This window comes from Eutrema salsugineum, unplaced genomic scaffold (genome assembly GCF_000478725.1).
Source record: "Eutrema salsugineum unplaced genomic scaffold, Eutsalg1_0 scaffold_12, whole genome shotgun sequence".
NCBI classification, from domain to species: Eukaryota; Viridiplantae; Streptophyta; class Magnoliopsida; order Brassicales; family Brassicaceae; genus Eutrema; species Eutrema salsugineum.
In genome coordinates, this window is record NW_006256895.1 from 1935728 (window position 1) to 2006671 (window position 70944).

Consider the following 70944-nt stretch of genomic DNA (forward strand, 5'->3'; position numbering starts at 1 on the left):
TTCAAATTCGATTTTTATTAAGCATGTAGAATCCAAATTTCAAAAATCTCAATTTCTCTTAAGCTAGGTGCTAAAATCGATTTTTAGATAACCTAAATGGATAATCTATCATTCTTAAGCTATTTCCACCATCAATAGACCAAGATTTTGGGTTTTTAAAGAAAACCCTAAGTTCAAAATCGAGTAAGAATGGTGAGTTTGAGGTTCATACCTTGCTGGAAAGAGAGAATTGATGGCAGAATTGAAATCAGCTTTGAAAAAGAGTGAGGTTTGAACCAAAAATCTCTTTAAAAGCTTAAGAATTGAAAAATATGTTCTTTCTCCTAAATCTCTAAGTCTATTGGAAGAGAGGAGAAGAAAGAGTTTTGATCCAAAAAGTTTGTTTCTTTTATTTAAAAAGCGTTTTTGAAGCAAAAACGGAAAATTTCTGGAAATTTTTAAGTTTACGGGAACTTACATTTTCTTGTTTGCACATTAGGAAAGTTTAAAACTTATGGAGGATCTTTTCGGGTTTTACCGGGAACATTTCGGGAAATACCGGGAATCACCAGGCAACACCGGGAAATACCGAAAAACGGTAGAAATCCGCGGCATCACCTCAACGACCAACGGCCGCGGTCAGGAGACGCGCGACCGCGGTGATTGAGGGCTCGGCCGCGGTCACGTTCACGGTGCCGCGCGACGCACCCTTGGCCGTGGGTCGAACGGTCGCGACCGCGTCTCTTCCACCTGCGGCCTATTGTCCAATCTTCTAGTCTTTGCCGGGCGGAGCGGCTAAAAACCTACCTTTTCTTCTTGGTTTTTCTAATTTTCTGATTTTTTTGTGTTTTTGTTTTATAACATACCTAAAACTTAAAAAGAAAAAGAAAGCATAAATTGTAAAAAGGAAAAGAAAACTAAAAGAAAGAGTACCTAAATGGGTTGTCTCCCATTAAGCGCTTTTGTTTTAAGTCGTTTAGCTCGACGTAAGCATGAGGAATCAGACTGATTTGAATGGCACTCAACTTGATGTGCCTTTATCACTTCCGGTTGCTGGAGGTTTTACTTCTTCTCATTGAGGGGAAGTCTTCTTACCTTTACTCTTCTTTCTGACTTTGATGTTGTTCAGAACCCTTTTTGTGTTTTCGATCAGCTCCTGGATTTGGTCCTCATTAGTTTCTGTTGCATCTGGTGGAATGATGATCTTGATCTTTGCAAAAGCTTTCGGCTTCTCCTTTTCTTTCTCTTTTGGCCTGTTTCCTTTACTTGGAAATTCATCTAAGATAGTAGGATAATACCTTTTTCGGTCCACATTGAGGAAAACAGCATGCCGGTTTGCATGATCGATTATTGCTCCTACTGTAGCTAGGAATGGTCTCCCGAAAATGAGTGGCCTCTCCTTGTCTTTATCCATCTCCAGGACTTGGAAATCTGCTGGAACAATCTTATCTCCCACTAGAACTTGTAGATCATGAATCGCCCTTTCAGTATCTTTTTTAGATGAATCTCCAAAGATAACCTTAACCGTCGACGTCCTTAAGGTTTTTATGCCCAATTTTTCGGCAAATGTCTTAGACATGATGTTGACATTGGCTCCGGAATCGCACAAGCAGTCTGTAAACTTGATTCCTGAAATGAAACATTGGAAAACAAAACGTCTCGGATCATCGGCTTTTGTAAGCCTTTAAAACGGTGATCGTTCAGGTACCTTAAACGGTGGCTGCTTGGGATCGATATCCTTGTACAGTGGTACAAAGATTGGGGTTTCTTCTTTCTTTCCATCGGTTCCGGACTCTTCTGTCGGCTGTTTGGGCGACTTGCACATCTAACTTTTTTACATGCAAAGATAAATATTCAAACTTACCATTCAGATCATTGTACATGCAGTCCACTTTCACGTTCACGTCTTTAGATGCTTTTTTTGTTCGTCATAACGAGCTGTTGGATTGACTGTTCAAGTCTACCGATTTGTGAAGCTAGCTGGTTCGTCGTGACTCCCTGCTGTTGTACAAATTGATTGTTAAAACTCGTACCTTGGTAGTTATATGGCTGTCGCGGTTGATATGGTACTATTCCTCCAAAGTTTCCACCTTGAAACTTGTTTTGGAATGATTTTTGCTGAGGTGGATAGTACTGATCTTGAGGATTCTCCACATTTGGATTGCGGTAAGAGAGATTGTTGTAATTTGCATTCTGGAAGTTGTTGTTGAAGTTGTTGTTGGAGTGATTTTGGTATGGTACCAGTGCTCCTACGTAGTTCACATCTTCTTCTTGAAATGCTTGATTAATGTGATCGATATCACTAGGTCATTCCTCTTCTGCGCCATTGTTGGTTTCACAGGCATGGATCGGGCGATTGTTGCTCTTCAGAAGCTGGCTCACCATGTTCTTCAACTCGGTTATCTCCTTGTTGTCTGTTCCGGCTTGCTTCATCGATCGATCGTATTCAGGACAGTCATTGCTATTGGCTTGAGCCAAATTTTCGATGAGAGCTCTTCCTTGGGTTATCGTCTTTTGCCCAAAATCTCCATTGCTAGCTGTATCAAGTGAAAGTTTGTATTTTGGTTGCAAACCTCGGTAAAATGTGCTTAGCAGGCTTGATCCATGAAATCCATGGTGAGGGAAGTCACGTTCATATTCCTTAAAACATTCCCAAGCTTCATAGAAAGATTCAGTTGGCCCTTGTTGAAAGGTTGAGATCTTCGTTCTCAAATTGTTCGACCTTGACTTAGTGTAGAAGTGGTTTAGGAAAGCAGTTCTACATTCTTCCCAATTGGTAATCGATCCTGCAGGCAAAGACTTCAACCAACAGTGAGCTTTATATGCTAATGAAAAAGGGAACAACTTACACTTTAAATAGTCAGGTGGAACTTGGTTTGTTCTCATCATGCTGCAAATTTCTTCAAAAAGCTCGATATGGTCCATTGGGTGCTCAGAAGGAACTCCATGGAACTGGTTTTGCTTCACCAATGAGATGATTTGAGGCTTGACTTCAAACTCATTCCGGTTTGGAAATGGTACTTGAATCGCAGATCGAGTCTGAAAATTTTGAGTAGGTGCATCAAAATCAGCTATGCGATGGTTCCTGGCTTGTCTTCGGTGTTGATTTGCTGGCGGAATGGGGCGGTGAATGGGTTCATTCGGCTGCATTGCTGGGTGGTCACCATCGGCTGCATTGATGGGTGGATCAAGGTCTTCACGTCCTTCTCTCTCTCGGTTCTGGTGGTTTCTTGGAAGAAGCTCATCCTCCTCTCCATCTTGTCGAGCATGATCACCTTCTATTTGATCATTCTCTCCGTTTTCTCCATCTTCGGACCCGTCTTGGTCCATATTTAAATTTTGATTAATAGGATCTCCAGGCTGGTCGTCGTTGGCCACTCCTTGCGTTCGTCTAAGTCTTCGAAGTTCTCTTTCGTGTCTGTCTATCTCGTCTAGAATTGGAATGTCTCCTGCAGGTCTATGCCTGGTATTCATGCAATTCAGAGAAAGACAAAAGAAGGGAAAGATAGTTCAGAAAAACTTTAAGAAAGAACTAGAGATCAGGTGTCTAGAACAGAAGTTAAAACAAGAAAAATAGCAAAAGGCAGTGAAACAAATCCCCGGCAACGGCGCCAAAAACTTGATGTGCTCGTGTCAACTACGTCAGGGAACAAGTTTTACCCTTAACAAAACAAATGAAAGCCGCAAGTGCACAGCTAATCAGTTGTAGTATTTAGGGATTGAATCCACAGAGATTTGTGTGCCTGGTATTCTTCTACGGTTTTTAACTTTATGTCTAGACTAAATTGGTTTTAAAGGTTGGTTGTTTTTCTTGCGAATTAAACTAAAACAAAAGAAAACAAATAAATATCGCATGAAAAGTAAATAAAGCAAGTAAATAATGAACTAAGGAAATTGAAATGCAGGTCTAAGAAAGCAAGTAAAAATCGATGGAATTGTAAACTATGGCTAAAAACGCTGAGCTTTTGGGAACTCTAAGGGATCATAATCGGTTTTAACACTAAGGTAGATAGATTGGGATTGACAGATAACGATATATGGGTTCTAGCTAGACTACGGCGGTATGACTACGTCACTTTCGTGATCGTAACCAACTGTTTCTCGCAACTCTGACCAGTAGGTTTCCACTCTGACCCTGGAAGGGAGAGAATACAAGAGATGCACAAGACTCGTCAATACTCACGATCTCGCCGCAGGTAGGTTTCCACTCCTACGGAAAAATCGCCTGTTTCATTCTAGGGCTGATACTTAATGAAAACTTTCGCAACACTAACTATCTAGATCAGATACTAGGTGATCAATCAAGCATACATGCAATAAGAACAAGAATAAACAGAGAACAGGTCGAAATCCCAGATCTATAAACCTAGATGTCTTAATCGATTATGAGAGCCCCTTTCGGGAACCGTAAGCCCAACTCGGGATCTACTCAGACATGGCTGAGTTCGACATCATCATTGGTTTTAATAAAAGTAATGAAAAACAGTAAAGAAAAGAGATAAAGAAAGCTTCTCTATTGAAAAACTCGGACTTGAACAATCTTCTACAAAAATATCATAAAAACGGCTAAAAGAAAAGGGTTTCTGTAAAGTATCAAGGTTTCTCCCTAAAAACGACCTAAATGACATGTATTTATAGTCTCCAATACTCCATGGTCTCTAGGGTTCCGGAATTGAGGCTGAAAATGACTTTGGGCTTCAGATAAGTGGGCTTTAACTCGGAGATTGATTGCCACGGTCGGGAGTGTTGTGACCGCGGCAATTGGCTTGTTGGCCGCGGTTGGGAAGCTTTTGACCGCGGCAAATAGCTTGTTGGCCGCGGTCGGGTGAGTTACTGACCGACTTCGAATGGCTCTGGGGCTAATGAAATATCTTGAGATCCAACCGTTGGAATGTCTCCAAACCAAGTGCATTTGAAAGCTGGTTGATTCTTCTATAAGTTGTCCAATTTTGAGGGTGATCAGACGGTGAGAAGGTCTTCGTCTCTCCATGAGAGTTCTGACGGTCTGCATTTATCCAAAAGAGTATTTTTGTTCCATTTTGTGCCTCTTTATCCCACATTACCTGAAAAGTCTTTTAAAATCCGGAAACATAGAAATCCTTTGAAAACCTTTGAAAATGGAGTAAAAACACTTGTAAAAGATATTAAAATGATCCATAAAAATGGTCAAAATTCGGTGTTATCACTCACTCAGTGTATCACTCTCATTTTTTAGTGGTGGATGGGTTTAGGGGATCACTCACGGTAGTTTTGCCTTTGCTACTCCTTTCCAGTTGGATTTGATCCAGGTAAACCTCGCGGGGTGATAGAGGTGCCAACACGACTTTCCGTCTTTGATGTTCAAAAGAATGTTTATTGGTGAATCCGTCGTGGACTGCTTTCCGGTCGAACTGCCACGGCCGTCCTAACAAAATGTGTCCGGCCTCCATGGGTAGAACGTCGCATAGCACTTCATCTTCATACCGTCCGATCTTGAATGGCACGGTGACCTGCTTGGTGACCTTGAGTTGCCTTTGGTTGTTAAGCCATCTGAGGTTGTACGGATGCGGATGCTTGATGGTTTGCATCCCGAGCTTCTCCACCATACTCTGGCTCGCTACATTCGTGCAACTTCCTCCATATATGACCATGCTGCAGGTCTTCCCCATGACTATACACCTCGTGTGAAAGAGGTTTTTTCTTTGATCCTCTTCTCTGACCGGTTCTTGGGACACCAACACTCGCCGTGCTACCAGTAGCTCTCCTCCAGCCGCATACTCCTCCTCTGGCTCTTCGTCATATTTTGGCTCGGCTTCACTTTCTGCCTCGGAGACGACCTCACCGGAGTCCAACAGAATCATAGCTCTCTGATTTGGACATTTATTAGCATAGTGACCCTTGCCTCGGCACTTAAAACATTCGATATCCCGAGTCCGGGCTGAGGTGACCTCGGCTTTGCCTTTGAGGTCGGTGCTTTGATCGGGCTTGACTTCGGACTTCGGCCGCGTAGGATAGACAACCTTATCTTCTCGGTAGGTTGGTCGCGAACTAGATCCGGCAGTAAACCGATTTTTTCCCTTGCGCCTGAGTTGTTGTTCCAAGAGGATTGCTTTGTGTAACATCTCGTACATGTCCTGGTACTCCTGAAGTTCCATTCGGTCTTGAAGGTCTCGGTTTAGTCCACTCAAGAATCTCGCCATCGTTGCGTCCTCAGGTTCAAAGACATCGGCTTTGATCATAAGCCTCTCCATTTCCTGGTGATAGTGTTCCACAGACTTGGTTCCTTGAATAAGTCGTCTGAGCTTGGTGTGCAGCTCGCGTTGATACTGCGCGGGCACGAACCGTTGCCGCATCAAGGTAGCCATCTCTTCCCAGGTTTCAACGGGCCGTTCTCCGTTTCTTCTTCTACTGATCACAATCTGATCCCACCAATCAATTGCGTAGCCGTTGAACTCTGAAGCAGCTAGGTTTATCTTCTTCTTCTCCGGAAGATCTTGACACCCAAAGATGATGTCGACCTTCTTTTCCCATTCCAGAAAAGCGTCCGGGTCGCTCTTGCCGTAGAACGTTGGGATCCGGAGCTTCATTCCTCCGAGGTCGTTGTCGTTTCGGCCTCTAACCGGTTCGGCTTCGTAACGCTGCGGTGGCCTTCCACCTTCATAACGGTCGTTTGGGTTTCTCGCGGGCATGGCGTGTCCTCGGTCTCGGATTCCTCCAGCTCGGCCACAAAACATTCGGTTGCCTCGCGGTCTCACTCGGCTACTACCAGATGAATGGTTGTCATCGTAGAAAGGATTGTCGATCTCAGGTTCCTGGTTCCGATCTCGGCGGATGTGCATAGGTTCCTCTTGGTTTTGATCGTTTACTTCCGCTGGCCTCGGCTGACCTTCAAGCCGCTCCATACGTTGGCTCATGCGCTCCATCATCTCGGTGATTTGATTAAGCTTGGCTTCCATCTCCCCAGGGGTATACCAGCGAACGTGATTGCCGTCTCGGAATGTATAGAACTCACAGTCGTCCAAAGAGAAATCAGATGACATACAAGTACCTCGCAAAATTGAACAAACACGTTAGTAATCAAATTCCTCACAAGTGTTTCTCTCTTTGTTCACTCACTCTCTTAATGACCTCACAACACACTAGAGTTTCTCTCCGGTTATAAGCAAACTAAATCGACAAATCGACTTAAGCCTCAATCGAATCGGTGAATCAAGCAAGTTGGACGTTTTAAGAGATAAGAAGAATAGATAGGAAGAAAAGAATTCAGATCGTTTTTTTTTTGTTTTTTTTTTAAACTTTTGGACTTCTTTCCTTTTTTTTTTTGACTTTTGAACTTCCTTTTTTTTTTTTTTTAAAATGACCGATTTACAAGAGAAAGATGAGAAAAGACAGAATTCTAAAAGAAAAGAAAGATAGTACCGATTCACAAGTGCGTGGCTCTGATACCACTTGATAAGAGGCCGTCCTAGAATTATCACACACTTGGCTCGGTGGAACTCGTTGGATGGCCCCCATGTGTTTCTTGGTACGCGACCTGGTCATTGGTCCAGTTGGTATGGCCAGGACGTCGTTCAGGTCGGCTCCTTTTTCTTGCGCCCCGTCCTAAATCTCGACTTCGCTTAGGTTGGCCACTTGGTCTTGTGTTCCGGCCTGAAACTCGGTTCGCACCTTGTCCTTTGTTCCCTCCGATTCCATGATTATATCATTGTTAATATTAAAAAAAAATCTTTTATTTAAAACTAGTTAACATGTAATTTTATTTTTAGGGCTAGACATTTGGATACACATCAAATTTGGTTCAGTTTGATACCCAGATTTGGTACTCAAAATTTGTATTAAATACCAAAAAAATTCAAAAAATTCAATGTATTCAAGAGAAAATAGTTCAAATTAAATGAAATGTGATTAAAATTTACCAATTTTTTTATGGTACAATAGTTGTTTAATGTTGACAATAATAATCAAAGATTTTGGATTTGAATATTTTAGTCATTTCTGTCAAAATATAACTAATATATTTTCTGTTTATAATTGTAGTATTGGATATTTTGGTATTTATAATATTCATATTTTTTTTTGAATATGTATCTCTATTCAGATTTTGTTTCGGTCTGGTTCGATTTGAATAAAATCATTTTATAAAATGAACCGGATATTTGTCGAGGCCTCGCAACATGCAAGTTGTAATAAATTACTCAAAACCATGTCAAAATAAAAATAAATTAAAAAACCACGTCAGGAAAAATCTTACCTTTCCTTTTAGTTTTTTTGTTCCTTATCAGTTTTCTCTTCTTCACTTGTACTTCCATCACAAATCAGAAGAAAACCTCTCTCGTCTCTCCGAATCCGATTCTCAAAATCAAAGCTATGAACCAAGACCCGAATCCCAGACCCGCCACTGGATATCCATACCCGTATCCATACCCGAACCCGCCTCATCAACCCAACGGTTACCCACCTCCCAACGCCGGAACCGCCTACCCTTACCAAAACCACAACCCTTACTTCGCGACGGAGCCAAATCCACGCGCGATCCTCCTCCGCCGTCTCTTCATCGCCATCCTCGTCTTCCTCCTCATCTTAGGACTCATCTCCTTCATCTTCATCCTCGTCGTCCGTCCCCAATTACCCGTCGTTTTCATCAACTCCCTCTCCGTCTCCAATTTCAACGTCTCCAACAATCAGGTCACCGGAAACTGGGATCTACAGCTCCAATTCCGAAACCCTAATTCGAAGATGGCGCTTCACTACGACAGTGTCTTCTGCACTCTCTACTACGGCCGCGAGTCTCTCTCCGATACGCGTTTGCAGCCGTTCGATCAAGGGACGGAGGATCAGACTCCGATCAACGCTACGCTCGCTGTCTCCGGGACTTACGTCGACGGTAAACTGGCTGATTCGATCGGGAAAGAGAGAGCATCGAAAGGGAACGTTGAGTTCAATTTGAGGGTTTTCTCTACGGTTACTTCGCGGTATGGAGTTTATCGGAGGAGGAGATACGTCACGATGTACTGTGACGATGTTGCCGTTGGTGTTCCGGCGAATAGTAGCTCAGGGAAGATGATTGGTCCGGCGAAGAGATGTAAACCTTATTGAAAACAACAAAAAGTGAGTTTCTTTCTATTGAAAAAATCTTTGATTATGAATTGCTTACTTTTAGGGATTTTACAATTTTAGGGGTTTTATTTTAACCAATTCGTTTTGTTTCTTATGATTATGAATGTAAATCTACTGAAATGTTGATGTATTGGAGAAAGAACAGAGAGAAAATTTTCAGATTTAGCTTTTTTTTTCAGTCAAGCTTGATGTATTGTTTTTGTCATTTCTGTGTTTTTTTTTTTCCAATTCTTGAAGATGATGCTACTTGAACAGTCTTTGTGATGATTAGTATAACTTTTGTTGATTCTGCAATAAGGATATAGATATTTGTGGAAATGATTGAAGATAATGGAAACTTGAATAGTCTTTGGAATGGTTTTGGTACTATTGAGTTCTTATTAAGCCTTTGGAATGATTTTGGTTATTTATGGATTTGCCCTGCCATTAGGTTGAAAGGTTGGAACTTTAGAGGTTGTACCGTAATTGAGTTACTTTTGAGAATGTTTCAACATTCTATTTCTCACCTTACCGTGCAATAAGATTTATAGCTTTTGTGGGCATTATAGAAGTTAATGAAACTTGAATAGTTTTTGGAATGGTTTTTGGTACTATTGAGTTCTTATTAAGATTTCTTTTGGCTAGTTCTGGATTTTTCCTGCTATTATGTTGAAAGATAGGAATTTTAGAGGTTGTAGCATAATGGAGACATTTTGTGAGAATATATCAAGATTGGACTATTAGGTTTAAGTAATAGCCAAGAGGGATGCTTACTCTTGTTTGGAGAAGGCTGAGAATCTGTGGGTTATATTCAGAATGTATCAATGATCATAGTAGAGCAAGTTCTTAGCTCCATTTCTTATTGTGTTAAGGTCATATTCTGGTTTCTGCTTTGATAGTTCTAGTGGGGCTGAATCAGATGACTACTTATAGTATCTAAATTTGCTTCTTGTGGCTGAACGATGATTTCATTCGGGAATATATCCTTTGAAAAAGTGCTACTGTTGTTTTGGATTGGTAAATAAGAGAGATGATTAAGACTTACGAGGATAATGTTTTTCTAAATGGTTCTAGCTCCTTTGGTAAGATTATAGGATCTTGATTTGTAACCACTAGAGCTTTCTAGTGACATGAACAAATTGATTGCTTGTGGGGTTTTATGTCCTCCGCATTATTTCATCATCTGTTACTCTCAACTTTATTCTCTGCCTCTTTAAGAGTGTTATTGAGGCCCTGATTTGATTCAATCGTGGCTCTTTTTATTCAAGGTGTGAAAGATGTTTTCCATTTTCAAATATTAGGCAATCATATAGTCTCATTGGAATGTACAATTTTTGTAGTTGGATGCTTAGAATTTTATTTTGGACAATTAAAATTAAAATAATACTAAAAAAATCCTTAAAAAATGATGAAACATGTTTTTTTCTCAAACATAAAGGAAAATCAGACAAAACCACGTACAAAAAATAAGATATACATATTATACTTTGGCAACTTCGTCTCGTGAACATAGAAGATTTCCAAAACCATGATTTTTCCATTTCGACAATTTTCTTCTCTTACAAATCTTGATTTTAGAAGATTTCCGAAACCAAATGATCTCTACTCTCTAACCTTCTCTATATAAATCAGCGTCTTCTAGGTTACTTCGGAAACCACAAAAAAAGTTCCATAAGAATTAACAAGTTAGCTCAATTTAGCATCTTAAACAATGACGAAGGAAGAAGCAGCAACGAAGAAGACAGAAGCAAAAGAAGAAGGCACTACGTCAAAACACAAAAGCATAAGTTACAAAGACATCAACAAAAAGAAAAGTGTGAAAATAATAGGGTTTATTGGCGTTTTAATTATAATAGGTGTTGCCTCTGCCGTCATGTACTACGCAAACAAACCACCGGTTCCACGGTTCATGCTTGACGATCTCTACGTCGACCCACTCTCAAAATCAAGTGTGCTGGTAAGTTTTTTTAAAACTTTTTTTCCAGTCTCATTCCAGTTCCAAAACACCATCAAATTGTTCAACACTGGTTTATCCAAATTCGGTTTTAGGTTTTTTTGAATTTGAGAAAAACTACTAGCAAAATCGAATCTAGTTTTGTACGGTTTTGGTTTAGGGTTAAAATTTATATTTCCTCTCTTCCCTGATATAGGCTGTTTAGGTTTCAATTTATAAAATCTCTACAAGTTTTTCTATACAGATTTTTTTTAATGTTATTTGATACTTTTTAATTCTTTGAATTCTATAAGTCTTTCTTATGATTGACTTAAATCGTGTTTTTAACTGATTTTTAAATGATGTTTTTCTAGAAAAATATTTTCTTACGCTTTTATTTAAAATTTTAGAATGGATAGAGTAGCATATTTATGTTATTCAAAGTAGTTATGTTTTTCAATTTTCAATCAAAGCAATTTCTTGTCTTCTGTGTTATTTTTCATAGTTCAATTTAATTCCTTCAGTTTTTTTTTTGTTATTCTTCCATTTTCGGTTATTCAAAAAGTAGAACCATTCTAACCATAATAAGCTTTCGATTTTCCAAAACATTCTCTAACTAAACTCGAATGTTGTTTTAAATCAAATTAATAAACAGGTAAAACTGTCATCGACCAACCCAAGCTCTTCGACTCTTCACTACAGCAAGGGGAGTCTACTCGTGCAGATCGAAGGAATTTTCGAGACAGATAGGGTTTTCTTGCAGGAGACGTCTCAGGAGCCACATGAACGTACCACGTGGACAGCTGTCGTAGCAAGCAACAAGAAGGATGAGCCTAATGGGAGTTTTCAGATGAGAAACGGTATCACAAACGGTGTCGTAATTGCAGATCTAAAGATCTACAAGAGTTCGATCTTCAAGACTAGTTTGCGCGTTAGGTGTCCAGTTGTACTCAACTTGAAAGACTTGACCTCTACAGTTTCCAAACCAATGGTTACTTGCTCAACATGAAAGTCTAGCATTTTTTGTATTTTCTTACAATTTCTGTGTCACAATTTTACTATTACCTTTTTACTACTACTAAAGTTTTTTTTTTTTTTTTTTTTTTTTCAACCTACTACTAAAGTTTTATAAACATTATAATTTGAGGAATTTGTTATTAGAAACTATGTATTTCTTATTCTCACAATTATTGTATCTTCATTATACGAACTGGGAGAAAAGATAAAAGATAAAATAAAAAAAAAAAAAAAATCGATCTTGGTTCTTAGTATGAGTGGTTGAGGAATAACTATGTTAGTCCTCCCACTATGATTTAAATCATGATTGGCCACCTGTGGATGTCTAAAGTAGCAAAACCCCCGATTATTTACAGGTTTCATGGATTATTTCATGTATATAGTAAGCATTATCATGAAAAGATTTAATGTTGATTAGACGATCTTGAGGATTTTATTTAGAATCAGGACACAGTTGATGTAGAATTTTGGCGACATTATTTAAAAGCTGAATTGCATGTACATAATTGGATTTTGAAGTGATAGAAATATTATTTTCGAAAAGACAACAAAGCTGGGAGGACACTTGTTAATGCAAAATTCGTTAAGCTTCACCGTTCATAACTTGATATGAGAAATCAAGTTCTGTTAACAAAATACACAATTTAAGTTTCTAATGGGCTCAAACAAAGAAACATATCGTTTGGCCAAAGAAAAATTTCGGTCTATTTGTTAATGTGAATCTCATTTTTATGATCTTAGATGTATGTGTTGTACAAGTTTTTAGTTTTTTTTTTAATGTACACAATTTTTCTCTTTAAAATAACATACTCTTAATTATTATATAATCATTGTTTAAATGTAATATGCGATCTCGGTAAACAATAATAACATATTGAAAAAAATAAAAAGAAATTTACTGGTCAGAGTTTGTGATCCCACTTGTACATAAGCTTAAGAGCTCCGGTTGGATTATGACGTGCCCATACTCCGTCGTCTTGCACTTGCCAGAAACACACGTTAGGCTTCCTACTCCCACATACGTCATGTATGAAACTCTCCGTCTCAACAAATGCGGTAAATCTCATATGCTGCTCATAATTAGGTCCCTGAACACACACACACACATAACAGAAATATAGAGAGACTTAAAAATTAGAAACTTAAATAGTTTTGTTTTGTGAATGCTGCGGAATTATAAGCTTGTGTACTAAATTGCATTGCATCAGTACCAATAGCAAACCAGTAATCTGCAATAACAAATTTGATGAACCAAAAGAATACAAATTGTAGCAAATGGTTTGTATATACAGAATGATTTATCTCTACCGTTCGCCATTCAAATCCTAGATTAAATTTATATTTTCTTACTATATAATCATAACACTTTAACAAAAGCAATTTTTATTTGGATATTAATGTAGTTTCTTTTTTATTCATTATATTTTTAGCATAATCATTTTTTAAAAAATGGAAATAAAAGTACTTTAATTTCTTGTTTTGAATACATGATCCACACAACAAGCTCAAAGGCAATATTAAACTTGTAACTGACAAAATAAACTATTTAATCTCAATGTATACATTGAGATTTAAGAATGTGTAAGAACTAGACATAAACTATTAAGTTACCTTCCATAAGTTACACCATATTAAAGTTCTTGGGAAAATTATAATTCGGACTCTCAATCGTATATGGGAGCGAAGAAATACGACTTCAGTCGATCCTTCTTTGTCTTTACAATGGACCATTAGTTTTTGTTTACCTCCAAGATCATTATAAATTTCGATGTTAAAATGCCTAAACAAAATAATAGAGTCTATCATCTGGATTGAGATGAAAAAGAAGAGGAAACATACTAGAGTTTTTCCCATCTTTGTTATTTCTTTATTTTCTGGAAATGAATATATATATATATATATATACATAATTCTAGGTCATATTTTTCATATAATTAATTTGATTGATTGATTTATTTTTCTCTGTTAATATATTTTCTATATCTTATCAGAAAAAGTTTTATTTTCCCAATCTTCTTTTCGTTAAATAAAAAGTAAAGAGATGTGGAAACGAACCAGATGTCAAAAACCAGCATATGATGGAAATAAGTTCTTTTAAATTTAGTTTTTTCAAAGAACAATAAACTCATTTAGATTTTCTTTATTTGCAAGATTGTTTTGGTTTTTATTATTTTATCAACTATTTTTTTTTTTTCCTTTTCCTTTTTGAAACGATTATGTATATAATACACTATATATATTTTTATGAAAGAAAATTCTGGTTTAACTTTTATTTTCTGTCATAAAACAAAGTTCTACTTTGTATTTATTGGACATGGACTCCAAGTGTATAAAATTAAATATAAAATTAATTATCATTAGATTTATTATTAATGTCATTTAATTATTTATTTGGATTACTATTACTACGTACTATTTTTAATACATTGAAAAACTAATTACATTATTCCCACAAATTAATCTACACATTGAATGTTAAATTAGTTTATGTCCAAAAGAGAGATCGGATTTCTCTAATTTGTTTCCTCCCTTTCTGCTACTCCTCCTTTGACGGAAACTCAGACGGCAGTTTGTTACACAATACACATAATGGCATTTTGTTATGTTTCCGAAGAAATTGAACTTGGTTACAAATATTAGAGACTTTGTTGCAAGAAAAAGGTGACTTTCGTTACACATAATGACCTTACAACTTCTCTAAATAGCATTTTCTGATCACTTTGGTTAATCAGGTGATCGATAACTAGAAGACAAGTTCACCAAAAGTAACCTTTGACTGAAATTTGCCAAATTACACAACTATTCCTCTTTGCCTTCTTCCGACCCATGAACCGTTCTTTAGCAGCAGCAATCGCATCCTTGCTTTTCTTGTGCTGGTAAGTGGCTTTTGACGCTTCTTTGGCTGCCTCTATAATTGATGAGCCTCTCTAGATCTTCTCTGCCTTTTTTTGTTCCTTGCGCATCTCTGCCGCTCTGATGCATAGCATCTATTAGCGGTTTTGTGAACAACACGTTGTTTAGGTGTTGGTGTTGACATGTCCTTCAAGGTGTTAATTTTTCCTTTTCGTATTTTCCTTTTAACGATAGTTACTTTTCTTATTAGAAACCCTAATTACTTTGGGGTTTGTCCGTGGCTATATAAAGAGTTGTAGTCTTTGATTTTAGATTCACATTTTGCTTTAGAAAAAAACTTTAAAAAAAAAACCAAAAAGAAAAAGTCGAACTTGTGTTTGCAGTGCTGCACTGAAAGGAGTACTCTTGACCTGTTTTTGTATTTTTTAGGAGCCCAATTTCTAAAAACCTATTTCTAATTTTCGGTCAAACTATCCAGGTCCAGCAGAAAACTCATAAGCCCAAAAACTAAACTCAAACAAATTTTATTCTTTAAAACTCTAAACCAAACATATTTACTTCTCCTATATAAATGAGCTCATGGATGATGAGGAAGACGAAGAGTTTTAGCACCAGCGAAGCCCTGCCAAATTCTAACACCGCCCAGAACCAACAGAGTTGACCAGATCCACTGGAGAGAGAGAGGAGGAAGAGACCAATCCGACCAACCACCTTGTGAGGTGTTTTTCTGGCAAAACATAGATAACCAGAGGCCGATCTACATATCATTCTGAATCTCTCTCAACCAGATTTTCCATTCTGTTTCCCAATCTTGATTCCGAGGTAATTTCTGAAAGTTATCGACGTACCTTTCCAGCCAAGAAAATTTTTTTCTGAAAAAGAAAAGCCATTTTTTATAAAATGGATCTATTTTAGGAAAGTACAATTATAAAAACCTTCCAAAAATTAATTGTACTTTTCTAAAATGGATTACCATAAATGACTTTCTTTTTTTCAGAAAAATAAGTTTTTTTGCCAGAAATGTATGATGATAACTTTTGGAGATTACCTTGGAATCAAGATCGGAAAAAAGATCTAGAAATCTGGTTAGAAGGGCTTCAAAATGATATGTAGATCAGCCTCTGGTTCTCTTCGGTTCACGGAAAAAACCTCACAAGATGGTCGCTAAGATTGGCCTCTTCCCCCTCTCTTTCTCTCTCTCCTCAGGTGGATCTGGGCAACTCCAGTGGTTCTGGGTGGTGTTGGAATTTTGACAGGGTTTCGTCAGTGCTGAAATTCTCTGGTCTCCTCATCCTCCACGAGCTCCTTTATATAGGAGAAGCGGAATAGGTTAGGTTTAAGGTTTTAGAGAATGGAAATATGCTTGGGCTTGGTTTTTAGGTTTAGGAGTTTTCTTTTGGACATAGATAGATAACCAAAAATTTTAGAGAAGCTTTTAGAATTTGGACTGCTAGAAAAAAAATGGGCCCAAATCCTAAGATTGAGATGTCACAAACTTCTCCAGTTGAAATGAATTCGTCCTTGAATTCGGAAGGACATCTCCTACACTTAGTTATCAACTATAACTTGGAGCGTCTTTCAGATGAATTCTACTGTGACATCTCAATGCTTCCACTGCACGACTAATTATTTGGCCACCTCCGGGTTTTACCTCCATCCCTTCAATGTTGGCGTCTTCAGAGATTGATGCTTGGCGTAAAGTGCAAGTCAAGTTACTCAGTAGGATTTTTCTGGTCTAGATATCTCAGTTTCTTAAAATCATTCACCAACCATTGCAACAAAATCTCCAAATCGCATGTAGAGTTGTAACGTGTAGCCTAAATGTCTGCAGGCTCAACTATTACATCTGTCAAGCAAGCAAAAAACATGAGGAAGAGGGAATAATTTGAAGGGAACGATCTTAGAAGACGTGGTAAGATGTATTATACTAAATTTATGTCCATCCAAAAAATTTGTACCATGTTCCAAGATATGTGGAAGCAAAAAACCAAAGATTTGTTTCTAAATAACGGTTAAGCACATCTGTTTGCCAATCTGTTTGAGCTTGAAAGGCAGCACTGTGGTTGTCATTTTTTTGTTGTTAACAGTCTGAATAAATTATTCCGAACTAACTAAAAAAATCATGTCTTTTCTGAAACAATATGGAATTAGGGAAATCATGGAGATGGACCACCTCTAAAATAAAGTTCCGTACCACATTAGGAGCTGTGAAAGGGTATTTAAGATTTCTGAAGTGACTATACTTTTTCAGACGATCCACCACCACAAATATAATATTATATACCTGTGATAACTAGGTAAGGCTACAACAATACAGGAGAAAGTATATAATATTTGTGGGTTTGTTTTTTCTAATGAAACAGCTATTGAACTCTCTTCAATATATTAATAACTCAAAGATGTCCACCCGTATACCCATATTTAATGACACTCAAACAAAATAACTGAAATTAAATGAGATGTCTTGGGAATAAGTACTCTGCTTATACCATAATTTTTCCTTTGCTTTATACCATAACTTGTCCTCTAGAACTGTATTACCCTCTTTCAACAACATACCATCTTCATTTTTACTATACGATTTTTAATATAAACTTTTTCTTTTTTAAAAAAAAAAAAATCTATACATTTTTCCTCAAAATTACTATGTCATAGACAAGGTTATATCTCTGAATTCAGTTTTTTAATCATTTTGTTTATTATTGTAAATACCATGTAACAGATAAAATCATATTTTTAAAACCTAAAAACGTGAAAAGCTACATACCATTCAAGTATATGAAAAACAAAGAAATACAATCAGAAAATTAGAAACGTACTTCCTTAGGAGCATTGGTCTTTGAAGCTTGCTGAGAATTCTCCTTCTCCGCATTATCTTTACCAAGAGGTGATAACTTTTCTCGTTTGCTTTGCCATAGCTCAAAAGCAGTTTAGGGCTAGGATTCGAGCTTCGGAGTTTGAGATCAATAGAGTTTAGGATCCAAGGAACAAACATTTGGTTAACCAAAAACCACATCTTCAGTTTATTAGCTCCTCTCTGCACCTTTTTAACAATGCCATGAATGAATCCAACTTTTCTTTTAGCCTTCAATGCATTCCTCATAAGTGTCTCACATCGCTCGTAATTGTTTTTGGTTAACATTACTTTGCAAATAACCTGTCCATGATCAGCAGATGCATCGAGATACTATTCTGCTTGTTGGTTTTTCTGAGATGGAGCCCTAATTTTTAATCCATGCCTTTTCTGTGGTGGAGCTCTTGATTGTGATCCGTAGCTATTCATCTTCATCAATGTTTTTGACGAAATCAAATTTGGAAGTTAAAAAAAATTAGGGCACGATCCTTGCTTTCCTCTCAAGATCAGTGATTTTGATTAAGGAGTTGATGATAATTAGGGTTGCCCTAAAAATAATCAAAGCAAAAAAATTGGTGGATCAGATGTTTATATCTGTTGTTAGCGCTTGAGGAATTGATCAGGGTTTAATGTTTCAGCCCACGACTTTGAATTGGATAATTATTTTTTTTTTTGGGTTTGGTTTGGTTTACCCTTTATATCTTTATTTACTTTGTTTTGGTTGAAAGCTCTTTCGGTGACTTCCAGGAATTCTTCTCACAGTGTGACCTTTATGATTTAAGCCACCACAGAAATTCCCTCTCCTAGAAAGGCATGCGCCACACTCATAAGGTGCACTATAGACTTGATCGAGCTGTCTCCAACAGTGAGTGGACTGAGTGTTTCCCATCAAACTGCTGCCACTATCTAAAGTTCGAAGGCTCAAAACATATACCCATCATATCTTACCTTGAACCTGACTCGAGAAAAAGAGGGGAATTTTCTGATACGACAGAAAATTGAGATCAAACAATGAGATAAATAAACTTATCTCAGCCACCTGGAAAGCTAATCGACTAGCACCAGTATCACAGCGAATCACCAACTGCAGGAAAGTGATCTCCAAATGGAACATGAGCCACCACATCAACTGTCGCAAAGGAATTGAGACAAACAAAATAAGGCTGGATGAAGCGATAGCAAGCCCTACTGAGAATGAAGCCTTAATTCAAACAATTACGTTGGACCTCAAATTGGCGTACAAGGCGGAGGAAGAGTTCTCGAAACAACGCAGCAGGCAGCTCTGGTTGACCGTGGGAGACAAAAACAATGGTTACTTCCACGCATCAACTAAGAGAAGGAAAACCATCAATACATTTTCAGTCATAGAAGATAGTCAGGGCCAACCGGTGTTTGAAGAAGACCAAATCACAGAGGTGATCACATCTTATTATCAGGAGCTCTTCACCACTTGCGACAATGAATGATAACACATTTTGAACCAAGGTTTCTCGCCCTCGATATCTGCAGCAGAAAATGAAGCCTTGATTAAGGATATATCACCAGAAGAGATAAAAACAGCTCTGTTTGCTATTCACCCGGACAAAGCCCCTAGACCGGATGGCTTCTTTGAAAGCTTCTTCCAAATCAATTAGGATGTTGTTGGTCCGACTTCTTCACAACTGGCATCCTCCCTGTGGCAATTAATCACACCTATGTCAGGCTCGTACCAAAAATCACCAGCCCTAAGACAGTTGGAGACTACTGACCAATTGCACTTTGTAATGTCTATTACAGAATTATATCCAAGATCCTGACTATGAGACTACAACCTATACTCAATGAAATAATCTCGGAGAACCAATCAGCATTTGTACCTAGCAGGGCGATATCTAATAAAATGTTGACATCACATGAAATTGTACACTTTCTGAAGACTTCTGGGCTAAAAAACACTGCTCAATGGCTGTAAAAACTGACATGTCTAAAGCATATGATCGAATATAATGGAATTTCCAAAATAGATAAACTGGATTCACCAGTGTGTCTCTACTGTGTCCTACTCATACCTGATTAATGAGACGGCCAGAGGTATGGTGATTCCACAAAGGGAAATTAGACAGGGGGACCCTTTATCACCTTATATCTTCATCTTGTACAGCGAGGTCCTCTCGGCTTTTTGCAAAAACGCTATGAATACTGGAAAACTTTCAGGAATCCGTGTTTCAAGAGGAAGCCCATGCCTTAATCATCTGCTCTTCGCCAATGACACCATGCTCTTCTGCAAACAGACATATTACATAAATACAAAGTGGCATATTGTCAAAAAATCAATACAATGAAGTCGTCAATCACCTTTAGGGCAAAGACAAGCCAGGATATTAGGAATGAGGCAATGCAAATCCTTGGAATTAGTAGAGAGGGAGGACAAGGCAAATAACTCGGTCTTCCTGAGCATTTTGGAAGAAGAAAGAAAGCTCTTTTCTCCTTAATTGTTGACAGGGTCAGACAACGAGCAGCTAGCTGGTCAAATAGATTCCTCTCAGCAGCGGGAAAGATGACCCTCTTGAAATATGTGCTCTCAGCTATACCTGCATACACCATTTCCTACTTTAAACTCCCGGCAAGCCTCTGCAAAAGAATTCAGTCTGCCTTAACCAGGTTCTGGTGGGATGATAGTTCGAGAAAGAAAAAGATTTACTGGATATCTTGGGAAAAAATTACCCGAAAGAAACAGGATGGAGGACTGGGTTTCAGAGACATCCAAGACTTTAACGACGCCCTCCTCACAAAGCTGAGTTAGAGAATCATGACTAACCTGACATGCCTCCTCGCAAGAATTCTCATGGGCAAGTAATGCAGAAACCAAAACTTCAAGGAAACGAGACATCATACCTCAGACTCCCATGGGTGAAATGGGATCTTGATAGGCAGAGACCTCCTCTATTCCAAAACAGGTGTTGCCATTGCCAATGGCTCACCAATGTTGGTAACGTCTGACCCATGGATCCCAACTATTGACCCCCTCAAGCCATTAGGACCACCAACTGAATCAACTGTGAATATGAGGGACTCACTCAAAATGGAATAAAGAAAATATTGAATCTCTTCTCCCAGATCTTCTCCATGATATCCTCAGCATCAAACAAAGCAAATCAGGTGTAAATATATTTGGCTTCCTACAAAATTGGATATCTTGGGAAAAAATTACCCGAAAGAAACAGGATGGAGGACTGGGTTTTAGAGACATCCAAGACTTTAACGATGCCCTCCTCACAAAGCTGAGTTAGAGAATCATGACTAACCTGACATGCCTCCTCGCAAGAATTCTCATGGGCAAGTAATGCAGAAACCAAAACTTCAGGGAAACGAGACATCGTACCTCAGACTCCCATGGGTGAAATGGGATCTTGATAGGCAGAGACCTCCTCTATTCCAAAACAGGTGTTGCCATTGCCAATGGCTCACCAATGTTGGTAACGTCTGACCCATGAATCCCAACTATTGACCCCCTCAAGCCATTAGGACCACCAACTGAATCAACTGTGAATATGAGGGACTCACTCAAAATGGAATAAAGAAAATATTGAATCTCTTCTCCCAGATCTTCTCCATGATATCCTCAGCATCAAACAAAGCAAATCAGGTGTAAATATATTTGGCTTCCTACAAAATTGGGAATCTACACTACTCGATCCGGATATCATACCTCTAGAGAGAAACACCGAAAAGAAGAATCACAACACCCAAGTCACCAAGAGTTCATCTGGTCCACTGAAGTTTGGAATGGAAAATTCTCGCCAAAAATTAAACTCTTCCTTTGGAAAATCATTAGAGGAGCTCTCGCCTTGGGAGAAAACCTCCTGAACCGTGGCATACTGGACAAGTCTACCTGGGTGGGATGTGGAGAACTTGAAACAGTGGAGCACCTCTTCTTTCCCTGCGATTTCGCCAAAAAAAAATTGACAAATTGTGCCACTTGCAGACCAAATAGAACCCAAAACTCTTACATCTTTCTCAATGGTCTTGAAGAAGTCTAGAGACTGGATTTGTCTGCCCCCGACAGGAATTGGTTCTGGACCCCTCTTCCCATGGCTCTACTGGGTAATCTGGGCAGCTCGGAACCAATTAACCTTTGAAAATCGGAAATTGTCACCTGCAGAGACCATCAGCAAGGGAATCGAATATGCTAGAGAGTGGCAATCAGATCAGCCCATAAAGGATCTGGAACCTAAACATACAAAAATCTGCAGACGCCGAGATCTCACAACAAAAAACACATAATGCTTCTCCAACACAGCTTGGAAGGACGACCAAAAGACAGCGGAGATGGGATGGATCTTCATCAGCCCCTCGGGACAGATCATCAGCCAGGAAAAAAAAAATCAGAACCTTACGTCTCCTCACCTATTGTTGCGGAAGCAATTGCAAGGCGGGAAGCCCTGATGCAAGCGAAATCGACCGGCTTATCATGCATCTGCTTCAAATCTCACAAATGCTCGTGAGAGCTATACAATTGGAAAACCAGATCGCGGAACTGTATGGCATCCTTAGCGAGATCCACCATTTAGCTTCCTCGTTTGATTCAATTTCCTTTGTCTTCATTCCGAGATCTGCTATTGGAGATATCATGGAGAGCAAGTGTGAACTAAGTATTGTGGATCGTTAAGAACCCGATTGAAGTGAAGCATGTGAACCCAACCGAAGAATATTCTCATAGATATCCTATTGTGATAAGGATTAGGAAGATTTACATTATTTGATATTATCAATATGTTAAGGTTAGATACTATATACATATATATATATATATATATAGGTCTTAAGATCTTGTATCAAAAAAAACTTAATAATAATATTCTATTCTATAAGATTTGACATGGTATCAGAGCCACGTTCTTGTGTTTAAAGTTAACGGTTCCGCAATAGAAGTTTAGTGTGATTAAGAAGATGATGATCCTTGGTGTTGAAGACGGTGAAGAGGATGGTGATGATGATGATGAAGATGACGTGAAATACCATCACATGATTCTTTTGTCCTATTTTTTTAATTTGTTTTCTAGTTTGGTTTTTGAGTTACGTGTTTTTAGTCCAAGTCATTATTTTTGGTTTTTCAAATTAAGTTTTTAGTTATAATTTGGGTTTATGTTTTCTTTCTTTCAAGTTTAAAAACTTACTAGATTCTAACCCCGTGCATCCGCACGAGAATATTTTTTATTGTTTAACGAATTTTATAATATAATTTGTGTTTTTGAGTTTAGATATAATTATTTTTAAAAATATATTTTTTAATAAGTGAAAATATTGATTTTTGTGTTTAGATATATTTTTATAGTATTAAAATTAATTATAATTATAAAAATATAATTTTAACGCATCCACTAATATTAATTCATAATGAACTATTATAAAAACATAATTCTAACTTTTCCGTTCATATTACCGTATAATATAATTATTTGTTAAAAGTTTGAGATGTATTAACAGTATTATTTAGCATTATAGTTTTCTAAAATTTAATCAACGAAGGGAGTGTACAACTGGTTTTTCAAACCACATTATAGTGTATGCAATAATTTTTAATTTTTTATGTTTTGATTTTATATGAAAAATATATTTTCGATATACATGTATAATTCAAAATTAGTGATTTTAGTTACCAAAATATTTTTAACCCGGTTTTTTATATATATTTTTAGTTCTATGAATTTTAAAAAATATATTTTTAATAATTAAATTATACATTTGAATTTTACTTATTATTTAATTATTAATTTGTAAATAAATCATAATCGTAAATATATTATATAAGCAACATAAATATCATATCATTTACTCATTATAAATATTTATATTTCAAATATAACCATTATTTTTCATATGTGAATTTTTTTTTTCAAAAATTCTAGATATTTTTGATAAAAATGTTTAAGAGTATAGAAATTATTTAATTTAGAATCTTTAAATCAAATCTAAATTAATATCTGATTTATTATTTTTAATCAAATCAAATCAAATCTAAATTACCTATATTTAAGGAACTCTAAAAATATTTAAATTAATAACTAATTTTCGAAATTAAATATAAATAATTATTAAAATTATTTTTAAACACTTTAAAAAAAATTAGGTGTGTTTGGAAACAGGCACTAAAAGTGCTTCTGTTTTAATAGAATAGATTATCCAAAGATTTCTTAAGAGATATTTTCCTTAACAATTAGTGTTTTTACGGGATATATTTTTTTTCCTTTGAGATTTATTCTTAAGTTTAGAATATCTCAGAATTTATATGTTTTGCCTTCTTCTATTACGGGGGAATTGGTTATGGTTTAGGGATTTATATTGGAACGCTCATTTTTTAGGTCATTTTTTTAGTCCGATTTACTGGACTGTCCTATACAAAGACGATTATTTGTGGAGTTGCAGAAATTCGCATCCACGGGATGTTATTCCATTTCTTTTCAAACCAAAGACGAGCTAAAGTTCCATCCCTAATTGAAGTTTATATCCGTAGGAGTCAATGACCTGTTTTTTCCATCCTCGACAAGTGTCCACAACAATGGTGTTCCGCATTGTGACTGCAGATTTTTGCGTTTTGGGTTCTACCTTTGTCGTGCGGGAGGGTATTAGAGATATCTTGGAGAGTAAGTGTGAACTAAGTATTGTGGGCCGTTAAGAGCCCGATTATGAAGTGAAGCCTGTGAACCCAACCGAAGAATATTCTCATAGATATCCTATTGTGATAAGGATTAGGAAGATTTACATTATTTGATATTATCAATATGTTAAGGTTCGATACTATATATATGTGTCTTAAGATCTTGTATCAAAGACAACTTAATAATAATATTCTATTCTATAAGATTTGACATCTGCTAATATGTTAGCTGATTCTCTTGCGAAGCAAGCTCTTCAAGCTTCTCTATCTGTAATCTGAATTTAATCTAATTAAATTGCTGTTCAAAACTCTGTTTTGGTTGGAGAAATAATAAATATTGTGATTTTTTACATGCAAGTAGATTCTGGATCGTCAATATTTGCATCATGTGGACGACAGGTCGAGTGTGGACCTTACATTACTGAAAACAATTTTTTTATAGCTGGAAAAAAGGTTTGGAATTAAAATATATATTATAAACAATGATATTTATTTTAAAAAGTTTTAAGAGTATGTACATAATTTAAGTAGTAACCTAGAACAAATGTGTCAATGGATTTTGTTTTATTCATATTCCAAAACATTATTTTTTTCAGTTGACAAGGTATAAGCATTCGCCATTGATGTTTTTTCACATTTTATTAATTGATTTAAACTCCTTAGTATATCAACTTCATTTTCACTTAAATATGTAAATGTATTTTTGATTTTCAGTGATTAAACTGATAATATCCTAATGTCAAATATGGAGCATGGAGATTACCATTCGGTAGATGAATGTTTTGATATTAGGATATTGTATCAATTTAATCACCAAAATTTGAAAATATTTTATATACTTCAAGTTGATATATTACAAAATGAGTTGATAAATTAATTGGTAAAATTAATGTGGGAAAAAAACTTCAGTGGTGAAACATCTTATCGTCTGTCAACTGAAAAATTATTTCAGACGAAGAATAAAATAAACTCATGGATATCTTTGTTTTAGGGTACGGTTAGGTGCAATATGTGCACTAAAAGAACCAGATTATGTTAAGTATCCACATTTATAAATGTTGTGGTGACTAGAGTTTGATGCACTTTGATATGGTTGGAAAAAAATGGAAGATTGTTGAGAGTATGACACATATATGAACTTTACATATTCTAGAACTGTTTTATGACTTTTATATATTGATAGAATCCGGATTATCAATTTTTTTGCATCAATACTTTTACATTTTTTACATGTTATAGATTGTCTGTAGTTTAGTGAATGTGGATCTTACATTATTGAAAACAGTATATTCTTGCATATCGTTTTGGTTGTGACTCTTTTTGGCTTTCAACTTTCATTGTTTCCTATGGATAAACTTCTATTACCAACCGATTAACCAGTCAAATCATAGAGGTCCTTCATTGACCCAACCAAAGTGTGAATCAATCTTGTTTTTTACTCTTGAAACTTTTTTTTACTCCATTTTAGTTGGAGAAAAATTTAAATATAAAACTTTTACATTTGATAGAATCCAGATCGCCAATATTTGCATCATGTAGTTGAGTGTAGACCTTACATTACTCAAAACGGTTCATTGTAGCTGAAAAATATGTTTGGAAAAATAATATATATTATAAACAATGATATGATTGGTGACTGAGTTATCTTTGCATAAGTTTAAGTTATGAGTCTAATGCATATAAACATCAAAAATGTTACCAATCATGAATTAGTTTGGATTTTTTTAGTTTGTATTTGAGTTAGAATGTGTTATGTTTAGTTACAATTTTGAGTTATGTCCTTTGTTAAATTGATAACTCAAAAGTTAACTCAACATCAATGGATTTCTCATGTATTAGAGGTTGAGTTAGAATTTTTTTTGCTGTATCCCACGTTCATATCTTTCTGCATTGTATTTTTTTTTTTTTTGCTAAAAAAACAATTACAGAAAAATGCTTAATAAAACATAACACAACATTAAACATTTTTTTCCATTTTAAATGACATAACAATACACTAGTACAACACAACATAAAAAAATACCAAACTCTTCATGTATTTTATCAAATAGTCAATGTTGACAAGATTTTTTTGTGTATATGGACTTCTTGTGTAAATATGTTTTAGAATGTAGTAGTTAGGTTTTTAATGTTTTTTTCAGAAAAATATTCCTATCAAATTTTTTTAATATAATACATTTGAAGTTTGTATTAATTTTTAATCTATTTTATCATTAATATTTTTAATAAATATAATCATTATTAATATATAATAAAATTTTGAATTTATTTAAATAACATGTACAACAATTTATACCACAGAAATGTTACCAGTCAGTTGTTTTAACAAAAAAAAATAACTCATATTTTTACAGCAAACTCACTGCATAAATCTACTGTTTATACAACATAATTTTTACTGCAAGTTACATCAAATTACAACATCGACCGTAATTCAACTGCAAAATCACATGTTACCAATCAGAGTCATTGTGTGCAAGATTTTAATGTGAAAGTTGTAAAAGTATGTTGAACTTTTCAACAAATTTTGAAAATACTCCCTCTGTTTCATACTCCTTTAATTTCAAAACTGATGAAGTTTAAGGTTGTTGCACACATATGAAAAAATCCTTTTTTTCAAACTAATATATCATTTATCATCTATTTAAATACAGTTCAATCAATAAAAAAATAATCTGCAAAATACAAATGGGCAAAAGTAAATAAAAAAGCTAGTTAAGTTTGCATTAAAAATTGAAAATATAATCGAATTTGCAACAAAATTTTTTTCCTAAAACATCATCTATAAAAAAAGCAGAGAGGGTAGGATGTTCAGAATTTTCATTTTATTTTAAAGTGTAAGATGTTTGAGTAAAAGCATAAAGATTATCACTCGAGGAAGGCAAACGACTGTTTTTAAATATGGATCATCTCAGCTTTCTTAAAAGTCGGAGACCATTTCCGAATTCGATAAGGAACTTGCAATTTACGAGGTGCTGAAACAGAAAAATATCGATGATGATGATGATGATGACGATGATGACGACGACAATGTTGCAGTGGAGTAATATCTTCAAGCTCATAAAATGTTTCAAGTTTCATACCCGAGACTGTCCATCTTGGTTTAATTAACTAATTAAAAATCGAACTCAAGTTTAACTCAAGACTATATTATTCTTTTATCTTAAACTAATTTAAAGTTAAGGAGATACATCTCATCGTCTTTCCAGGTTTCTCATTCTTGCTTGGCTAAACCGATTGTTTAGCTATTGCCTCTTGAACCAGCTTGATACCAGCAGAACATGAATCAAGAATGGAAGAGACAATCTTTCTCTGCCGCTCTTTGAACTCCATCGCCATTTTCACATCCCAATCCGCGTTTGCTCTGTAAGAATAAACGGAAAAATAAATAAGGAAAAGCCGCTTGCTCTGTTTCGTTTTTTCATACATCATAAAGACACAACAACTTTTTACCTGTCGATAGTATCCACATCTTTAAGATTTTCCATCATGTCGTCGAATGTTGATCTTAGACTCTCGAGTACTCCCATTTCTACTTCCAAGTTCTTCCATAGCTTATAACATTCAAGAAAAGAGATGAATAATCTAGGTAATAGATTCAGAGATAGAGAAGCAAGAAGGTGATCAGGATTAAGTTACATCTATTTCGGAATGATGAACAAGACCATGCGCTCTCCGCAAGTAGTTCAACAATGGAGTAGGCAAGCCGTAATGGAAGATGTTGTGGTTCCTCGAGAGCCAAGTCCCGCGTAACATGTGACTTGTCCTAGAAAACTCGTTCTCGATGTCTTCATCAACATCTGCAAGGGAGAGAGATTCAGACACAACAACTTTAGGTAAAACAATGGAAGTGATCTCAAGAATGATTAGAAGAAGGGAAGGTAAAGAACTACCTAAGGGAATGATATCATAAGGGTTATCTCTTTTTGGTAAAAACCCGTAAAACGTTAACAGATGCGAGCTAGAGTAGTTTCCATAGCTAAGATAACATTGCTCCCCTTTCTTGCAAGGTCTTGAGAGTGGGAACTTCAATGAACTTGTTTCGGAATCTACTTTTCCATATTTGACAATGTGTGGATATATCTGCAAACCCCACTAAATAATTAATCCGGAAAGTGGTAAGGAGTTTCTTATAACATAACGATAAAGAAAATAAACATACATACCGAATGGTTGAGAAAACCAGCGACAGGAATCAAACAAGTCTTCAACTTTCCATCAGGGAATTTGATTTGCATGCTGTTGGAGTAATACAACTCACAAGCCCACAAGTAATGTTCCCAAGTATAGAGCTCAGGTGGAAATATGTCCCGGTGGTTCGATAGATGATGAATCAGTTCATCATACCTCTCACGCAAAAGCTGCAGATATACAAACAAGAATGTGTAATACAAAAAATATCCAACTGAATCAAGAATGTAATACAAGATCAGAGCATCAAAAGATAACTATTGACACAATCTCATCACACCTCTTTAGCTTGCATTATTTCATCTAAAAGCAATGTACCATGAAGAACCATGATTCCATCAACCCCAAAACTCAAACCTATGAAGAGAATCTGTGTTTGTTATTTCATCAAAACAAAAAAATAAAACTTGCTACAACGATTGGGGGGTATTTAGTTCTTCACAGATTGTTACCGGTACGAAAATGCTCCTGCAGAGAGTCAAAGTATGGTTTGAATTTCGAGTCCTGGTTATGCCTCTCCCTCATAGTCCATAAGAGCAGCATTGTCTCAGATGTCATCCCATCTATCTTCTCCAGTATTGGGTACTGAAAAGAGAATCAATCACTCATCATACAACATTGAGATGACGTGAGCCGATATAAATCTTTGTTACAGGATTAAGAAAAACGATATTACCATGTCAGAGTTGTACACATACTCCTCAGAGATGATACTTGAGATTGGTATCTCTAAAGCAACATCACCAAATCTCAAGTCTTGGCTAGCTACAGCTCCTCTTCCATAACCATCGATCTCTATCCAAATAAAAAACACATTCTCAAAATCTCTTGTTCATCATTGTTGAAATTTTTCACTTCATTAGAAGAGCTAAAAGGCTTACGAGCTATCTGCAATTTGGATTTGACACCATTGTTCTGACCCCATTCTAACAATCTGCTTTCCTTTTCGCAACCATACCTATCATCAACTCTAGCTTCCTCTTTCTCCGATCCAACAACCTCACTGATTCTACTCGTTACAGCTTCTCGTAGAGCCTCGAGTTGTGCTGGTATGAGTGAAAGGATCCAGCTGAGAGCTGAGATTTCATTTCTAACACTGTAAATTCCTTCTGAATTGCAGGCATCGTCGCCGAAATAAACTTCTACCTGCACTTTTCACTCAAATTCATCACCTAAAGCAAGCAACTTTTACAATCAAACCACTAGAGAAAGACAAGGCAAGAACGTGATATAAGCTCTTACCTTATCGAGGTTAGGTATTCTTGCAAACTGAAGCAACTTTTCGAAAGAAGTATTCAACAACTCTTGACTCAATGTTTCCTTTACGCCTAAACCTTTGCAATTCAAGAGCTTCTGCAGACGGAAAGTCATAACAAGTGTCAAAATTTCAATGTATCTGTTCCAAGAGACAGGCTACGATTCGAAGGATAAGCACAGAAACTGATAAAAATCACAGAAAATGAGAAATAAATCAGCAAAATCACACCTTTTTTTCTTGATAAAAAGGATCATTTTGGAACAGCTCTAGACATAAATCACCAGTCTCTGACATGATATATAAAGCACCCACCTTTGCAATTGACCAGAAACAAGAAAGAGAGACAGAGCTTTTCACTAAACCAAGTTATGTTACAGAAGAAATAAGGATATAAAGGGTTTAAGAGAAACGAATACCATTGACGAAGAGCCGAGAAATCGAGGAAGAAGAAGAAGAAAGAGGGTTTAGAAAACTCAGCTAACGAGAAACCCTCTGTTTGGTTCAGAAGGTCCGGCAATACAGGCTCTCACACTCACAGTCCGAATTTAAATATTCTGGTTCTAAATTTATCTCGCGTATGCCATAACCGGTTGAAATTGTTCTTTTTGATTGAACCGGAGTTATCAAATTGCAGATAGCTCGTAAGTTTAGCTGAAAGATTCGAATTCCGTACATCTCACGAAATTTTTTATTTTTTATTTCCACCTTGTTTGGACGAAAATGTTTTATTGAAAATACTTATTCAAAATCGCTAATTTACTCGAAAGACTTACTAAAATCGTGTTGCACGGGCGGGAACATCTTTTTTTCTTTTGATTTCTTTTCGTTTTATTCTTTTAATTTTTTTTATAGTCTGTATTTTCCAATTTCTTATTCTTCTACGAAAAATATTAAATAAACAGACTTTTTCTTTGTGTTTTTTTTTCTTCTTTTAGTTTTATTCTTTCTTCATATTTTCTTCTACTATTTATTTTTGGAAGTTTGGAAGTTTTCACATGTATATTTTCTCATCTTTTAGTTTTATTCTAGCTTTGTAAAAACGATCGGTTTCAAAAAATCTTGCAAAGTGAAGCACAAAGATAACATAGACACATATTAATATCCGACTATTCTAACATGAACTCTCCCCTTAAAACGAAGATGATATGTAGTTTGGAAGCTGAAACAAAATCACTCTTAAAAGTTGGTAATCTTTATTGCCTAAAAAGTAACCCCAACATTATATATAAATCAAACAACTAAAATATGTTTTAAATTTTAATCGTAAAAACTAGAACTATATTCACTTCTTATATTTCATAGAAAGAATAATCTTCACATAATAAATTATTTATTATTTGAGACATATATTCTTCCAATTTTATTCTAAAATATTAGATTCTTAAACAATTATACTTAATGAGATTACTCTCTAATAGGAGTTACTCACTTTCCCTTTAATCTTTATGTAAGGTGCCTACTGGTATCATCTTGACTATTTTCTGGTTTTTGAAACTTTACCGATGTACTCTGTTATTGAGATTTACATAATGAGATTATTTTTTTCTATAAGGTGTTGAAAGAAGTATAAATCTTTTAATTAGCGGAGTGATGCTAGGTTTTTTTAGGAGAAAAAAATCTATTCTTTATTTATCTTAACCAATAGCTTCTCAATACTAACCTTACAATTTTTCACATGTCCCTCCGAATTGAAAACCAATTACTTGGTATGATCCTTAATTTGGAAAATACCACTTGCAATAAACCATACCGTTTTTTGCACCAATAAATCTGAGGCTGAAAGATCTCTACTTACCACTTGGATCTTTCATAGACCCTTGTCACCAAACTTTGTCATTTGAAAGAAGATCTAGAGTCTGTTGTTGATTTGTACTCTCATTGTGTTCCACATAAGCAAGACCATTCTCCAAAGCTTTTACGTGTTTTTCGAAGTAGGTTTGGCTACTTTAGTCAAACGAAATCATTGAAATTTTTGGATGGTTCATTAGTTCCAAAGACAAACTGTTCCAACTACATATCTGCACAATGATGAAGCCTCTCCATTCTACAAACCAGCTCGAGCTTCCCCTTGCAAATACTCAAAAAAACTTGTGTCTTTGCATGTTCATGCTGAGCAAGGTAATATCCATATGCAAATGTCCATTTCAAGACCCTCCTACATTCCATTATCTAATTGTAAAATCAACCACATAAATACCTTTATCCGTTTAGGAAAAATGTTGTAATAAAAGTCTCACTGAAAGTCTCATTACTAATATTCCTAAATCAGCATGATTGCAAGATTTTACCAATAACAGTCTTTAGTGAAATCACATTTTCTGTTCAACGATCCACAAGATTTAACATGAAAAATATAATTCTGAAACCATGATTGGTCTAGTTTTTTTAAATTTAATCAATAGTTTCCCATTTATATTCCATTATGCATGCTCCTGGTTCACCTTGAATAACCATGTATTTCGCACAGGCACAGCCAAAAAAGTCTGGTTGGGGCAAGAGTCTCGGGCTCATCGAAATCTTTATTCCAACGATTTCTTCAGCCTTTACTATAATTAGAGTGAAGAAGCAGAGCGATCAATTCGACCTGGCTTATAGAGAGAACAGTAGAAACTTGTTCAATATGGTCTCTTTTATACTTGTGATTTTTTTTTTGTTTTGCTACGATTTTATGCTTGTGAATGTATTCTTCACTATAACTGGACATCACAATACACAACGCTAAATCAGTATGATTAGCATCTCAAAATTTAACTGAGATGAATACACCTAAAACATGAAATCCAAACAGAATCTCAAGTCCAAATCAAAATTATTTTTGGATGAACCAGACATTCCAAAAACAGAAAAAGAAGTTGAGATGGAGGAGCATAAACAGTATGGGATCCGATCGGTCATAGACTTATAGAGCAATATCAATGGAAATCAATCGCAAAGCTTAAATACTCAATCCTCCTCATTCATCATGAACACAGATCCAAAGCTTTGAAAAAAAAAACCCTAACTCGAAAATTTTACTAAAGCAATACAACTCAAAGTCAAAACACATAAACCACCGGTTGAAGAAGAAGCTCTGACTAATTGGAGATTATGGCTAAAGGGAGAGAGCCTCAGGGTTTTCATACACAAAACTATACCAAAACTTCAAAAAAGTAAAAAACACAAGAAGAAACATAAAAACAAAAACGAATGCAAACATAGAAACAAACAAAACCACTTTTAAGAAAATTATATGAGACCTAAACTATATCACAAACCATAAAGAACCAGCCAAAACTATATGGATGATTTAGGAATACATAATTGATATACAGTATATAGTAGTCCAACGATAACCAAATATTAACTTAACCCGGGTAACCAAATTTGGTATATTTAATTATAAATAAAACTTAATTTAAACCGATTAAAGGGTATTAATGACCTTTTAGTAAGCAATCAAACTGCAAAACACCAGAACCTATACAGCCAAAAAAAACATAGAAAGGAAGTAAGACCACAAACTAACAACCAAAAAACTATCACAATCTAAAAAAACAGATCAAAAACATCAAAGAAGTAAACCATTAGATCAATACAGACGCTAAAAAGCAATAAAAACAATCGCATAAAAAGGAGGAAGAATAATTAAACCTAATGCCAAAACTCAGAAATATAAGTGGAAGGATGTTATCAATGTATGTGATATATATATATATATATATATATATATATATATAGGCTACGGTTGGTATTTTTTATAGTTAGGGTTTAGGTTTTTGTTTAAAACACTTAGTTTTTTTTTTTTTTGTCGTCAAAGTATTTCATTGAAATAAAACATTACATCAACCATTTGATTACATGATTTTGCATACCAACTCTAGCTTGCTTAGCTAATGTATCAGCTTCAACATTGATTGATCTACTAATCTGCTTGAATTTGAAACCACACATAGTGGATATCTTCCTAATATCAAAAAGATATGAAGCCCACGGAAGATGCTTCCAAGCCTGATGTTCTTGTAAATACTGGTTACTTTGCAAAGAACCGTAAACTGCCTTTAAATCACCACAAAATATTGCATTCTTGTAACCAAGTCTTCGAACATCAATGACTGCAATCCGTAGAGCCTCGGCCTCAGCTTCCATAGATGTCTGAGTAGGTGGAATAACCCCTGATCCTGCAATGATCTGCCTGCCATCCTCATTGTACAAGATCCATCCAATTCCAGCTACTTGATGCTGAGAAATCCAAGAAGCATCTACACAACAACAGCAGTTACGACTGGTACGAACTATCTGACAAATGTTAGAAGAAACATCATGATCAATAGATACAGCAGGATGAGTCAAGATCTCTGCATCTAATCGAACTTCCTGCTTATTTGCCTCCAATGCTTCATTCCACAATTCTACATCCATGAGCACTTTGTTAATTACATCTGGGATAGCCCATCTTCTGCCATTGAAGACGACATCATTACGCTGCTTCCAAATTCTCCAACCCAACAAATGAAATAATATAATTAAGCAAGGGTCATGCTTGTTAGCCTCCATAAACGCAGGGTATATGTCGCATAAGCTATGAGATGAGATAAAGTCAGATGATGGCTTTTGCAAAAGAGATAGCTCCCAAATCTCCTTACTTATACGACACTTAAACAGAAGATGATCAGTGGTCTCTTCTGCTTCTCCACACACCTGACAAGTGCTATCCCTTAAAATTTTCTTGTATTTAAGCTGCTGTGCCACCGGTAATGCCTGGTGAAAACCTCTCCACCAGAAATGTTTGACCTTTGGAGGAATATTCTGTCACCACATAGTTTTATATAGATGTACAGGAGTAGAGGAGGTCTGACCTTTTTGACAACGAAGAAGATTGTATCCAGACTTAACAGAATATCCTCCATGCTTAGTATGCTTCCATATGATCTGATCAGATGCTCCTGTGATAGAAGTTCGAATCATTTTGATAAGAGGGATATCCAAAGGATCGCAAAGTGTCTGTAACTGAGATTCATCCCAGCTTATAGATCCTGCAATAAAGAGGTCTGACACTTTCAAATTTGGATATATTGTAGCACCAATACCAGAAGCTGGCACAGACGGATTGATAGGCAGCCAAGAATCCTTCCACACATTTATTTGTCTCCCATTTCCAACAATCCATTGAACTCCGTTTTTAAGCACCTGATTACCTTTCAATATACTGCGCCATGCATAACTTGAAGCCCATTTCTGTTTCGCCTCCAACAAAGTAGTTTTTGGAAAGTATTTGGACTTATAAACTCTGGCCAAAAGAGAATGAGGATTTTGCAGCATTCTCCAACCCTGTTTAGCCAATAATGCAACATTAAAATCTTTTATGTCTCTCAGACCTAAACCTCCTTGATCTTTAGGATCTGTTAGCTTATCCCAAGAAATCCAATTTGTACCTCCACGAGCTTGTTGTGAGGACCACCAAAATCTCCTCGTAACTGCCACAATCTGTCTAATAATTGCCATAGGCAACATAAAACAAGTCATACAATATGCAGGAATAGTGGTTACCACAGATCTGATTAAGACTTCCTTACCAGCAGGCGACAATAATTTTGAATACCAATTCTCCATTTTCTTAGATACTCTTTGAGCCAAATAGGAGAATGTATCAGTTTTATTCCGACCAATATATTCAGGAAGTCCTAAATATTTACCAAATCCCCCAACCTTCTGAATATTAGTAGTTTGAAGAAGATAATCCTTAAGTACAGGGAGATACCTTTAGTAAACATAATTGCTGACTTTTGAAAATTAACCGCTTGTCCAGATGCTTCCTCATATTGGTGTAATAAATGTAAAACTTCCTGACATTCTTGCACTGTGGCTTTACAAAACAGCAGGGAATCATCTGCAAAGAGCATGTGAGTAACTGAAGGGCCTCCCCGACTTGCACAGAAACCCGTAATGAGACCTTTGCTCTCTGCTTGAGAAATTAAGTATGATAATCCCTCTGTGCATAACAAATAAATATAAGGAGAGATTGGGTCCCCTTGTCTAATACCTCGAGTTGGGACAATAATGTCAGATGGATTGCCATTAAGAAGAACTGAATATGTAACAGTTGAAATGCACTTCATAATCCATCCACACCATTTCTTTGCAAAACCCAACTTCTTCATTATATTCTCAATATATGACCACTCAACTTTATCAAAGGCTTTGCTGATATCCAACTTTAAGGCCATAGTTGGATCAACTCGTCTCCGAGTATGCATCGAGTGCAGCAATTCATGGGATATAAGCACATTATCAGTAATAAGACGCCCTGGAATAAAAGCTGTTTGGTTTTCTGAAATGATTGAATGCAGTATAGGTTTAAGCCTTTCAGCGAGGACTTTGGAAAGGATTTTATACGCAACATTGCTCAAGCTAATAGGCCTATAATCCTTGACTTCAACAGGTGATTCAATTTTAGGGATCAAACAGATATATGTACGATTCAAAGCAGGATCCAAACTAGAAGTTTCAAAGAAAGCTCGAATGAATCTTACAACACCTTCCTTAATGACTGACCAATGGTCCTGGTAGAATCCCGCTGTAAGTCCGTCAGGCCCTGGAGCCTTATCTCTATTCATCTGTTTGAGAGCTTGATAAATCTCCTCTTCTGTAACCTGTCGAGTGAGATGCGCATTCATTTCTTCTGTAACTTTTGGACGCAGATTCTGAAGAATATCAGGTGCGATATTATTCCTCTGAGAAGAAAACAGCGCAGAAAAGTAATTAGTTGTGATCCTTTCAATATCATCTTGCTTAAAACAAATATTGCCTGAATCATCAGCAAGAGAGGTAATTCTATTCAAGGATCTTCGCTGCTTTGTTCGAGCATGGAAATATTTTGTGTTACGATCACCGGCTTGCAACCAAAGAGTTCTACTCTTGGTTCTCCAATACTCTTCCTCCATCCTGTATGCATGAGCAAGCTGAGATTTAATAATACTAATGTGAGCATAATCTATAGGAGTCCTCTCATATGCCTGCTGAAGAGACATCTGAAGCTTATTGATTAGCTTTTGTGAATTAGTAGGGTTCTGAGATTTCCAATTAGATAATCTACGCCTGCAAATCTCTAGAGCCTTACTAAAGTTGTTGCTAGGTATCTCTTTACATTTATCCTCCCAGACCTTCTGAATATCATCCTTGAGTGCTGTATTAAATCTCCATCTATTATCATAGCGGAATAACTTATAACCCTTCCACTTAGATGTCTCTGTATGTAATAGAATAGCACAGTGATCCGAACAAAACCAAGGTAGAATTTGCGCATATGCAGTAGGATAGATGTCTAACCAGTCACTTGTAGCAAAAACTCTGTCAATACGAGTTCTAACAGTATGCTTATACCTCTGACCAACCCAAGTGAATTTGCCACCGAACGTTTTGACATCATGAAAACCACAAACATCAAGCATTCTGCGAAATGTACGAAAAGAAGACTCAGATCGGTAAGCACCACCTTCTTTTTCATGAGAATACTTGATGTCATTAAAGTCTCCAATTGCCAAACGAGGCTTACTTCTGTACCATCCTGCTTCCGCTTCAGCAATCATCCTGTTCCACTGAGCAGATCGATTCTTTAAAACAGGATCTCCATAGATATATGACAAGCAAAATATATTAGCACCATCAGATATGTACAGATCAGAACCATTAAGAGTAGGGTGATCACCAAGGGTTAGCTCAATATGGACATCCCAAAAGATGGCTAACCCTCCACTAAGCCCATTCGCAGGTAACACAAAAGAGTGGGCATAGTTAAGTTTCTTACAAAGCTTATCTACTACATTACAGCCGTTTTTTGTTTCTATTAGAAGCATGATATCAGGTTTAGAAGACTTCCTGATATCTTGTAAATATTGCATTGTCAAGTCGCTCCTTAAACCTTGACAATTGAGATGAAAGATCTTCATGGCTGCTGTGGTGGTTTCAGGCTAACCACCAAACCTTTAGCAGTATCTACAGTTCCAGCAGCCTTCTTAGATGATGATTCCTCCATGAAAACCACATCATCGGACCTCCTCTTTACACCCTGACTGGTGACTTCTACATCTGTAGTAGATTCATTTCGCTTCTGTCCCATATGATGATCATCTTGAGCAGCGGTTCTTGACTCATCCATTCTAGTATCTCCAGCATGAGGAAGCAGAAGAGGTTGATTCTGTTGAGTACCAGAGTTTTCTCCCACCTCTTTAATTGCCTTCAAAACTGTAATAGCTTCCATCCTCTCTTTAACAGCAAGATAAGGATTATTACCAATACTCATCAAAGCTTCCGTATTAGGGGTAAGAGAAATCGGCTTGTTGCACATATCAAAGCTATGCTTCAAACTACCACAAGTGGTGCAGAACTTCTGAAGTCCGATATATCGAAACTGCAGATCAACAGGATCTCCTCTATCCAGAATTTGAACTCTTCTAGCCAGAGTAATTTCACTGTCAACATCAAAATCCACTTTAACTCGAACATCGGCTGCTCGATTGATTGTAGGTTGGATGATTAAAACTTTGTCAACTTGTCCCAGCCTCGAACCAATACTCTTTACTATACCCTCTCTTCGGTAGACCGCAGGTAGATTTTTGATTCGAATCCAAAAAGGTATGTGCTTGAGAAAAGTAGGATATGATCTGTATCCCCATTTATCCAATGCAACCATCCATCCCTTGTGATGATAGGGGCCTTTTTCAAGAACATTCAGCATCTGGTGCTCTTTCTCAAAATAAAAATTTACGGTACCGTCATCCTTGATTTGGCTTTCAACCATATCCTCTAAGAGCCAAGCTTTTGGAAGCATAGCTTTAATACCTGCAGGCTTCTGATGATCTGGATTGAGACCACGAGCTACCAGACATAATCGATGATCCTTAGTGAACTGTTGTTGAGCATCTTGATGAACTCTCCAAGTTTCACCATCAGAACCAATACTAAGACCTTGGAGAGCTTCCCAGATTTCCTTCTCCTTGGTAGATGACATCGATTGAGGCTTCAGATAATCAGGAGAAAGAAGGAAGATCCGATCCACGCCGGAAAATAAGCCGATCAAAGTCGGAAATGGAACTCTGTAGAAGAGTTTAGAAAGTCGCCTTTGTTATCGCCTTATCGCCTCGTGGGCAGAGCCCTCTATCGAGATTAAACACTTAGTTGGCATCTATGCGGCTAAAGAACTAAAAAACTTCGTTGGTTTTTATTTATTTAATCGATTTTCTATATATTTTTTAAATTAATTTAAATTATTTTAAGGAGAAGCAAAATGTAATTAGCCACGCTGGGATTAAATGAGAGAACTCAAAATCAAAATTTTACTTTGCTTATAATATATATATGATATATATATATATTTTTTTTAGATATAATATTTCTTTTTAAATCTTTTTTGTTTTTTTGTTAATTTTTTTGAATTAAAAATTTCGTTATCATATTTTCATTTTAAATAGTATAGATTTGTATATTAGTAGAATAAGATTATAAATTAATTAAAAATATATCAATCTAATGTTAATTATGAACTTTGTTATCATGTGAATTTTGATTTACACATAAACAATCTATATATTTATGAATTGACTAATTCGTTTGTTTAGTTGCTTCAAATTATTTTTTAATATGTTACATGTTTTATCAAACTAACATGTATAAGACTATAATTATAAATACATAAATCTAACATGTTTCATCATATTATTGTATAGTATAAATATTTACTAATTTAATATAGACCGATTGATTATGATGTATATATCTATAAATTGGCTAACCCATTCGTTTAATTGCCTTAATTAGCTTAATATCTTACATGTTTTAACAAATTAATCCAATAAGATCTTAAGTATAAATACATAACCATAATCAGCACCATCATATTATTGTATAATATAAATTTTTATTAATTTAAATAATTGATATTTTAAACCGATTGATTATGATAAATTATAATAAAATATTTGTTTATCTTTTACGCTATTATGAAAATATTATTTAAATACAAAATCTATAATTAAATCTAACATTTATTTAAGAATTCTAAAATAATTAAAATTATTATCTCAATTTTCGTAATAAAAGTTAATTATATTTTTATTTTTGAATTTTAAATTAAATTAAATCTAAATTTTCGTAATTAATTTAATTATAAAATATTTTGAATAATTTAATTTTTTAAAAAATTTGACCTATATTTAAAGAAATTTAAAAATATCTACATTAGTAACTAATTTTTGGAATTAAATAGAAATATAAAATAAAACATTTTTTGTTTAAGTTATACTTAATCTATATACTTATTTGTGTAGTGATTTTCTTAGGTGTCGCGCTTAGAGCGAGTTTCAGAGTTTTTCGCTTACGTGTCAGTTCTAGAATGAGTTTCGGTTGTAAAAAGATTGTTTAATCATATTTTCCAATTACGTGTCATTTTTTGATTCGTTCTTATCGGATGACGTGTAAAAAAACTTAAAACAAACTGGTCTAAATTATTAGGGTTAAATGCTTAATTTTGCTGTCAAATCAAACCGTTTTTAAAATTATTTTAAACCTAAATTTATTAAAAACAAAAACAAAAACGTTTTTCAAAAATAACACAAAAAATCTAAAAATTTACCATTTCTTATGTTCGAAATTTTTTTTTTAAAAAAACAAAAACAAAAAACGTTTTTTAAATAACACAAAAATCTAGAAATTTATCATTTCTTATGTTCTCAAAATTTAGAAAAAAATCTAACTAAAATGTTAAAAGAAACAAAAAAACGAAATTTATGCTATAATATCACTAACTATTATAGTTTTTACGATTTTTTATGTTTATAAGGTTTTCAATTTCTTATGATCTAGTATAAATATAAGATACTTTTCACTACTTCTCTCATAATTTTCAAAATTGTTTAACCTATACCTTCTTCTTCATTTTATCTATATACTATTTATAACGTTTATATAAACAAATCAAAAATATTGCTCATAATACAAATCTACAAAAAGTTAAATTACTAATATACGTTATAAAGATAATTGCTTAAAGAAATTTATGTTTATCTTTTAGAAAATAAAAAAGAAAAATCTACAATAATCGTGATAACTTAAAACCTAAATGAATTCAAACAACTATTAAATTTTCAAACAATCAAATAGAAATTATATCAGTCCGCGCAAAGCGCGGGAAAGTTAACTAGTTAGATAATATTATATCTGTTTTTAAACATATTTTTTTAAAAAACATTTTAGAAGTATTTGGAAATAATCACTAAAAGTGCTTGATAACACCTGATTTTGACCATTTTTATGGATCACTTTTAATATCTTATGCAGGTGTTTTCACTCAGATTTAAAAGTTTTTAAGTGATGTCCATGTTTTAGAATCTCAAAAGAGTTTTCAGGATATTTGACAAAAAGAATGCACTTGGGAGCAAAAAGCATAACTTTAGATAAATTCCTACCGTCAGAAGTTTGGTAACAAACGGAGGTCTTCCCACCTACTGATCATCCCCAACTTTTGACACAAAATAGAGGAGACAACCCGCTTTCCAATACAAGTGGAATCAAAATAATCCAACGGTTAGATCTCCAGATATAGTCGATACACTGAAGGCAAATCATCACAGTCAGAAGCTCACCCGCGGCCAAAACATCATCTGCCGGGGGTGCGAAATTTTAGACCACGGGGAGCTCAATTCCGAGCCTCAGAAGCCCATATTAAAGCCCATATTAAAGTCCAAGTCACTCCCGTCATTATTCCTGCAAGCCCTAGGCATTCCCGAGAACTCAAGACACTACATAAACCCCTTTTATGTCGTTTAGAAGTGTGTGCCATATTTCTCACTAGGAACCCTAGAAGAAAGTCACGCCCAGAAGAGGAGCCACCGAGAGGGGCACCATCGGATCTCCTACTTCAACCTGTTCTTTGTTTTTAACCTTCGTCTATTTCAATTCTCTGCAATTCTAAATACTTTTGTGATGTTGAACTCAGCTATGTCTGAGTAATCTCCCAGTTGGATTTTTAAGGGATTTTTCAAAGGGAATTTCATGTCTTGATCTTATGCTTTATTCGATTTAGGATTCAAAATCTTCTAGGAGTCCTTCGTTTATTCTTGTTCCCTATGCTGTTTCTGTTGCTAACCGCTTAGAAATTGATCTCAGTAATTGGAGCCACGAGAGTGTTGTATCGAATTACCAGACCTAGAAGTGAACGAGTGAATTCGCTATAGGAGACGAAAGCTACCTATAGAGAATCGCGAGCGTGGATGAATTCTGTTTTTAATGCATGATCTTATTCGCAGCATGAGAGCAAGAGTTGATTGCTGTGTTGAGTGATTAGATGATTAGGGTGACGAGAGTTGGCTAATCTTATATGTGTCTATTCGAGTTCGGGATCCTCACTAGTTGATTACCTTTATCGATTTGTTTTTCTTTTGATCAGTTCATGAATCCCTGCGAAAACCCTTTAGACCCAGAGATTTGTTCCTATTATTTTACGACTTGTTTATTTCAATTGCTTTTAGATTTAGTGACCCCAAAACCAAAAACTTCCATTTTGCTTGTTCTACTAGTCTTAAGTCTTGATTGATTCGTACTGAAAGCTCAAAATCTCTGTGGTTCGACCCCTAAGTACTACAACACACATATGTGCACTTGCAGATATTTAGGGTTACAAATTTAAAACATGAAGCTAGAAGTAACTCTTGATTCTCTTAGCATCAGTGCTTATGTTTTAATATAATATATGATATGATATTCAATTTATCCATATTATGTGAATTAACCAAGTATGTGTAAATTGACATTCTTTTCTTTAGATAATTAGATAATTTTTTAGAAAATTGATAGTATTTATAATTATAAGCAGTTGTCCAAAAGCAATTTTTAAAAATGTGACCCTGCATTCAATAAGCTTTTTTCTTGAAAAAATTGTAAATAGAAAGTGATCGGCAATCATAACTGTTGTACCAAAAAAACTGTTAGACTAAAAATCTGGCTAGAGTTGCACAAACTATTCTTCTTCTTCTTTTTTTTTTTTTGTTTTTGTTTTCTAAAGACAAAAGAACTACAATTATGAACATTCTCACTTTTATGAACACTCAATTTTTATTGACCAATATGAGTAGAGAAAGTAGAAGAATAAACTCAGAAAAGTAGAAAGCAGAAAAAAAAAGATCAAACCTGATTTAATTTTTATATTAGAATTAGATTTTGCATCCATGCTATTTACGTAGTGTTTTGATAAAATACATATGCGATTAGTTATATTTAACGAATATTAACTATATTATGTATATTAGTGATGTTATAACAAATTATTATAATTTTAATCTCATAAATTATATTTAGATTATGAGGTTTCAATGATTTTGTATTAAAAAAAAAAATATATATATATATATATATATATTTGTTTGAAAAACGTAATATTTGGTGGAACACTTACAAAATAAATATTACAAAAACAAAAAAAAAATTAATGTATGAATAAACCAAGTTTAGTACTTCAACTCTATAATCTATGTATGACCACGAAGTGGCTTATTGGAGAGAGGAAAGAGATTGAAAAACGAGAAAAGGAAAGTGGGCCGAGTGTTCCTTAGAAAGATAGAATCGACTCAGAAGTGGTGATGGGCTTTTTGAGGTGAAAAGAGATGATATGAAAGAGTTTGTGGTGGAAATGCTCTACGGTTTAGGAACCGTCATGGAGAGGAATTGAAGAGTTGGTCGGAGTAATGACTGGAAAGTATAAGATGTTAAAGCTCAAGGATCTCAAGTATCTAGAGAAATAATTATGAGCCTTAAGATAGCGAAAGAGTGAACCATTTCCTCGTTGGAAGGGACAAAGTATTTATAGGATTTTTCTGGACCGGGTTAGTATATCAAGTCGGTCCTTGGATCGTGAGTCGGACGGGACGACCCTTGATCCGATTTGATGGGATCCAAATCTTGTGCTTGCATCATGCCTCTAACGGTCTTACCAATTTTTATTGTCACCTGACACATGTAAGAACAATGCATTAAATGTCAATCTCGTGGATTTGTAAGGGTATGAGCAATCAAATCAGACTAAAGCATATTCCTATCGTTGAATGGAGGGAAAATTTGAATAGTATTTTCCGCTCATAGGATTACTCATACTTGGTCCAGATCCCTCGATACCGGGACCAGACTGTCAGGGTTATCTCCATGGACGACTCCATTTTCTGGGTACCTGTGCGGGTCACAATTCCTTATATCCCGACCCTTCTTGAATACCGAGCATATGCCTAGGACATAGGGAATGTGACCTTTACTCCTTCTTACCACTCAGTTTATGACCTCCTTGTCTCTGATATTGGCTTGTGTTGTCAGATAAGAGGAATCCGAGAACAGATGACCTATTGTGCCAAATCTCCCAAATCTAAATGGGTTCGAGACCTGGTGTTATATGCTTATGTCATATTGGGTCATAGGCTCAATATGAATCCTAATTTAGCCCAAGGGGTCGTAACTACAAAAAAACCATAGATTTCATATACAAGCACGTGGTTCGTCCACGTAGGAAAGATTAAATTTATCACCAACAATATTTAATAAGTTTTATCTTGAAAAGTTTTTAAACAGAAAGTGACGACAAGCATAAGAGAAGTTCACCAAAAAGTAAACCATTGGACTGAAAATCTCAATTTAATGAACACTCAAAAATAAATCGATGTGAATAGAAAGAGTAGAAGAACGAATACATAAAAGTAGAAAGCAGAAAAAAGAGAACAAACCTGATATATTTTAAACGTTAGAACTAGATTTTACATCCATGCTATTTAAGTATTTTTGATAAAATTTATAAGCGTTTAATTATGTTTATTGAGATATTATATATATTGTGAATATTAGTAATTTTAATAATATATAATAACTCATTGCAAATTTAGTTTAAGAAACTATATCTAGTTTGTGAGGTTTTAACAATTTTGTTTTTTAAAGCTATATATGTCCGTGTGAAAATATAATATTTAGTGGAACACTTATAAATTAATATAAACCAGTTAAAAATATAACAAATAATTAATGTATAAATTAACCATGTTTAGTACTTCAACTCTATACTCTATGTATGATTTGTCATTTCTTCCTCAGTATGTATTTGAATTGACATTTTTTCTTTGGATTGTTATTAGATTTCACTAGATTCCTATGTTTCTAAATAGTAACCATTTGTGGTAAGAAATCTAAAAATAATTACATCTGTGACATTAATTTCCACATGTAAGAAAACACAAACAAATCTTCAAGATTTTGTGAAGACACAAACATAGCTCAGATTTTCTGGTCAAACCGTCACCGAAACTACACTATAAAAAGAATTGAAGTGTAGCCCTTCCACCACCCTAAAAAAAAAAGAAAAAAACAAAAAAACTCTTACTTGAAGAATGAAAAGCATTTCCCTTAAACTTCTGCTATTGGTTTCTCTTCTAGTCGCCGTCTTCCGTAAGTATAACAGTCTCATTGACTAATAGAATTTTACATACATGCTACATACATATATCCTTACTAGTAATTGAATAATATTTATTAATAAAAAGCATTTTACAAATAAATTAAGCCTGAAGAAAACTAAGAACTATTCATTAAGAATCAAGTTTTGTTTTTTTTTTCTATAGTATTTTGTTTTAAAATCATTTTTTGTCTGTTTTTAAGGCCAAAATATTGCAGTACCAATTTATTGTACGACAAACGAAGACTGCAGAAGAGTATGCCACTGCGATGCAGCGTATTGTGACATAAGGCGTAATCAGTGTTACTTTGGGTTAAATGCTATAAATACAATTGATGACTGTCCTTCCAAACAACATTGTATTCCAGAAGATAAAAATTGTGGCAGAGGAAGAGGAGGATTTCCACCGCGGCGATTGAAATTGTAATTATAAAAATACATGTATATGTCTAGTAATAGTTATGTATTGAAATTTTTGATGTGTTATTAGTATATTGGTGAATATAAGTATATAAATATTATATCAACGGATTATGATCGCATAAGTTAAAAATGATCAAAAGAGATATTTGACAAATATATGATTTCCCACAGATTTATTTTTGTTTTGACAATCTTAAAAGTCATGTATAATTTCGAAAAAAATAATTATATATCCATAAAAATGATATATGCAGTTTTTATAAACACTAGATCAGATACCAATATTTCCGAGAGTAGCTGTTGCCTATTAAACATAGATTGAAGAAGACAATACATAACACACAATGAGATACAAATGATCTCAACTCTACAATAACCAACAAAATAATATATCTCAAATCTACTATTTGTTTCTACTTCTTTTTTTTCCTGTGTATCCGCATAACTTTTTATAGAAATTACAGTTAACTTAAGGGTATTCGATTTCGAGTCAAATTTTGATTATAGTTTTAATGATTTTAATATCTTGAACAATCAAATTTAAAGTTATATTTTGTTCAAATATTCACATGTAAACCAAAATCTGCACTAGGCAAAAAAGCGGACAAAATTCAATTTATGTTTGACTGCAAGTTTTATGGACCAAAAGTCTCATAATTAAAAGCAAATTGGGCAACCACAATTATATGATTGATAATTTGGTTTAACAATTACAATTAAAAGATTGTTATATGTAAGATGCATTAGTATATAAATAAGATAGATCTCTACGGCAATACAGTATAACTACATAGAACTAAGTTTCAATTACATCTATTTATGTGCTCCTCTGATTTCAAGTGTTTTATCTCTTTATGTAAAGTTATGTTTTCAGTTAATACTCTGTTTTAATCCTACGTTTGTTTTGTTTGTTTTGATGTACGTGAGCTGTATTAGTGTATAGATAAGATATATTTATGGTTATATATATCTAGAATATTAAGTGTCTCTCACTTCTATTAATTTCATATTTGGCCAACCATCAAATATATATATATATATATTTTGCTTAATAGTAAATAACTGTGGAAGATTTGTTGTTCTAAGGTCCTAAATTTAATTTACATAGTGTGTGGTTGGGTTAATTTTATTTGTTTCGACAATAATGCTTATTTCCTTTTTATCCATCTCATCAGTAAACAACTTGAGCTTATTATCGGTTAGAAATAATTGTTGACCGTTTTGAGTGTTTGAATTTTGAACTTTTAATTTTTAAACCATTTAAATTTAGTTGGGCAAAGAATAACAGTTATTATATTCTGGCGCAAAACCTTTCACATATAGACTTTTTTTTGCTTTTTATTTTGTTAGCGAAATACTATGAGATCTAATATGATTAGGAAGGAAATTGTTTAAATCCCTAAAAAAAAAATTTATGGAAGATAAAATACTTGATACATAAATTTTCCTATATGGTTGAGTTTCCTGTCTCCTTTGGATTAGTAGTATTGTGAACTCATGCACTCTTTTTCACTGCTATAAACCCTACACATATAGTTTTGATGTTACATATTTTTCATATGTGACACAAAAAAACACTTGTGAACGTATATACTTACACACATACAAATGTTTCTTTTTTTTGTTTTTGAATTGATTATACAATTTATTTTTATAAGAATTTTTTTACATCAAATTTTTGTTGTATTTGACAGTAGAAAATAGTTAGAAAATATAGCTAAAATTAAGAGCAAATAATTAGAAAGAAAATAAGAATTTGGTCAAAAGTTTCTTGTTTTGGTTGAGTCTCTTGTCATTCTTTGATTTTGGTATTGGTGCTGATAATAGTATTGCTTCTCATTATTGGTAATTTAGTAACACATGTGCTCAGCACATTATCGTTCTCTCTTAATCAATCACTATTCAATTTCTAACTTTTCTAAAAAGTATTTATGTGTTTTGTCTATTTTCGAAATAGGTTATTTTCTTTTATGGTTACATGAGTTTATAGTTTTCTTAGTATTGGGTATTATAATCTTCTACATCCTTTCAGCTTTCACCATTTGTATCAATTAATATTATAGCAAATCTCATTAAAAAATTATAAAAGAAATATTATCATACAGGCGTACGTGTTTTCTGATATGTTTTGTAGTAAAACACACACAATTTATAATTTTTTTGCTTAAAATTGGCTTTATATTCTCAAATCTCTTTAGATTTTGTTTCTGAATATATGATTTGGCTCATTTAATCATATCTTCTTGATTCTCCATTTTTCATATACATCCAATAAAGTAAAAAAGACTAGGTAATTGACTAAGCTTAGCCTAAAGTTTATAGTGTGAAGATTAATCTTCAGATTTTATTAATACACAATCTTTGACATGTTTCGTTCATAAACTTACTCTCTAGATCTGAAACTTATCTCTTCTTCAATTTCCACTTTCCAAGAGCCTGTATAAGAAGATGCCCTCACATCATTAAAAAACATAATAACCATTAAAAAAAATTAATTAGCTCTCTAGAAAAATGGATAACTCGAATATTTTTGTGATAGGAGACAATCAGGTGAATGAAGAGAAGCCTCCACCACGAGTGTGTCCAAGGTGTAATTCAGACAACACTAAGTTCTGCTATTACAACAACTATAGCGTATCTCAACCGCGCTACATCTGCAAGAACTGTCGCCGACACTGGACTCATGGTGGAACGTTAAAGGACATACCAATTGGTGGACGTAGTCGTAAAACCAAGCGTTCAAAGATAGATCAACTTTCTGTTTCTCAGGTAGTTTCTGTTGAGATCCAACAAATTAATCACAACCAACCTTTCTTAAATGTTAAAGAAACCAACAACTTTGTTGGAACTCTTGGTCCTTCTTCTTCTACTGTTGTTGCTGTTGGGAACCATTTTGATTCTTTGCCTGAAATTCATGGTGATATGGTGCTTCCAATTCGAAGTGTTCCACCAGTGAATCAAGATTATTATGATGTTGGATCTAATGCTTTGATTGGTAATCCTTGGATAAATCAATCAATTGATGGCAATTTTTACAGTTATCGTGTAAATCAAGAGGACCAATACAAACAGAACCAGAGCTTCAACAATAATATTATGAACATGAATCATAATGCTGGCATTAGTGGAAGTAGAGAATCATCGGACTCTGATCACATGAACAAGAACAACAACAAAATTGAAAACAACTGTGTGTCTAGGTCCTCTGACCATATGGAGAAGTTTGGTTTTTGAATCTTTTATATTTAATTTATCTGTTTTTTTATTTAAGTTTATGTTTCAATAATTTATCTTGTTGGGTTTTTTTTAAGTAAAAAAAATTATATTGTTGTCTCCCAAAAACTACTTCCTATTAATTATATTAGAAATTTATAAATATTTAGATATATCCGATTCATTATTTTGCAGTATGCTCTTGAGTTTTTGATTATGTGGTTATATATTATTTTCCCTGATTATAAGTGAGACCTTGAGCCACATCTCAAACTAAAATTTCAGATCTTAAAAACATGTAAAACAAATACAATCCATAGAAATCAGTAATAATCTTGTTACAACATATGCTAAGCTAGCATATCGATGCCACTTGATATATATATTTTTTAAAAAAAAAATTTGGGTACTCTTAGAACCAATGCACTTATGATCAAGATTTTTGATATTTTTATTTTTTATGACTGAATACATTGTTTTAGGGACACTGATTCAGAAAGATTTTTTTTTTTTAAAAAGCATCAAATATAAAGTTATAAACAGGTATCCATATTAAAACAAACCGAATAACTGAAAAAAAATAAACAAACCAAAAAAATTCATTTTGTTAAAATTTTTCTTTGTTTCATTGATCAAAAATCTCATAACTAAAAACAGATTAGCAAACCAAATAATATTTACTAACTAGTGAACTTGCCCATGTAAGACGTAGGCTGATATAATTTTTCATTTTATTGTCTGAAAATCTAATAGTAGTTTGAAGTCACTTTTTATTTTCTATTATTGAGTATATTTTTTTATTAGATTTCCTTACATTTTAATGTTTGAAGATATGATCGTGAAAATAATATAGAAGAATGTAGATAAAAACATATTAGTATTCAAATAATTTAGTTTAAATAGTTTAAAATCTTTTGATCACCATTCTATGTATTTAAGACCTAGTTTTTTTAAGTATCGTACGAACTCATTTGAAGAAGAAGGAAGAGTTAAAAAAAATTTAAAAAAGGTGTGAGAGAATTAGAAAGAAATCATGTACATATTTATACGAAAATATTTGAAGTCGAATACACTAATCTAGACATCACCAAATATCATCATTCCATTAGATATTCTATTTATTGATTTTTAAAATTTTTGTTAAATTTTTACTAAATTTTGGTTTTATAAAATATTAGAAACGGTTTGATTTGACAGCGAAATAAAGCATTAAACCACAATAATTTAAAACGGTTTTTTTTTAAGTTAAACGGTTTGTTTTAAGTTATTTTTAACACATCATCAGATAAGAACCAATAAAAAATGACACATAATCGATAAATGGGGTAAAAATATCTTTTTGCAGCCGAAACTCATTCTAGAGCTGACACGTAAGCAAAACACTGTGAAACTTGCTGTGAGCGGGACACGTAAGCAAATCACTACACAAATAAGTATATAGATTGACATTATCATCGATACCAACAAGCAGAGATATATTTCCAGTTAGCTCGGTCTACTCTAGTTTATATTTTCTCTTTTAGCATAATCCAAGCCTAAAATGATCAAAGCGGATCCAAGAATAGTTGATGACTTGATTGAAAATAGCTATGAGGTTTAATTTTATAACTACTCTATTCAAACAGAAGTATGTTTTGTATCCAAAGATATTTTTTTTAAAAAAATTTCTACTATTCTGTCTTTGGATAACTGTTATTTGTGTTGAAAAAAAATAATTTGATTATTTTTTATTATTTCGAAAATAGTAAAATAATATATTTAATTTTTTTCAAAAAAATCAAAATTTGAATTTGATTAGTTTAGATTGTTTTTTAAGATATATTGTAGGTAGAATTAATTATAAAAATTAGTTTTTATTGTCTTTCTAAAAATAATAAATAAGATATTAATTTATTTTCTAATTAAATATTCAACTTTAAATAATATTTTTATAATAGCAAAAATGATAAAAGATATATAATTATTAGTTTTTCATAATCAATCTTTTCAAAAAATTTAAATACTTAAAATTAAAAAATTTATATTATATGATAATATGATCGAATGAGATAAATTATGTTTTTATATTTATAGTTTTTTCAAATTAATCGAATGGAGGGGTTAAACGTATATTTTTATAATAATTTTAAAAAATAAATTTTATCTAAACACAAAATAAATTTGTATTATTTATTAAATCTGTAAAAAATACAAATTACATTATAAAATAAAATTAAAAAATAAAGATTTTTTTTTTGTGCAGACGCACAGAAGATAATCTAATATCTATTTAAAAAATATAGTATTTGGTGAAACACTTATAAATTAATATACCAAGACATCTAAAAATATAACAAATAATTAATGAATGAATTAACCAATTTATTAGTACCTCAACTCTATAATACATCCCATGTTCGAAAAGGCAGCCGCCTAGCCGCCTAGGCGGACCTAGTCGTCCGCCTAGGCGCTGGAAGGAGGGTCACCACCGCGATTTTGGCCTGGTCGGTGGTGGTAGGCGGAAAACCGATTTTCCACCGTCTAGAAGCGATTAATAAAAAAGGCGGCCCAAATCAGAAAAAAAATCAGCCCAAATTTTGAGAAACTCGGTAAAAAAATTGTGGGTTTATTGATGGGCTTGTCTCGGGCCCATATATGTTTTTTCTTTTCTTTGTAAAACGACATTACATTTGGTCTAATGATTAAACCCGATTGATCTTAAACAAACCGTAAACTAAATTTCCCCAAATTCTAATCCTAATCGCGATGAAAATCAAGCAACTCACGATGAAATCAGGAGGAAATCAAGCTTAATCAACATCAATATCCGAGAACATCAAGAAATCTTGACCAAATCAAGCCCTTTCATCATCTACAAAGTCTTCTATTTCGTTTTTGAGGTAACAATCTCTGAATCTCTCAATCTCTCTAACAAAGAACAAGTTCTTTGGTTTGGTGTTGTGTATTGGTTCTGATTCTGTTCTTTGATTCATCTTCATATAACTTAGAACCCACATTCATTTAACCTAAACCCATCTTCATCTAACTTATAACCCACCATTCATCTAACTTATAGGCCACCATTCATCTTCATTACTTTCCGGCTGATCCACTACCTGAAATGGCTGATCCACCACCAGAAAATTCACATTTCTTAAGCGTTACTCAGCTGATGTTGGATGGGAGTATGGTGCCTTGTATGATCCCTTGAATCCAGACAAAGTGAAGTGTAAACTTTGTGGAAAAGAGATATCGGGTGGAATTCATCGATTGAAGCAACACATTGCACATAAGAAAGGTGTCGTGGCTTCAAGTCAGGAGGATAAGGATAAGTGTATGAAGGCATTGAATGAAGCAAAGGAGAAGAAAAGTCTGAAAAGAAGACATGAAGATGATTTGCGATCTGAGGTGAATGTTGAGAAGCAAGCCACTGATGAACTAGGAGAAGAGCTTGGAACAATGAGATCACCTCATTTCCAAGGTCCGATTGATAAATTTGCAAGCTGCATTGATCCAGAAGCTTCGTTAGCTACTCGGAAAAGGCAACAGAGCATCCATGATGCTATTTCTAAAGAGAAGACACATGTTGTATGCCAACAACGAACCTTTTTAGGTTGTTTTGTGAAGCATTGGGACAGTTCGGGCCTGGTTGGGTACCACCAAGTCAATACCAGCTGCGTGAAGCATTGTTAAATGAAGAAGTTCTGAGGACACAGCAAAAAGTGAAGATTTTAGAAGAAGAATGGGAAAGAGAAGGTTGCTTTGTGATGACTGATGCATGGACTGACATGAAAAGAAGAAGCATCATGAATTTGTGTGTCAATTCAAGAGGTGATACTTGCTTTCTTTCTTGAAAGGACACCTCAAAAGATTCACATACTGGTTTGTACATCTTCAACTACATTGACCAGTGCCTAGAAGACGTAGGAGCTGAAAAAATAATGCATGTGGTTACTGATAATGCAACCAACAATGTATCAGCGGCTAGGATGTTGAGAGAGAAGAGACCAACTATCTTTTAGAGTGGATGTGCAGCTCACACCCCAGACTTGATGCTTGAGGGAGTTTCGATGTTGCCTAATTTTGCCAAGGTTATTAGTCAAGCAAAAGCAGCCACTGTCTTCATATATGCTCATGATAAAACTTTGTCAATGATGAGAGCATATACAAAGAAGAGAGATATCATCAGACCTGGTGCAACAAGGTTTGCAACTTGTTTCTTGACTCTCCACAGCATGTATGATAAGAAGGCTCAGCTTAAGGCAATGTTTACAAGTGATGAGTGGTATGAATGTACACATTCAAAAACTTTGAAGGGAAAGAACACATTTGATACTGTTATGAGTTTCGGTTTTTGGAATTCTGTGATGATGGTTTTGAAGATCTTCAGCCCTTTGGTGAAGGTTCCAAGGCTGGCCGATGGAGAGAAGATACCTTCAATGGAGAGAAGATACCTTCAATGGGGTTTATTTTTGGTGAGATTTTAGAAACCAAGAAATCTATAATGGAAGCTTGTGATCATTTGGAAAAGAATTACCAGCCTGTTTCAAATTATTGATGAAAAGATGAAAGGTAGGTTGGATTCTCCATTACAAGTGGCTGTTTCCTAAACCCGTTTTACTTCTACAAAGACAACAATATACAGTGTGAAATGGCCATCGTAGAAGGATTCATCAGCTGTGTAGAGACTTTTTATCATGGTAACTTTGATTCTCAAGATAAGGTTATGAATCATGAGGTTAATCTCTACAAGAACAAACTCGGATTGTTTGGAAAAAACTTAGCATTAAGAGGCTGTAAAACAAGAGATGAGAAGTTTGATCCAGGTTAGTCTCCTCACTATAATTCTCTTAGTTACTCATCCTCACTACTTATTTGATCATCATCACTTGAATTGACACAGGGAATTTGCGGTCAACATATGGATCTGGTGCACCAACTTTGCAAAAGTTAGCAACAAGAATACTTGCTTTGAACTCTAGTTCTTCGGATTGTGAAAGAAATTGGAGTTGTTTTGAATCAGTTAGTGTATTCTGGCTTTATATTTTGTATTGTTTTCTCACAAGTTCATATGTTAATCGTTGAACTCTGGTTTCTCTCTGGTTTTGCAGATCCACACTAAGAAGAGGAATAGACTAAATGTGAATAGCTTAAACAATCTAGTCTATGTCCAATTTAATGCTAAGTTGTTCAACAAACAGAAAAGGATAAGAGAGCAAAATGTTGATGCTATCTTCGAAGATGGTAATGAAGATACAGTTGAAGAATGGATCGCAGGACCACGTTTGGAAGACCAAGACAGTGAAATCAATCTGATGCTAGCCACACAAGCACCACGGACAAGAGACATCTATGATGATGATTTTGATTCTGAACCGGAAGATGCTATTGACATGGAGTTCGAACCTGATAAATACCAAGAAGTTCCTCGTTTCGGGACTCACAAACTTCTTAATTAGGTTAGTTTCTTGTTTGTCATTTCTTATTATTTGAAGTCAATGTTCTGATATTTTTTATGGATCTATGTATTTGTCTTTCTATGATGTCTTCGATGTCTTGCTTTGTTAACATCATCTTAGGATTAGAGAAGAGGTTTGTATAGTATGTGATCAATTAGTCATGGTTTTTATAGGATTAAAAAAATTGTGTTCTCAATTCATTATGTGTTATCTCTTGTATTGTCATCTGTTTTGACCTTATAATTTTTCTTTTGTTGCAGGTTTCATTAGTAAATGACAAGCTCAAACACATCTAGAAGTACAACACACATGATAACTTGATGATTGAAGAGAGAAAGGATGAAGATTATGGTTTCCTTGTATTTTTTTGGTCTCTCAATATCAAGACTATCTTTTTTTTTTTGGCATCATGTGTTTGTACTTCTCTTTTGTTTTTTGGATTTTGATGTGTTTTGAACTTGATTTCGTATTGTTATGTTACTTTGACAATCAAATATGCATATTTCATATTACTTTTGACAATCAAATATGCATATTTCGACCATGGTTCATAACTTATTTAAAAAAATAAAAATCTTCAAAACTAATCGACTAGACTCTAGTCGAAACCCAAGCGCCCGCGTAGCGACCAGCGCCATTTCAACCATGGAATACATCTATGTATGATTTGTCATTTCTTCCTCAGTATGTGTTTCAATGTTCATTTTTTCTTTGAATAGTTACAAAAATGTTGTAATTTTAAGCAATTTTCCAAATAGCGTTTAATAAGTTTTATCTTGAAAAGTTTTTAAACAAAAAGTGATCGACAATCATAAGAGAAGTACACCAAAAAAGTAAACCGTTGGACTGAAAAATCTGGCCAAAGTTGCACAAACTATTCTTCCAACTTTGCCTTCTTCCGAGCCATTAACCGTTCTTTAGCAGCAGCAATCCGGTGCTCGTAAGTGACTTTAGGCGCTTCTTTTGCTGCCTCTTTGATTGATGAATCTCTCTCTTCTGTGGGATCTGAACCAATCTTCTTCTCAGTTGCTTCTTCCTCTGCTTCTTCTTGCGGTTCCACACTTTTCCGTTTCCTACTATTTGATCCATTAATATCTCCTGATTCATCAGGCGACACTTTCTTCTCTGGTAAATCAGTTTTCTTCTCTTCCCTCGTCTCTTCTTTTCTCAGCTCCTCCAGCTTCTCTGCCTTTCTTTGTTCCTCGAGCCTCTCTGCCTCTTTAGCTTCGATATCTCGTGCTCCAAATGCCACGTTTTTTCCAATGTTGAAGTAGAAATCACTCAAGTCTTTCTTCTTTGTAACCTAGTAGAAGATGAAAAACAAATGAAAGGGCTGAGAAATGAGTCTAAATAGAAAAATAAACATTTTAAAATCCACGAAAGCTATATCTCCTAATCATTTGCTAGTACAGAGAGAGTTCTAGACATGCCCATCATGTACTAAAATCCAAAACATGCAACAAGGTTTTAAGAAGAAAAGATTGCGATCAAGCAAACAAAGTTCCCAAACCTGAGCTACTTACGAGTTAAGACAGATACGAAAGCGGACAAAACAAGAACTTCGGCTATCCTAGCAAGCACTAGTTTAGTAATGACATATAGTGAACAAAGAAAGTGTAGATTAGACAAGAAACAGAACTTACATCATCTTTCTCCTCTCGAAGTTCACGCAATCTTTCTTCCGCCAGCCATTTCTCTTGTTCCTCGAGTTTCCTTTTATAAGCACCAGTTACAAACTTTTCTTTATCTGAGAAAAGATGTTCGTCTTTCTCCCTCTCTTTCGCAAGCTTTCTCTCGTAAATTATGTCGTGTTCTTTCTGTCTCTGCTCTGCCTTTTTCATCAAGTGCTGGATATATCTTGGCTGCAATCAACAAAAAAAATAAAGAAGCAAACAACGCATAAGCATAGGCCAGCCAATTCGTGAAGCTAAAAACACCTAAAATAAGTACAACAACTATATGTAACACCGTCAAGAAGCTATTCATTCCTCTTCAGAGCATGGAAACAAGATTTTGATTCCATAAGCTACGAAAGTATAGACAAGCTTCAAGTCTTTAGTACAACATATAAACATGAGTGACTAAGCTTTTGATGGTACATTCTCCATTGTTGTACTCAATGAGTCCTATATCTTCCTCTTACAGAACATATAAGGAAAATTTTGATAAAATCCTAAGCTTTCTCTAATGATTTTCATAGCAAAATAACTCAAAGAGAGATTACATTACCTTGCGCTCTTGGCGATCTTGCGCTCGTGGAAGAACAGCCTTTTGTTTCATGTCATCATAAAGTTCATCGTATGCAAAAGCAGAAGGGTCTTCTTCCAAAGCTTTCTTGTGCTGCTCCTCAATCTATAAACAATAGAATCAACACCAATGAATCAATTTATCAAGGTGATGATAATTGAACAAAAAAACTAAGAAATAAACAGAGCGAAAAAACGTACTTCTTTTAGAGCTTTCTTCTTTGAAGCTTGCCGAGAAATCTCCTTCTCAACATCATCGTCATCATCTTCATTAAATATTGGAGCAGGTCGAGGTGGTGGTTGCTTTTTCTGGGAAGGAGCTCTGATTTGCAGACCGTACTTCTTCATCTTCTATGTTCCTTCGAAGAACAATCAAATTTCTGCGGAATTCGAATTCAGAATTCAGAAATCAGAAGATTAGAGCTTAGACCAAACCCTAGTAAAATCCAAGGCGAAATTGGTGGATCCAAATGAAGCTGGAAACGATTTTGGTATCGGATTCAGATAATTTGTCGGTGTGATTGTAGATGATGATAGAGAGCTCGGTGTGATTTTCTGATTTATCCCAAACTGGTCGAGGAACGAAGAAGATGAGACAAAGTTCGTAGCGAAGAAGAAGAACAAAGTCAATCGAGAAATTAGTGGGCCTAAAATCATGGCCCAATTTCCTTTTTGATTGAATTTCCATTTTTTATTGGCGGACATATTAAAGTTCACCACCATAAACATTTTGTCAAAATTTTAGAATTGTTTTTAAAGTAAATGTGGTAGATTCAAAATTTGCTATATAGGAAAAACTACTATTTGAACACAGTATAATTTTATTTAATACATGTTTATTTATATCCTCTTTACTCATATCTATTATATTTCTTTCTCTTTTTTCTTTATTCTTCTCCTTATACTTTCCTTCGTATCTATAAAAAAATTATATCTCTGTTCAGTGTTAACACCTTTGCGAACAAATTTGTTAAACGGTGTGTTTCATTCGGACAACCGAACCGACGTTTTACGATTTCATACACATATGTCTAAAATCAGAAATCAGGCGTCACTCCTTTTTCTAATTTGGTTTTGCGACTCTGCATGTGTTATTTCTTCACCGCATCTTTCTTCGATCTTCATCCCAACAGTATATTATCTGGGTTCTGTACCTGTAAGTTGTTCTTCCATCTAATTGTTGACTTACATATCCAATTGAAATTTTATAAGTTTTTAGTACTGTGTATCTTGCAAATGTCTAATTTGAGTCTTTCCGAGAGAGTATTTGCTGCCGGCCAAGAGCCGATTGGAGAAAGAATCAATTTCTATCAGGAATTAAAAATCACACAGGCCATATTAAATGTTCTCGAAGAACCTAAAGTCATCCGTCTTCGAGCGTCTCAATTGGGGAAACTTTTAACAGTGATGGAGATGTCGTTGTTCTCCGGTAGTTTTGGTTACTAAATACTAGCAAGGCTTCTTCGAGTTAAAAAGAAGCATGATTTATGGTTCTTGTTTGTCGGGTCTCCTGTCCAAGTTTCTCTGCGAGAATTTGCTCTGGTAACCGGACTTGAATGTGGAAAAGTAAAACAGAAGAAAAAGTAAAAAAATCTGAATTACTGAATTACTCTTATAATTATATCTAATATTATTTTTATCGTGTATAACTAAAACATAATGTGTATCTATCTGAATTACTCTTATAATTTTATTGTTAGAATGCTAACAATACATCTAGAGTGTTATATGTATTTGTAGCGTACTAACTACAAAAATAACACCTATAACAATCTAGATAATTCATTATTATTATCAATCTTACTTATTTTTTACCTAGTTAATTATAATATTAGATGTTAGTTTATATGTAACGTGCTAAGTATATCAATAACATCTTTAATCATCTATACAACTCATTATTGTTATTAATCTAACATATTTTTTATCTAATAAATTATAATGTTAGACGTTAATTTATATGTAACATGCTGAGTATATCAATAATATCTTTAATTATCTATATAATTTATTATTGTTATCAATCTAACATTATCTTTATCGTGTAAAATATAATGTTATATCTTAAGTTATATTTTATATATGATATAATAACTGTTAATCTATAGTAAAATATGTAACTTGTTATTATAATGTATATGACAACTTGTTATCATAATGTATATGACACGTCTTACAGAAATAATTTGTGTAGTTGTAATTTCTTGCACAAAGATATTACATACTCTACGTATATCTTTAGTCACCCTACCCAAAATCATGATATATATTTTGTCAGAATGCATCGACCAACGTGACAAACCTTTTTAGGGGTATAATAGTATTTACTTATGACCACGCACATAATACTGTTTGTTTTCGATGGGCTCTTTGTCATTTCCGCAAATTCGTCTCCATTTTGGATTTTTCAGCTAATTCACTCTTGTTTTTATTGGAAAAATTAAAAGAAAAAGTGAAAATTGACTTTTTTTTTTTAATTTCTACATTTTAAAGAAAAAATTGTTAACATTTTTTTAACGACTTAAAAATTTATTAGAAAAACCAAACAATCAACAATCAAAAGATATAACAAAATTAAATCAAACAAACATCAAACTCCCAAAAGCACGGATAATATATGCTAATATATGTATCTCTGTTGGGGTGATCAATGAGCCATACCTAACTTTAAAATCTAGGTGTGGTTGCAGAAAACTAATCATTTTATTGAGAGAAGATGATCTATTTCTCTATGAGAACTATAATATATGTTTATATCTCTTTCAAATTATTAGCACGTTTTATATCTCCACCAAATGAAAGCTAAAGAACTATTTCTCCCTAGAAAAATTTTTGGAACATGTATTCCCACGAAATAATAGTTCGATATCTCAAAACCCATAGACTTTGGTTTTACTCGGTCTCCTTTTCTTAAATAATTGTTAACCATTTAAAACTATGATTAATCGGATTTAACCAATTAAGACTCTATTATACCAAAATCAGACCCAAAGTAATTAGGTTTTTAAACAATTTTATTGTTTTCTTCGTGCTCTTCGTGCCTTTTGCTTCGATTCCGTGGATGAGTCAAGCCTCTCTTTTTACTCTGACGTCATACCCAAACCTTTTTTCTCTCTCACCACCAAACGGAACAGAGTAGACTCATACAAGTTCACAGTTGTCTCCATGAATGCTACCACTGAATCCGCAAACAGTGTCACTGCGTCTACCTCAGAGACCAAGACCACCTCCTATGGCCGACAGTTTTTCTCACTAGCCGCAGTGAGAAATTGTTCATGATACTAAGATGTTGTTGTTTGCTTTAATTAGATTCAGGCGTTGTCAGAATTGTACTCAATTTGAATTCATTTTGTTTATCAAGTATAACTCTGAGTTGAGATATAGAATGTGGTAATAGTTTGAGAGAGATCTAAACATATGTGATAAAATTGGTGGGAAAATAGATCATTTTCATTTTTAATAATATTATATTTATTATATCTATAAGTATAAATTATTATAATATTTTAGAAAAAAATCTATTACTATAGGAGCTCCTTAGATTATCTTTATTGCAGTTTCTTGGGCGTTTTTTACCCATATTTTATATTAAATATAATTGAATCCAGTCCAAATTGTTTAGAAACGTTTCTTATTTCAGAATAATAAGAGACGTCTCTTGTGGCCACGTGTAACTATGTGAATGGGCAAAAACATTTACATTATTATTACATATTTTTTTAAAAAATCCATTGGACATGCCAAAGTTAAAGATTTTTTTATCAAAGTCTCTTAACCCAAAATAATAATAAACAATTGCTTAAGAGATCCATTTGGGTCTCTGGAATAATCATGCTCTTAGACTATCGACATCAGAATTTTTTAAAACTTCAGAAGAACATGACACGTCATCACTATAATTCACGTTAAACATCTCCAAATAAATTAAGAAAAATGACTTTTTAAAAAAAAATATATCATCATTTTTGGTTAAATTTTGAAATTTTTTATTTTTATTTTAAATATTTTTATGAAGCAGATTGGATATCCAGCAAATATTTAGAAAAAATGATGGAGCGGATATCCGGATAATCACGAAACGGATACAGATCGGAAAAATGATGATCCGGACGGAACAGAGTGGATCACAGATATCCCCAGAATTTTTGTTCATCACCATTTATTAGTTAGCTACTCATACTATTTGAAATTTATATAGCTTATTGTTTCTCAAGTTATAGTTACATTTTAATATTTACCATTTTTATTTTATATTATCTTTAAATTGTAGAATTGGAATTCATCTTTCTATTTTCCCATACATGGTCTTTTCAGTTGGTTCATTCATTTTGTCAGATCGTTCTGTCTTAGCAACTGCGGGATAAGAGGATCCACTAAAAAAAGAGGTCAAGTAAAAAAATATGTATGTATATTTACTTATTTTTAACTGAATAAGAGGATCCACTGAATAATATGTCATCCTTTTTGCTATATATATGTGTAGTTGTTAGCTTCGCACTGATTGTTATATCTCTCTACCAATGGATCATGAGGCAATAATATACTTTACTCTATACCACGAATCTTTAAAATATCAAACCACAATTATATTTTACAGTGCATCATGATCAGAAAATTTCAAAGATATTCGAGTTCAATTATATGTCTCTTTGCATTTAGTTAAAGTTTTGTGGCAGTACTAATCGCGTTTCTTTCTATACAACCATCATTTTTCGTGGTTGCAACAGAACTTTCTTTTTTTTTTTTGTCAACCAAATACTTCATTCATCAAACTGAAATTGCGAGAATCGCATACAAAGTGTTTTTTGCTAAGAAAACAGCTATTACAATAGATAAACTTAGGATAAACTTGAGAGTAGTGAACTCAAATCTTCTGGTGAGGAGTGTAAAGTCCTTGAGAAAACCATGAAGTTTGGAAACACATGAGCCTGAGTTGATGACTCTAGCCAATTGTAAGGATTCAGTTTCAACCGATATTGTCCTTAATACTTCAGAGGCGGCTTGAGAATGAGCCGTAAGGGTTGCCATCCTTTCTGCCACTAAAAGGGAGGCGAAATCTGAAACTTGAGAGAAGCTACAAGGAGCTTTTTGTCTCTCGTCTTCTCTCCAAAACGCAAAGATTTGGCATGTTAAATCTGTAAGAGTTTCATGAAAGAGTGTGGACACCACCACAAGCGGAGAAGCTTTGGGTTTACTCCAATAACCTTTGATTTGGCAATTATTATTTGTGAGAGTTACAGGAAAAAGTATAAACACCATAGACAAAAATGTCTTGGATTTACTCATAATACTTTCTTGCCTGTCAAACAAATCGAAATAGATGCCACAAGAGGGCACAAGGGTGAAAACAATGGAAACCGTCGTAACAGACAAAACTACAACCAGAGTCCACAAAAACAGCACCATCCACTCAACAAGCACCCAATATCTTTCAGACAAGGAAGAATCGGAGAGTGAGTAGAGGCAAACCTGCGGAATCGGGAAAGGGGATGTGGAAACCACAGGAGAGAAGCACAATGCTCTGACGGTGGTACTGACGGTGGTGGGACAGTGGCGAATTCATGACTCTAAAAGACCCGGACAGCAAAGCGGAGGATGAAAGGAGATGGAGGAGATGGCGACGAAACAAACTCGGCCGAGGCAAGTTAGATCCGGTGGGTCGGGAGGGTCTGGAGGTTCAAGAGGGACGAGAGAAGGGGTCTCCGTGAGCAGATCTGGCAGCATGCGAACCGACGGCGGCTCTGCCAGAGGCATCGAAGCAAGCAGATCTGAAGAAGATATTTGCGAAAAACGAACAGGAAGAAATTCTCACCGGCGAGCGTGAGGCTCACCGGCGGTGGCGGCGCTAAGATTTTTGGAAACCCTAATCGCCTAAAGGAGGAGAGAAAAACCTCTTCTCGACCGCAAAACCTAAACATTATCTCGTGGTTGCAACAGAACATAAGTACATAACTGCTACTTTTTTTTGAAACGGCATCTACGGACAACAACTAACTAAAGTTGAGAATGCCAGGCATCCAGTCGCCAGTTATAGAGCTGGGAACTAAACTAAGCCGCCTTGGAAAACCAATTCCAGTTGATTTGTCTTTGATTATATTCTTAGTATATCAAGATCTACTTACTGCTTTCGTGCAGGGGAAGTTCAAGTTGTACCCAATAATTGAAATATGTTCTTTGATCAAATATCAGCTCCAAGGAACATCTTGATGGAATGTACATAACCCTTTTAGCTTTTAATTATTTGATGCTGCTGATGTTTAAGACTGCACAATGAATTGTTATAGGGTGTGTATTGATATCTTTGACTGTTAACCAAAATCAAATTGTAAATTACAAGGAAAAAACTGAGCAAATGGTTAACTACATGGGTGCTGGCGGGAAAAAGGTGTATACACGAAACTACTTGTTTTAATAGCCAGCTTTTGTTAGTCGTCTATAACTTTATATTGTTTCAGTTTTTCCAATCTTTTGTAAATTTATTTTTACATATTTTTTTTTTTGGGAAGCAATATATAACTTTTAAAATTCTGCAAAAATTGAAGGTTATGGTCATTAATTACCAAATGTCCCAATTTCAAAATTATTTAGCAATTTTAATTTTTTATTTACGAGTCCAACAAGAAAATTTAAATAGTTAACCGCGAGGATCGGATAACGAGATTTTTTCTGAAACAAATTGTTCTATGTAACAAATTGTTCTATAAATGATATATCATGCTAGCACTGTTTATAAAACAGGGATCGGTGTGTAGTGGTCAAATATATTATGTAAAGTAAAATAGCAACTTATGTTGGTGGTATCTAAAATACATATAATTATAATACCGCATCTGAATGATACTTTTTTATATAAATCATATGTGACTGATAATTTATATCAGTTGGTTTGAAGAATTGGACCGTAAAAGCAAGCATCAACCAGAGTTTTAAGCCCTCCCGGAGATTTGATGTGATCGGCAGCGTATAAGTTTTACATGGAAACCTCATAAATCCCTATCTTTAGCTACTGTTTTAACTTTGATTATTTTACTTCCCATGGGAAAGCTTGTGATGCATATATAAATGGTTGTATTGTTGTCAAAGGTACTCCTGCTTTTATCATCGTTTCCACAAAATTTGAGAAAATAGGAAAATAAGAGAAAAACGAACGTATGAGAAAACCTATAACAAAGAGATGAGAACGAAGAGGAACATCTGATACAAAGATGGGAAAATATGTAAAATAATAACAAATTTGAAGTAATGGAGGTTGCCGATGGTGAAAAGAGGAAAAGAGAACAAAGAAGTTCAGGTCTCTTTTTTTTGGCAAATGAAGTCCGTCTAATTTACGAAGTTGATATACTCAACTGTGTTCAAAGTTCAAGTTAGTGAAAATTTTAAGTTATTGTATCGTATATATTATGCATACTAAAATCTTTCAGTTCTAAAAATTATAAATCACCTTGATATTTGAGTAAGATTTATATTGGACTTAAATTATTCTGAAATTCTCACTAAAATTTTAAAATTAACAGATTTATTTAGCCAAAATAATAATAAAAAAACATAGATACAATCTGTTAAAAGAATCTAGAATTAAGTATGTGAGATAATCGTGGAAGCACAATTTAGAGAATCTGTTGAAACAAATTATGCATTTCAGCGTTTGTTCTCTGTAAATTTATAAGGTTGTCGTATTCTAGCGTAGAATTGAGTGTTTAAGAACATTTTTTCTTTTTTTTTTTTACAATTCTGGTGGTATAAAGAAGATGGCTTGCATAAAAAAAGTGATGCCTTTCATTTTAGTAATATTTCTCCAAGTAGAGCTTGCGAGAATGGATAAGTCGTACTCAATGAAGGCATGAGTACATACAGTGGCGGAGTAATTTTTAATGGGGGCAAAAACAATTATGCTAAAACATTATCAAATGATGGGGGCAAATATATTATGTAGTGTGGGGGCAGTAATCATTTTTCCTAACAACTTACACTAATTATTTTTTTTATTGGGGGCACCTGTCCCATCTTATTACACTTGCCTCCATCACTCAGTACATAAATATTTTCTGTCTACCGTCACGGTGTTGCTACCATAGCTGTGAGACCTTTCGCGTTATACTTCGACAAGTACTCCTATATTCCTTTTTTTTTATCAATTTCTTTTAGAAAACATAATTGAATGTTTGGTGAGTGTCATACACCAAATGTGAATTCTTTACATTTTTTATATAATTTTGTCAGTACAAAAAAAGAAACGAATTCCGTCAAAAAGTGGATATGCGTTGGTAGTTAATCCAGTAATTTTGACACAGATAGATGACTTAGAATGTTTTTTTTTTTTCTACTCTTGGGTTTTCACAATTGGAGGACAGAGGTTCAGAACCGCTTAAAATGTACAATATTGGCACAAATGTTTTTTGTGGAAGAGTCATTCAATTATGCTTCAGAGAAACTTTAAGATAGAATTACTTACTACAATTGGAGGAAAAGAGATGCAAAACAAAAGAAAGATGAAACTATTGGATTCAAATAATAAACAATGAATATGATTATTATATTGTATTCGCTACACCAAGATTGCTTCCATGGGTGGATGTAGTTGTATAGGATCGGAGTCAAGTGTCCCCTACTCTTTTTATTTTTTTCTTTAATATTTAGGTAAATTTAATCAAAACAAGTTTAATTTAGTGATAAAAAAAATTGGTGCCCCCAACTAATTTTTGTTTTTCCTGTTTATAAACTTATGCCCTTAACTAAATTTTTTTTAGATCCGTCACTGATTGCTTCTATACTTATACTACATAGAATGTATGTCGAAATGAAGTCACCATTCTCCTAAAAGTGAATTGAAATTACCTGGTAGAGATAATCTTTACTTTTACCATCCGACTAATCCCACAATAGGACTATAGTCGTTGAGTAGCCCATTCACTAAATTTTTGAATGGATCTAAATATTCTGAGTACCACTTGATAAAAAATACTGTACTAGGTTACTGTTTAAAAGAATAAAAAGCCACACGACCATATATAACTAAAAATGGTTTGTATGGTTACTATTCGAAGGTTTATTCTTAAAGATATCAAAGTTGTGTACACGTCTACAAATCTTTGATCCCTAGTGGCTAATAGATAGCTTTCACGTATTTGTGAATGAAGTGGATTTCTATTGTTCCTTCATCCTTGTGATTTGACTATGAGCCAGAGCTTTTATCAGTAGAGCTGTCAAAGCCGATTGGTTAGTTCCATTAAACCCGTCCCACAATATGCTAAAAAGCTGATTAACCATGGGTTAGTCTCCTAAAATAAAATTGGAAAATTTTTATTTATAAATTGGTCCTTTTAAGTTTCAAATCTTTTTATTTATTGCTAACACAAATGATATAAATTCAAATTTCACAATAAAACTTAACAAAATTAATTTTACATATATTATACCTCAAAGAAAATGTCAAAGTTTGATGGAACATTATACTCTTATTCATTTTGACATTATACACAAGTGACGAGATAAAAATATAATAATAGTAATTTTAAACCAAAATCTACTATGCTTTCTCATTTTTATTTGATGTAATAAATTTTACTTATCGAAATTTTTTTTTTAATTTAAATAATATCAAAATGTCTGAGATTTTTGCAAAGAATAAAATAAGTAAGATTAAATTTAAATTTTTTACAAATAAAAAGTATTAATAATAAAATAAAAATAAATATACTTAGAATATTCTCTTTGTAGAGTGAAAATAGAGGAATACATTGAAGAGAAACTCATCTCTATTATAGAGTTTCTCTATTTTAGAGTCAAAAATAAAAAATACATTGGAGGTGGTTTTAAAAACAGTAAATCAAACTAATAAAATCATTATATAGTGATTTAATTAAACTAATTTTATGATTAAGTGGTTCTTCTTAAAGTATAATTTTTTTACAGTTTATTAAACAACAAGATCTAATGTTATCATGGTATCGATCAGAGCTTGAACCAAAAAAAAAAAAATCTCTGAAATTCTTAATAGTAATGATTTCTATGAAAATGATTCAAGTTCAGTATACATAACTTGCATGCTCTAACATGAAGAAAGGCATTGGAGATATTGACAATTATGGAGTAATTAAAGCGCTAGCCGCTAGATCATATTCAGTCACGTTAATTGTGGTGTATTTTTTTAATTAAATATAATTATGATTAAATGTTTTACCTATATTATAAAAGGAGGTACGATTGACTAATAGAAAACAAAAAAAAATCTTTTCTAGTTATGTCATCGACATTTCTAAAAATTATTTGTTTATAACAATCACTTAATCACATAAATATTTTCATACCATCAAAATTTTCAGCATATTTTATTTCTATCAGACTCATAATTTTCTCATTTTATTCTTATTTCTAAAATCAATTAATTCAGTAATTTCTCTTTTTGATTTCATCATATATTTATGCGATGAGATTATCAATAATACAACATATTATTTCCATTTTAAAACTTAAATCGTATTTGCTATTTTTTAATTCAATCTGTTACATTTTTCTGTTCTACCTCGTTTAAATAGAAAAAGTGACTTCAAAAATAGTTATGTGAACACAGACTAAGCTAGTTTGAACGTTTTGGAAGAATACCGTTATCATGATCAGAAGAACTTTATTGAAATATTATAATTTTCAAATTTATTTTGGTTTCCTAAAAATAAAAATGAATGGTTGAAGAAAATAGGTTGCACCCATTACAAGCAAAAGAGGTTGGGTCCTCAACCACACGCTTGTTGCAAACTGTCCCCACGCGAATAAAAATCACAACAAATGGAAGACATATGATAAAATGTTTGATTACTTTTAGCAAGGTTATATATTGAAAATATTAATATTATTTTATATATCATATGGCTTGAATGTCACGGTCTGAAACAATACAATGGGATATTCGTTTGTTAGAAGGTCCTGTTTAACGGACTGATTTGTGTCTCGAGAAAAAATGATTTATGTAGATTCACTGTAAATACTTCGGACGCCATCATGCCAAATAGCACGATGATAAATAAAAAGAGAACATGGATTTCATTAATAGCACTTAGAACATAATAAATTTATAATTATCGGTTACATTATATTATCAATAGTTGGTTTCCATGATCTCTCTAAACTATAAATTGGAGATTCAATTACTAAAAATAAAAGTGAAAGTCTGGACCAAAATGTTCAATGATTAAAAAATTCCGAATGCGTATCTCTATCAATGGCTAAATTTGAGAGTTTCTTTGTATTCACAAAAATTTAGCCTTTTGTGTAATAAAGTATTACCTACTATTTTGAATAAACTCTTAGCCAAAAGGCACTATTATATGATAACATATGGTGTTTATAATCACACATAAAAGAAATAAAGAAATGATAACAGATTCATGGAGCAAGCATATGTGCTCATCGCTTCGCACGCGCAACCTTTACCAACATGACAACATTAATATGAGCTGTAACCATTAATTTTTTCTCTTTGGTTAACTGAATACAACATCAATTTATTTTTACATTTTCTGAACTGAAATCTGATACTAAATGTTGAATTTTCAAACACATGTCCAGCTTTGCTTGTATGATATTGTCCACTTAATTTAAGAGGAAAAATCTGCACGAATTTCTTTTAGTGTTTCTTCCCGAAAATTTTCATTCTAATTGGAATCTATATATGATGTGAAATTCATATTAATATCCCATCATCATAAGGAAAAAAAATCATTTCAGGATTTGAAGCCTCAAAGTTCTTTTTATTCAACTAAGACAAACAATAACTTGGAGTATTCAAAAACGATTGAGTAACGATTTAGATATTATATTTATTCTTATTGAATCTAATCATAAAAATAAATATATATTTAAGCATGCATGTATACACACTCATTTGAGTTATATAGAAAACAATTCGCACAAAAAGGCAGAACTTCATCTTGTATTTATAAAGTGCTTTATAACTTCTTCTTTTCTTTGGTGTAAAGCTTTATAACTTTTTGGTATCTATATAAAGGTTTTATTGTATAAGCTTGAGAAACCCAACTTAGTGAATAAAACACTCTTGAACATGCCTCTTCTATTTGCAATTCTCGTTCTAATGACAACCTCAACATCGTCATCTTATTCCATCTCTCTTGCACCCTCCAAGATCCCTCAACTTGGGATGTCTTCAACAAAGCTAAAGAATACACACGATGCACTGACGCAAAAGGTTGATAAATCTGATCTTGAAATCTTCTACTTTAATCAAGATCTTGATCATTTCACATTCACACCGAAAAGCTACATGACCTTTCAACAAAGATACGTGATTGATTCCCAGCACTGGGCTGGTGCTAAAGTGAACGCACCAATCTTAGCGTTTCTTGGAGAGGAATCTTCGTTAGATTCCGATCTGTCTGCCATCGGTTTTCTTCGTGACAACGGTCCTCGCTTAAAAGCACTTCTCGTGTACATAGAGGTGTGTGTGTATATATAAGTTTGCGGTTAGAATTATCATTTTCATTGTTTGTTTGTAAATGCATATTGCGATATATAATGCAGCATAGGTATTATGGGAAATCGATGCCATTTGGATCGGCAGAAGAAGCATTGAAGAACGCGAGTACCTTGGGATATTTGAACTCGGCACAAGCCCTAGCAGACTATGCGGCAATTCTCTTGCACATTAAGGAAAAGTACTCAACCAAACATAGCCCTATCATTGTCATAGGAGGATCATATGGTGGAAGTAAGTCCATGTTCACTATTAAATATATTATAGGCCTGTGAATACTAACCAAACCAAGGTTTTCGGTTTTTGGTTTTCAATTCATGTTGACTATGGGTTGTGCCGATCTGTAACATTTGAAATCCATTCGGTACTGAACCGATCATTTTTTTTTTATTTTCTAATCTTCGCTAGTCTATATATACCAGATCATACTAAACTATATAGAATTTTGCAAAAATCTATATAAAATATCAAACTATCCGATGTTAACCAAACTTACCTGATTTTAACCGAATTTGAATAAAAATACCAAAAACTTTGGCTATCTATACTATTAAAATAGAAACATTTTTATGTTCAAACAGAATTTCATTAAATTTAAGTTTATTCTGTTCGTGGATAACTGTTATTCCTGTTTTATTATTCTTTGGGCAAACATTTATTTAAATTTAATTTATCTATTTGATATATTTACAAAATTAAAAATAATATATTTGAACTTATATTTAAAAATAAATCTATAAATTCTAATTTTAATTTTAGTTAGTTTAGATTTTCTTTTAGATTAATTATCAAAATTACAAAAATCAGTTGTTATTATCTTTATATAGTAAATAAGATATTAATTTATGTTATATTTAAATGTTTAAATTTAAATAATATTCTCATGACAGATATGATAAACAATTTGTTGTTATATACTTTTTTTAATCAATCAGATTATGATTTAAATATTTTAAATTAAATATTTATATTATACGATAATGTGAACAGACAGACTAGAATTATGTTTTTTTAATCATGATTATTTTCAGATTAATAGAACATATAAGTTAAAATTATGTTTTTATAATCATAATTAATTTTATTAGAAAAATAAATATAAAAAATAAATGCTATCTAAACACAAAAATAATCTGTGTCACTTATTAAAAAATATTGTATCTATAAAAAGTATAAATTATATTATAAAATTAGATTAAAAAAATAATTTTTTATGCAAACTCACGAAGTAGAATCTAGTTGTTAGTTTTAAAGTTTAAAACCGAATTATACTTCATATATTTTCTAGAGAATTATAGAAACCGAAAAACCAAAAAACTGATCCAACAAATTCAAAAACGAATTACAATTTGTATATAGAATTATCGAAACTGGAAAATAGAAACTGACACAACCGAACCGTATAATCTTCACTCGCTGTCTTGAAATATATATCATACTAGATTAAATCCGCATTATACACATGAGTAATTTAAAAAAAAATTAAAAAATTTAAGAATTTGTTTCTACTTTATCTAAATTTTATAATATACTTAACTAATGAATTTATTTACTTAAATTATTTTGTAGTAGGCTAAAATATAAACATAAACTTAACCTGTTTTAACATTTGTTTTGATTTTATATTGAAATAAAATAATATATATTATAGTAAAAATGTTGAAAGATTTCAAATACTTTTTTTAATATATGTGGATTTATTATTTATTTAAAAATAGATAATGTTTTTGATATCATTATATTTAGAAATTAAATAGTAAATATCATATGTAATGAAAAATGAAGAATTTTCATATTTTTAATAGTTTTTAATAGTTTTGAAAGACAATTATAATATTTTCTATTTCAATTATTATTTTTTATTTTTAATGGCATAGTATGTAATTACA

At 33.7% G+C, this 70944-nt stretch overlaps 9 protein-coding genes, 1 non-coding gene and 1 pseudogene across 10 annotated transcripts in view; 6 read left to right on the plus strand and 5 right to left on the minus strand.

Annotated features, from left to right (window-relative positions):
• Positions 1–2587: 2587 nt before the first annotated feature.
• Positions 2588–2694, plus strand: LOC112089527. Its single transcript, XR_002901165.1, has one exon. It is a non-coding gene; the product is annotated as a small nucleolar RNA R71 (small nucleolar RNA).
• Positions 2695–5183: 2489 nt separating this feature from the next.
• LOC112089090 lies at positions 5184–6914 on the minus strand. The gene has a single exon (XM_024160062.1). The coding sequence runs from the start codon at positions 6912–6914 to the stop codon at positions 5184–5186; it is 1731 nt and encodes a 576-aa protein (XP_024015830.1).
• A 1335-nt stretch (positions 6915–8249) lies between these two features.
• LOC18025399 (NDR1/HIN1-like protein 10) lies at positions 8250–9275 on the plus strand. Its single transcript, XM_024160269.1, has one exon. It carries the CDS (start codon positions 8326–8328, stop codon positions 9052–9054), a length of 729 nt encoding a protein of 242 aa, XP_024016037.1. The 5' UTR covers positions 8250–8325; the 3' UTR covers positions 9055–9275.
• A 1423-nt stretch (positions 9276–10698) lies between these two features.
• On the plus strand, positions 10699–12024 carry LOC18025400. Its single transcript, XM_006408625.2, has 2 exons — positions 10699–11011; positions 11643–12024. The coding sequence occupies exons 1-2, from the start codon at positions 10766–10768 to the stop codon at positions 11994–11996; spliced, it is 600 nt and encodes a 199-aa protein (XP_006408688.1). The 5' UTR covers positions 10699–10765; the 3' UTR covers positions 11997–12024.
• Positions 12025–12906: 882 nt separating this feature from the next.
• LOC18025401 (S-protein homolog 21) lies at positions 12907–13858 on the minus strand. Its single transcript, XM_006408626.1, has 2 exons — positions 13616–13858; positions 12907–13092 (listed from the first exon to the last, which is right to left on the minus strand). Exons 1-2 carry the CDS (start codon positions 13856–13858, stop codon positions 12907–12909), a joined length of 429 nt encoding a protein of 142 aa, XP_006408689.1.
• Positions 13859–27411: 13553 nt separating this feature from the next.
• Positions 27412–30298, minus strand: LOC18025402. The gene is made up of 12 exons (XM_024160278.1): positions 30214–30298; positions 30026–30109; positions 29782–29892; positions 29421–29685; positions 29216–29334; positions 28992–29124; positions 28820–28896; positions 28515–28709; positions 28242–28431; positions 27988–28148; positions 27802–27902; positions 27412–27712 (listed from the first exon to the last, which is right to left on the minus strand). Exons 1-12 carry the CDS (start codon positions 30214–30216, stop codon positions 27577–27579), a joined length of 1575 nt encoding a protein of 524 aa, XP_024016046.1. The 5' UTR covers positions 30217–30298; the 3' UTR covers positions 27412–27576.
• A 7420-nt stretch (positions 30299–37718) lies between these two features.
• On the minus strand, positions 37719–38783 carry LOC112089091. Its single transcript, XM_024160063.1, has one exon. The coding sequence runs from the start codon at positions 38781–38783 to the stop codon at positions 37719–37721; it is 1065 nt and encodes a 354-aa protein (XP_024015831.1).
• A 9402-nt stretch (positions 38784–48185) lies between these two features.
• On the plus strand, positions 48186–48908 carry LOC18025404 (dof zinc finger protein DOF4.4). The gene has a single exon (XM_006408629.1). The coding sequence runs from the start codon at positions 48186–48188 to the stop codon at positions 48906–48908; it is 723 nt and encodes a 240-aa protein (XP_006408692.1).
• A 1299-nt stretch (positions 48909–50207) lies between these two features.
• LOC18025405 lies at positions 50208–54325 on the plus strand (annotated as a pseudogene).
• Positions 54326–55083: 758 nt separating this feature from the next.
• Positions 55084–57151, minus strand: LOC18025406 (nuclear speckle splicing regulatory protein 1). The gene is made up of 4 exons (XM_006408631.2): positions 56773–57151; positions 56555–56677; positions 55969–56187; positions 55084–55628 (listed from the first exon to the last, which is right to left on the minus strand). Exons 1-4 carry the CDS (start codon positions 56917–56919, stop codon positions 55200–55202), a joined length of 918 nt encoding a protein of 305 aa, XP_006408694.1. The 5' UTR covers positions 56920–57151; the 3' UTR covers positions 55084–55199.
• Positions 57152–68626: 11475 nt separating this feature from the next.
• The window catches only part of LOC18025407 (lysosomal Pro-X carboxypeptidase), a 4455-nt gene continuing 2137 nt past the window's right edge, over positions 68627–70944 (plus strand). The window contains exons 1-2 of the mRNA XM_006408632.2: positions 68627–69019; positions 69103–69289. Coding sequence (XP_006408695.1) covers positions 68627–69019; positions 69103–69289 — 580 coding nt within the window. The remainder of the gene's footprint in view (positions 69020–69102; positions 69290–70944) is intronic.

What these genes read in the sequence shown, in the direction of transcription:
- LOC18025399 (XM_024160269.1), top strand. Translation starts at nt 8,326, where the DNA reads ATGAACCAAGACCCGAATCCCAGACCCGCCACTGGATATCCATACCCG.
- LOC18025404 (XM_006408629.1), top strand. Translation starts at nt 48,186, where the DNA reads ATGGATAACTCGAATATTTTTGTGATAGGAGACAATCAGGTGAATGAA.
- LOC112089090 (XM_024160062.1), bottom strand. Translation starts at nt 6,914, where the DNA reads ATGGAAGCCAAGCTTAATCAAATCACCGAGATGATGGAGCGCATGAGC.
- LOC18025400 (XM_006408625.2), top strand. Translation starts at nt 10,766, where the DNA reads ATGACGAAGGAAGAAGCAGCAACGAAGAAGACAGAAGCAAAAGAAGAA. An exon ending in TCTCAAAATCAAGTGTGCTG is followed by an intron (nt 11,012 to 11,642) that starts GTAAGTTTTTTT and finishes ATTAATAAACAG; the next exon opens with GTAAAACTGTCATCGACCAA.
- LOC18025401 (XM_006408626.1), bottom strand. Translation starts at nt 13,858, where the DNA reads ATGGGAAAAACTCTAGTATGTTTCCTCTTCTTTTTCATCTCAATCCAG. An exon ending in TATGGTGTAACTTATGGAAG is followed by an intron (nt 13,093 to 13,615) that starts GTAACTTAATAG and finishes GTGTGTGTTCAG; the next exon opens with GGACCTAATTATGAGCAGCA.
- LOC18025406 (XM_006408631.2), bottom strand. Translation starts at nt 56,919, where the DNA reads ATGAAGAAGTACGGTCTGCAAATCAGAGCTCCTTCCCAGAAAAAGCAA. An exon ending in AGAAGAAAGCTCTAAAAGAA is followed by an intron (nt 56,678 to 56,772) that starts GTACGTTTTTTC and finishes TATTGTTTATAG; the next exon opens with ATTGAGGAGCAGCACAAGAA. An exon ending in TTCGAGAGGAGAAAGATGAT is followed by an intron (nt 55,629 to 55,968) that starts GTAAGTTCTGTT and finishes ATCTTCTACTAG; the next exon opens with GTTACAAAGAAGAAAGACTT.
- LOC112089091 (XM_024160063.1), bottom strand. Translation starts at nt 38,783, where the DNA reads ATGTCATCTACCAAGGAGAAGGAAATCTGGGAAGCTCTCCAAGGTCTT.
- LOC18025402 (XM_024160278.1), bottom strand. An exon ending in GAATACCTAACCTCGATAAG is followed by an intron (nt 29,686 to 29,781) that starts GTAAGAGCTTAT and finishes TGAAAAGTGCAG; the next exon opens with GTAGAAGTTTATTTCGGCGA. An exon ending in AAATAATGCAAGCTAAAGAG is followed by an intron (nt 28,710 to 28,819) that starts GTGTGATGAGAT and finishes GTATATCTGCAG; the next exon opens with CTTTTGCGTGAGAGGTATGA.